The sequence below is a fragment of the Daucus carota genome, chromosome 7 (assembly GCF_001625215.2).
Source record: "Daucus carota subsp. sativus chromosome 7, DH1 v3.0, whole genome shotgun sequence".
In the NCBI taxonomy this organism is placed as follows: domain Eukaryota; kingdom Viridiplantae; phylum Streptophyta; class Magnoliopsida; order Apiales; family Apiaceae; genus Daucus; species Daucus carota.
The window spans coordinates 9,056,521-9,128,609 of NC_030387.2; the positions used below are offsets into that span (position 1 = coordinate 9,056,521).

The window sequence follows — 72,089 nt, forward strand, 5'->3', positions numbered from 1 at the left end:
CCCTCATTTCATTCCATGAAGTGAACACACCTACCTAACTGTTAGGTCGTCGAAGTAAAAAGACTTACAGAGGACCAATCAGCTATAAAAATCTTTTTGCTTGACCATACTTTTAGGAAACATTTCATTACCCTTTTTGTTAATTTACGTGGATGTTATTAATGATTTGGTTAACAGGATTAGAATTCTTAATATATATGTTGGTGTTTGGTCTTAAACTATTTTGGAGGGATTCGAATATCAGAAGATAACCCGAAATGAGAATGATGAGCGTGGGGAAAAAAAGAGAGTAAAGAAATGATTTATCATCTTATTACATATCACAAAATATCATAACATGATTAGTTCAAACATTAACATAGAACTTAGAGATTCCGATTTCTCTAAACTGGTGGGAAATTTTTATGGAGGGAACAGATGAGAAAATGATCGGATGTTGTATATGACTCTAGCCCACTTCAATTATGGGCTTAAGACCAAGCACTATAAAGGACTCATCTTGTCCACACTTATTTTAGGCCTTTGATAACTGCCAACTGGACCTTGTTGTGTTGCTTTGAGTCATGATTGATAATACTTGTTGATACAGGTCCATATTGACTATTTAAAGGCCCAATAAACTTTTTTCTTGTATATACCGTATTTCATAATTTAGTAATGGCTTAAATATACTTTTGCCATCGAAGTTTAACCTGATATACACACTGACCATTGAAGTATCAACACGTACGGTTTCGTCACTGATGTTTACAGTTATGTGCACTTCGACCATAATCAAGTTGCACGAGTGAAAACCGGGAGGAGTGTAAGTCACTTGCGGTTCATGCACATGTGTGTATTCTGTAGTTGTTGTACGTCCCTTGACTCCCTTCTACTTCCCCAGTCGCCAGTTAATTTGTTTATTTTGAAGAAAAATTTATTATTCTTTTAAATTAACATTTTGATTTAACAAATAATATACAAAAGAATTGGACCCCATTTTTTAATAATAAAAGTTATTTCAACTGGAAGTTAAATTTATGGTCCAAGTATATATTTCAAAATTATTTTTTTTTAAAATTTTTGAAAATTCCAAATGTGTAATATTTGCAAAAATAATAGTTTTAAATCATTTCTCTATTTTTAGAAATAATTGCTCAAAATTATTTTTAAATTACAATAATTAAAATAATCATATGTAACTTTTTATACACTTTAAAAATTTTCAGAAATATAAAAATACCAAAATTTCAATAATTCGGTAATTTAAATCTAAAAAAGTGGGGTGCAAAATTTCTTTGTAATTATAAGTAGTTTATAGAACCAAAATTTTTATTTGAAAAACAAAAAACACAGTTTATCTCCATAACAAACAAAACAGCTAGCGATGACAATTGGGGTACAAAAAGGAAATTAGAATTTGTGAGGACTTGTCAAAATATCATGCAAATCAATCGAGTTAATAATTGTTTATGATTGTTTTCATTTTGTGTATATAATTATATAGGCAAGGGTGTATGTGTTTATATATATGTTTTCTGAGCCTATTCGCTACCCTCCTTACATGTTATTCACTCTCTTTCATAACGATGATAACATACTCGCGGCCGAATTTTCTTATATTTTTTTATTATGGCCCACACATACAAAAGCGTTAACTTTAATGGTTGGACCGTCTTTTTTAGAACATGTGTGGTTGATGGGTACAAGGTGTCAAACTTCGATGGCAAAAAGATATTTAAGCCTTTAGTAATATCTGTAGTTATAAATAGTCATAGGGAAACTCGTTTTTATTTTGTATTTAAGAGTTGGTTTGTATTTGATCACTTGTTGATATATATATATAGGCTCATGGTCAAATAGAAACAACTCTTAAAATAAAAACTAGAAACCAGTTTCCCTACCACTATTTATGACTACGGGTATCACTAATTTACACAGCACTAATCACTGTTTTTATACAGTATGTAAACAACGATTTTTATTATCAAAATTAAGAAAATCTACTTATCTAAACTATTGATAATCGATTATAAATGATCAATTTCATCCGTAGGAAGGTTCTTGGCGGTAGGAAGCCGCAAGAAAAGTTGTATAATGATGGTAAGTAGTCGTTAGTTTTGTAAGTTATGATTGAAAGTGTATGTGACTATTGGTGATGATAGACAATGGTGGCAAGTCATAAAAACGTTTGGTAATGGTGGTAAGAAGTCCATTATTACGATTTGGTTGAAGATGATGGTCATATACGTTGCATATATGTGTGTATATATATTTATATTCCTGAGATATGCTATATATAAATTAGTGATATGTTATGTACAAATTAGTGATTTCTGTAATTAATAATAGTGATAAAAAACTGTCCAGAAACTAGTTTTTAGTTTTTAGGCTAATTTAGTTTCTATTGGAGTAGAACTCTATATATATAAACACTTGTTCAAATACAAATCACACTTAGCCTAAAAACCTAAAAACTAGTTTCAAAATGATCAAATATCTCCTCATACTTTTAAAAACTAACAATATCCCTCTAGTTTTGCATCAATTTTCCAAAACTTACACTTTCGACCCACCTATCACGTCTGCACTGGGGTCCATCCAGGCTGCTACGTCACCCTTCCATGTTAGTTGCCACGTCAGCAGTGGGGTCACCCACACTGCCACGTCAGCAGTGGGGGCCACCCAGGCTGCCACGTCAGTATTGGGTCCTCCCAGAAATAAGAAAAATAAAAAAATAAATGAAATGGAGTGCGGTTACCAATTATGGAGTGCTCATAGCAAAAATGAGAATGTACTTCGTGATTTTTAGATTTTTAGGCTAACTTGGTTTCTATTGAAATAAGACCCCGTATATATATTGTCATACATTTTGACATACCATCTGTGGCTTAGAGTTTTTCAGCCAGTTAGCTCCGCAGATACTACATTGAGAGGGGGAAAATGTGACATGATCTTTTACATCCCCCAACCCGACTCCTGTACAGGTACTGATAAGAGGCCCAAGGTTAATCTTGTAAAAGATCACCTTGCGCCACAGACTTCCCCTAGTACATAGTAAGCCGCAATGCCTTCGATTATACCAGTGCGCTTGCAAGTGGCGCCACTCAGTGGTTTCGCTGTATTAGCTTTATTTTCAACAGATGTTAAGTTGTTAGAATATTTATATTATATTCAGACGTCCTAAATGAACACGAGAGAGATCATATTTATATGAATGGATTCAGATTATAAATTATAACGTGTATAGTCTATACATAAATCAAGTCGCATGTCGTGCTTTAATTGATGTAAAGAGTCTGCCAACCCCTTCATCAAGGACGGAACCAGGAATTTGGATCGTGGTGGGCTTGACAATTCACTAACGAAATTTTACACGCCGATCACCTATATCATCAAATTCATCAATCGTCGACTCTATACTAATTTTCTTAGCAAATTGTCTCTATATATAGATGACCATAATATCTGCAAGAAATGTATCATCCATCTTGCTACGTAGGTCCATCTTGAGAATTTTCATAGTAGAAAATGCTCTCTCAGTAGAAGCCGTTGAAACAGGTAGTGTTAAAACAAGGCGAATCAGCTTGTTAACCATAATGAAAACTTTTGACTTTCTCATCTTAACCAATGTTTCACATAGCTCTGAAATAGTTGTTATATTCTGGAACTGAGTACCAGCAACAACATCAAGCTCGTAATGTTCCAACTCACTTCTTAACCCATCTACATCATTTATAGTAAAATCATGAGGATAGAATACCTCTGCAAGATGACAAATATTGTCGATAATAAATGATTTGAAATGATTGTGAGGATCCAATGCAGAAGTAAGAGTAAGGAGCTCCATTGCGCATCCTTGTAATGCAAGCCATCAAACACATCTAATTGTTGCCTCAACACGCAAACGGTTTCTTAAAACTTCTTCTTGAGATCTTACTCGCATGATATATATTATCAATTCTTTGAGAAGGCTTCATCGAATTTTCACAACAACTCACTGCAATATTATGTTGTGAGCAGGGAACTCCTACATGTTGTGAAAAAGAACATTCTTTTGCGGACGAAATTCTTTTCCAACTTTTAAATCCATTCACAGTATATGTTGGACATTTGGTGGATTCTTTTCAAACAAAAGACATGGTAAACAATAAACCCGGTCCTTTTTTGGAGAATATTCGAGCCAGTGAAATTTTTCACACCATGAAGGATTAAATCGTCGCTTTTGCTTATCTCCTTCGGCTTGAGTAAGCGGATAATCATTACATTTAAGACTCCATTGATATGGCCCAAGCTTAAGATACTCTCGACGAATTTCATTCCATTTTTCCTTTGGATATTCATATATTTGGCTACGTACACCCGGATCACGTACAAGAGTATCACCAGTCCCAAGTTCCACCTCCACTCTCAGTACCGTCTGAGGTTCTACAACTTGACTAATTTGAGGCACAACACTGTCATCTTCATTATTATTAACCTTCTGAGCTTTTTCGGATGAAAAAAGTTTGAAATTTTTTGTGAAGATGGATCATTTCTTTTTGCCATATTGACAACCTAATACCCAAATAAAAATTAATCAATTACAATACTGGAAATATAATTACTCAACCCCAAGCTTAAGTGCTTAACAGACCTGATAAGAACTCTAGTTTATTTCTAATTCAAAATGCATAATCCACAATCATAATCTCAACAAATATAAGCATAGCAGCAAAAATTGAAAATCATTTATTATCTGGAAGACAAGAAAGAAAGAGGTATTATACCTGAGAAAGAGAGTGAATCAACAAAACAGGCTAGTAATTAATCACTCCTCTGCTGCGGTGCAAAAATGAAGAAGCAACTCCCTCTCCCGCTCTTCAGTTTTTAAGCCTCTAACTCTTTATTCCGTAGTCATTATTCATTTATTCTTTGATCTATGCTCTCTGTATTTTTGATATTAGACTTATAGTTATGAGCTCGACCTATTTGTCAATGGGCTTGGGCTAACATAATACATGATATACATAACTACTAATTTTTTTTTGAAAAATAACCCTGGGCTTAAGGGAAGCCCCCTCATACTTCCGTCTCTGCCCTTCATACAAAAATGTACTCCCTCCGTCCCACCAGATTCTTTACAGTTTCCTTTTTGGGATGTCCCATCCAATTCTTTACATTTCAAAACTTACCAAAAATAGTAAATGGGTCCCACCACTTCCCAACTTTTTCTTCCTTTTCACACTACTTTTACTCCTTTTTCACACTACTTTTACTCCACTATCTCTTTTTTATACATTAAAAATTGATGGGTCCCGCCACTTCACCCACTTTTTTTTTCTCTTTTCCACTACTTTATACATATTTCTTAACCTCCGTGCCCAAACCAAACGTAAAGAATTGGCTGGGACGGAGGGAATAGTTAATAGTTATAACGATTTGTGGCCAAACCTGTTGAGTCAAAGTGTCACCCTCACTTATCACTCCATTTCGAAAATAATATATTTATAATCCTAATTAAGTTTCTCAGTAGATCAAAATAACACAGCAGTCGAAAGAGGAAGGGTACTTAAAATGGATTTCACACAAACGGAAGAATCCAAGATTATAATAAAACCAATCGAATATGATATGGTTAGCTGATTACTTTGTGACCATTGCAACCTGGTCATATCTATACTATACTATATTATTAAAGCCGAAACATTAAAAGTTTGGTCGGTCGGTACTTGGGTCAAAGTACGGGCCTATCTATATAACTAATTATTCTTTTTAATTAAGTACTTGGGCCAAAGCACGGGCCTATCTATATAACTAATTGTTTTTTTAATTTAAAATATATTACTTTTTTTGTATTCCCAACTTAAAAAACTCAATCTTCCAAAATAACATTGAGAAACATAATAATTACCTTTTTACTTAAAATATATTATGTTTTTATAAATTTTCTAACTAAAGAGTCGATCTTTTACCATTAATACGGACACAGGCGACATATCTATAAAAATATAATATTATTATATTGGTCGGGCAGTCGGTACCTGGGCCTAAGTACGAGTCTATCGATATAGCCAATTATTCTTTTTAACTAAAATATATTATCTTTAGCCGAAAAAATCAATCTTATTAAAAGTTTGGTCGGTCGGTACTTGGGCCAAAGTACGGGTCTATCTATATAACCAAGTATTGTTTTTTTAATTAAAATATATTACTTTTTTTGTATTCCCAACTTAAAAAACTCAATCTTCCAAAATAACATTGAGAAACATAATAATTACCTTTTTACTTAAAATATATTATGTTTTTATAAATTTTCTAACTAAAGAGTCGATCTTTTACAATTAATACGGACACAGGCGAGATATCTATAAAAATATAATATTATTATATTGGTCGGGCAGTCGGTACCTGGGCCTAAGTACGAGTCTATCGATATAGCCAATTATTCTTTTTAACTAAAATATATTATCTTTTTATATATTTTTGGGACCTTTTTAAAAATACCCATCTGTAAAATTATTTTTTTAAAAATACTACCATCTTTTTCATTGTTTTTAAAAATACCTTTTCATAAAATTTTTTTTTCAAAAATACGATTTGCAACTTTTGCAACCTCATTTGCAACCTTGGGCGGCGCAGCCGTAAAAGTTGCAAATGAGGTTGCAAAAGTTGCAAATGAGGTTGCAAAAGTTGCAAATAAAAATGGAAAGTTGCAACTGTTGCAACTAAAATATATTATCTTTTTATATATTTTTTTGCTGAAAAAATCAATCTTATTAAAAGTTTAGTCGGTCGGTACTTGGGCCAAAGTACGGGTCTATCTATATAACCAAGTATTGTTTTTGATTAAAATATATTAACTTTTTTATATTCCCAACTAAAAAAACTCAATATTCTAAAATAACATTAAGAAACATGTTAATTACCGTTTTGACTAAAATATATTATCTTTTTATAAATTTTCTAATTAAAAGTCGATCTTTTACAATCAATCGGACACGAGCGACATCTATACTATACTATTAAAGCTGAAAGATTAAAAGTTTGGTCGGTCGGTACGCGGGCTTTTATATGGACTTTTATAATTAGCAGGCTTTAAACAAAATTAGTGGCCTTTAAACAAAAAGTTTGATCGGTCGGTACACGGGCTTTTATATGAACTTTTATAATTAGCGGGTTTCAAACAAAATTAGTAGACTTCGAATAAAAAGTTTGATCGGTCGGTACACGGGTTTTTATATGAACTTTTATAATTAGCGGGTTTCAAACAAAATTATTGGGCTTCAAACAAAAAGTTTAATCGGTCGGTACACGGGCTTTTTTATTGACTTTAATAGTTAGCGGTCTATAAAAAAAAGTTAGCGGGCTTTAAACAAAATATAAACAAATCAAATATAAAACAAATATAAGATCAAAACATAAAACAAATATAAAACCAATTTGACTATACCAAAACTAAAGTCAAACCTTAAAAAATACTATACTATTAAAGCCGAAACATTAAAAATTTGATCGATCAGTATGCGGGCTTTTATACGGACTTTTATAATTAGCGGGCTTCAAACAAAATTAGTGGGTTTCAAACAAAATATAAACAAATCAAAATATAAAACAAATATAAGACCTATTTGACTATACCAAAAACTAAAAACTAAAGTTAAACCTTAAAAAATATATATACGCATCTATAAGTAGGTCAAATTATGGGCCTACTTATATAATCAATTATCTTTTTAACTAAATTTATTATCTTTTTTTATATATTCTAACTAACAAAACTCATTTTACCAAAAATAATATTGGACAACATAGCAACTACTCTTTTTAACTAAAATACATTATCTTTTCCAGAATCATAACAAAAAATCGATTTTCCAAAAATAACACATGCAACATTCATATAACAAAAATATTATATATTTATATTATTATTTTATTTTATACTATTAACGCCGAAACATTGAAAGTTTGGTCAGTCGATACTTGGACCAAAATATGGGTCTATTTATACACCAATTATTCTTTTTAATTAAAATATGTTATTTTTTTTAATATTTTCCAACTAAAAAAACTCCATCATTTAAAATAACATCGAGAAACATAGTATTTACCTTTTTAACTAAAAGACACTATCTTTTTTTATATTTTCTAACTAAAAAACGGATCATCTACAATTAATAGGAGCTACATATATAAAAGTGTAATATTATTATATATAATTTAATAAATAATCTGTGATATTTTTCAACCAAATTACATTAACATTATTTTTAAATACACTAATGGACTCACTTTAAAAGTAATATTATATACTATTAAATCCAAAACATGAAAAATTCACTTAGTCGGTAAGTCAGTCGAGTTCGGTGATCCGGTTGGTATTCGACCCACGAATCTCCTTAATTTATAACATGTTATAATATAGTCTTTATTATCAATTAAACCAAAACATTAAGTTAGTATGATAGGTCGATATTTGATTTTACACGTTTTCTTTAACTTAATATGTTACATACTATATTATTAGTTATCAATAGCGAAATATTAAAAGATTGATTGATTGATTTATATCTAATTTTATAGATCTCCTAAAATTATAACATGAAGAAAAACATATTTTAACATTCTCAGTAAAATATACATGTTCGACCTAATTTTTAATTAGCCGTTTGACGAAATTAACTATTAAAAATTTATCATCTGTTAAATAAAAAATTTATTTAACCAATTTTATAATAATTTTATTCACACACAATAATATTAATTTAAGTTATAATATATACGATAAAATAGCAAATATTATAACCGCCCGTGCATTGCACGGGTTATAAGCTAGTATCTATAAAAATATAATATTATTATATTGGTCGGGCGGTCGGTACTTGGGCCTAATTACGGGCCTAACTATATGTCCAATAATTTCGTTTTAACTAAAAAATATTATCTTTTATATATTTTTTATCTAAAAGAAACTCAATCTTCTAAAATAACATCGAGCACATAGTAATTTTAAACAAAACACATTATATTTTTTAGATATTCTAACTAACAAACTGAGTTTTAGAATTAACACGGGAATAACATCGAGCAGCATGGCAATTTTAAACAAAACGCATTATCTTTTTTAGATTTTTTTAACTAAAAAACCGAGTTTTTACAATTAACAGTTAACACAGGCAACATATATAGACAAATATAATATCATTATATATAATTATTAATAAATAACTTGTGATATTATTCAACCAAAATATATTGATAATATTATTTTTAAATACTTTAATGATCTCACGTTAAAAGAAATATTACAAATCTATCATATACTACTCCCTCTGTCCCATTTAATTCTATACTTTTCTTTTCAACTGCTCGACACGCATTTTAATTCTCCTATAAAATATAGTTCTGGAACTTATTCTTGAGATTTTTTTTTCTGAATAAAAGTTTAACATCCAAACTTTAATTCAGCAAACAAAATTTTTAAAAATAAATTGCACAGCTACACTTTACAAGAGTATTAAAATCCGTGCCACGTCCCCATCCCCCAATGTATACTGTCCAGGGGGACTGAGGGAGTATATATTACTAGACTATTAAAGCCAAAACATAATAAGTTCAGTTGGTGAGTCCGTTAGTTGAGTTTGGTGAATCTGTTGGTATTCGACCCGTAGAAGTCTTGAATTTATGACATATTATAGTATATTTTTTTATCATCTATTTAACCAAAATATTAAATTTAGGTTATAAGATGTTATAGTATATTTTTTTATCCGTTGGTTTCATACGCCTTTTTAACTTATAATATATGTTGCCTTCAAAAAAAAAAAAGAACTTATAATATATGTTTTATATCATATTATTAATTATTAATAACGAAATATTAAAAGGTTAGATTAGTTAGTTTATATCTGAATTTATAGGTTTCCATAAACTATAACATGTAAAAAAAAATATATTATAACATTCTTATTTAAATATATATGTTCGGCCTCATTTTTAAATAGCCATTTGACAGATTTAACTATGAAGAATTTATCCAACTGTTAAATAAAATATTTATTTAATCACATTATTCTATCATTATTTTATTTTTGTAATAAAGTTACTTAAACTAAAATATATATAATAAAATAACAGATAAAATAACCGCTCGTGCATTGCACGGGTTATAAGCTAGTATTCATATAAAAAACAAGCGTTATAAGTTGTCGACAGCCACTAGTGTTTACCATTCAGACAGACTCTTGATCACTCTTGAGTGCATGAAAGGGCACTTGAGTCATTTGCTTTTGAGCTTAAGGTCAAAATTAAGCTGCCAAGTTGAATGAGGTGAGGTCCTCATATCAGGGAATATATATATATTTGTTAAAGAAACACCACTCATAGTTGCCATCTCATTCCTTCTTTCTCCTCTGCTTTCTTATGCATGCTGCTTTTCTTTATTCTTTTTCCCAAATCATTGCACCTTGGATGATATTTGGGGCGTTGGCTTAGCTTTCAAGAAGTAACTTTTTGCTTAAACTAAAGAAGTGGAATAGAAGTGTGAAGTAAATAAGTTAATAAAATGTTTGGAAAAGAAGTATAAGCTGTGAGAGAAAAGTTAGCATTCACAACTTCTTAAAAGTACTTCTACTTATTTACACAAACGGGTCAAGATAAGCAGAAGTCGAGAAACAGCTTCTGTTTCTACGAAACAAACAGCCCCATAATTATCATACTTTTACGTAAAATATTTGTTTATTTTCCTAACATTCCCTTCTCATCGGATGATCTAATCATAATCTCTGCTCTACTTCAGACTCAATTGTATAAATTTAAGTGTGGGGGTTGACAAATATATATTTTACAAGGTAAAAAAAGGGGAATGATTAGACACAAGGGATAAGGACATTGGCATGGAAGCTAAAGCTAGGACAAGTTCATTACATGCTTAAAGAAGAAGCTTTCCTCAAATTATCAAAAGGGTTGTAGTTTTGTTTCTTTTTCAGGTTGATGAGTGATAGTAGTTTCTTCAGAGTGTTGAAGAATCTTTCTTCATAAGGTTAGTTGTAGCTATGTAAAGGTTTTGTAGTTGTATCTTTGTGATTTATGTTTATTTAGATAGCGGATTATGGTCTACGTACATGTTACCGTCTTGTCGAGTGTGAGGGAGATATAGTGTTTGGTATGGTTGGGTTTCTAGTTCCTGTTAAAATTTTGTTTTTTTAAAAAAAAATTATTGAATGTGCATATGGTGATCTTTTGGTGGGTTGGTATATTCCGGTGATTTTAATTTCTGCATGTCTATATTAAATAAGGCTCGGAACTAGACCAAATTAGCTTGTTCTTGGAATCTTTGTGTAAACTTTTGGTGTTTGTATGCATTTTTACCAGCTTATTGGTTGAAGTCTTGAAGCATTTTGGGGGCTGGATCTCTTTCCTGTCAGCTTTCTGAATTCGGAAACTCAAATACAGAAGAACTTGACAGAGTTCTGATCTGTGGTCAAGAAATCGGAGGATAGTCTTTTATGGTCACTATATGAAAGCTCACCGGAAGTTTGGGGCATGTTATTCAAGCATGGTGTGCTGACCAGATAACTTTTACAAAGGGAGTTAGAAATTTGTAGTAAAGAGGTTTTAGACATGAAGTTTATGAAAATTGGATCTCGGGCAGATACTTTTTATACTACTGAGGGTGTAAGGTAAAATTGATAACAGATAATTGGTTAAAATGCTTATATTAAGTTAGTAATTAGTTAAGTTAGGCTTCATTCTTGTGATTGCAGGTCAGTCTCCTCAGAGATCTTTAGCGATCTTATGGTGCAAGTCGAAGGAACTAGATATAGGCTTCACAAGGTTTGGCTCAATCAAGAACTTCTTGAAGGATTTAAGTCTTGAAACTGTATGTTTCCTGGTTTTGTTAAATATAATAAAAGTATAGTTCATTTCTTGCAGTTTCCTCTTCTGTCAAAGTGTTTGCATCTTCAGCGGTTATGCTCCGAGTCACCTGAATCTTCATCAAAACAAGTTCTCCTACTTCCAGACTTCCCCGGTGGAGCTGAGGCTTTTGAATTATGTGCAAAGTTTTGCTATGGTATCGCTATAACTATCAGTGCCTACAATATTGTATCAGCTCGATGTGCTGCTGAATATCTACACATGACTGAGGATGTTGAAAAGGGTAACTTGATTCATAAACTAGAAGTTTTCCTCAATTCTTGTGTACTTAATGGATGGAAGGACTCTATTGTGACCCTACAAAGCACCAAAGCGTTCGAAGCGTGGGCAGAAGACCTTGGTATCACTAGCAGATGCATCGAAGCTATTGTTTCAAAAGTTCTTTCCAATCCCTCGAAGGTGAATTTGTCACACAGTTATTCGAGAAGAGGTAAGGATGATACTTTGTCATGTAATGGAGCAGAAAATAGGTCTAAAAATATGAGCAAGAGCTGGTGGGCTGAAGATGTTGCAGAGTTGGGCATCGATTTTTATTGGAGAACAATGATAGCCATAAAATCTAGTGGGAAAATTCCCTCTAATATTGTTGGGGATGCATTGCGGATATATGCTTCTCGATGGCTGCCGCAGATATCAAAAGCCTTGAACAATGAGAAGCAAGATACAATTGCCCGCGAGTCTGATTCAGTTGCAGAAGTAGCCTTAAAAAATAGATTTTTCATAGAATCACTAATCAACTTGCTTCCAGTTGACAAAAATGCTGTTTCTTGCAGCTTCTTGCTTAAACTTTTGAAGGCAGCCAATATACTTAAAGTTTCTTCGTCGTCAATGGCAGAATTGGCTAAAAGAATTGGAATGCAATTAGAGGAAGCAACAGTCAGTGATCTTCTAATTCCCAATATGTCGAATACATGCAAAGAGCAATATGATGTTGGCATAGTTATTGACATCTTAGATCATTTCATACAAGGGCAGAGTCCCCAAACTAGTCCTTCAAGAGCTAGGGGGAATTTTCATAGGAGGAGGTCTCGTTCGGCTGAAAACCTTTCTGAGCTTCAGGAAAGTAGGAGGTCATCTTCAGCATCTCATGGCTCTAAACTGAGAGTTGCAAGGCTTATGGATGGGTATCTGCAGGTGGTTGCTTGTGACGTTAATTTGGAACTTTTAAAGTTTATCGCAATTGCTGAGGCTATTCCTGAGTTTGCAAGACTCAGTCATGATGATCTGTACAGAGCTATTGACATCTATCTCAAGGTATAACTTCAGATACTTAATCATACTCTTTTTTATCTTATAAGTTTTTTTACAGTTCAATTTTATCAAGTGTTCTTTAAAGCCATCAGACTAAGATAATGTAAAACTCTTTTTCATTTGTAAAACAAAATTTTTAGACAAAAGCAAGCAGTGTCAGCAAATTAGTCTATAGGAATCTCAACTCTATTTGCATGAGTCATGCTATTTAGGATTCGGTTTCAAGGATGTTTACTTGAGCACAGATATGTATACGGATATCTACCCTTGATTCAACACTTACAAAGAGAATTCTAATAGTTTGTTTCTAGTATTTGATTGGTCTTGGTACGACAACTACTATTATCTGTAAGATAATCAGCCTTAGCTTAGACAATTCCAGCATTTCTTCGTCTATGTAGTAATAAATTCATTTATGAATACTCCACTTTTGTCCTGAATTATTATTATGCATAAACATTCAGGGACATCCAGAGCTCAATAAGAGTGGACGGAAGCGTCTATGCCGAGTTCTGGATTGCAAAAAGTTATCAATAGAAGCCTGCACACATGCAGCACAGAACGAATTGCTCCCACTTCGTGTAGTAGTTCAAGTCCTCTTCTTTGAGCAAGCTCGAGCTGCTGTAGCTACTGGCCAAATGATTACTCTTCCTAGCAATATCAAGGCCCTTCTAGCTGCACATGATGATCCATCTAGGCTCCTCAATTCATTAATCAGTAACAAAACTTTGCCACCAGATGACCAGTGGAGCGTTTCAGGCCTTAAAACACCAAATTCTAGTATCTCTACTCTAAAAACGAAACCTGCAGAAAACGATGGCTCAAACAAAAACTACAGGGATGGAACCGGAAAATCATCTCGAGTAAAATCAAACACTTCACTTCCAAGTCGATCAAGAACAATGTTCAGTAGGCTGTGGCCCATCCACAGGCATGGAAGCGAAAAAACTTAACTTATATTTAATTTCTAGCTCTTAAACTGGTGGCCATCATTGTCCTGTTTTCCATTTTCATTGTTCTTGTAATGGTTAGAGAAAACGGATAATTTACTGTGCATTGTTGGTGTAATCTTTGTTAATAATGGAAGAGCAGTACCAGATAACAAGAGATAAATCTTTAAGGTGCATCTTTTTCTTTATGAAATTCGGAAGGGTGAAGCTTGGTATTGTTTGTCATTATATAATAATTGCACCTGTCATAATCTATTGGCTTTGGCTCATGAACATGTTTTAACTAGCTTTGTGAAAGTAAATTCTGGATTTCAGATTTTGCAAATCTACAGCAATCTGATACCATAATTCTGATCCTTTTTGTCGATATCAATATGACAATATCAATACGCACTCGTGTCTGGATAACGTTAGAACATTGCTAGTGGCTGCACTGTCACTCAATTTTATATACTGTGTTGGTCCTAGTGTGGTTTTCATAAAAGGATGGTGTGGACACTGATATATATACCAAATTACCAACCATCTTTCGACAAGATTTACACAATGACTATGGACATCCTAGAGGTAAGAGAGAAATGGCCCCAGATGTCACAGAACTCAAGTGTAATGCCCAAAATAATAAAGTTGGAAGAAATGACCCCAAATACAATTTATTAACGCCATTTTAATTTTTGGAACAAAACACTAGATCGTGTTGCGTATAGGTGAAAAATCCTATAAAACGCCACACGATCCAGTGTTTTAGGAGCAAAACCTTACATGAAAGAGCATTTATGGTTTCAAAACGCTAGATCTTGTATCGTTAAGAAGAAAAAGATGATAAACGCCAAACGATCTAGCGTTTTGGATTATAAAATGATAGCTCGGGCCATCTTCTCTAGTATTTGGGCCATTTTATTAAAACTTATGATACTCAGGTGGTCCAACACCCGGGTAAAGAATATGGTAGAGTTAGATTAATCTCAACTTGGAACCTCATTGCGTTCCTTTATACTCACAAAGAAGAGAATTGTAATAACAATACTTGTGATCACTCTACAGACAAGGATCATTGTCTTCAATTTTGTATTAGTACTTTTTTTTATGCATGAATTTTAATCTATCTTGCTTATTAATTAGTAAAACATTGTGCAGTATGAAGAGCTTCGAAATGATATCAAGGAGAGAAGAGGAACATTTAGGCAGCATTCGTAAATGTACACATAGAACATTTAACCGATCAAACTGCTTAATTATTATTGCCACACAACACATATTTCTAGTACTTATGGCTTGGGAAAATCAGACTTGTACTACTGAAGATGCTGCAGCCTGCAGGAGTGCTTCGTGATCATTGACCGATGCTCTTAGATCTTTCGAGGTTTGGAAGACGATGTAGCCTGCACCTGAAAGAACCTGCATGTGTGGTGGGAGAACAAAGACAAGTACTAGTGTTGCTGCTCTTGGTGCCACTCCCCTGCCTGGTCGATGTTGGCGACGTTACTGATACTTGTAAAGCATACTGATTCTCCCCTTTGTTGTTTCCTCCTCTGCTCTCTTCACTATTTTCCATCTTTTCTTCAATCAATTCCTGCATACAATGCAAACATGCATAATAAATTCTTTACTCATTTTCAAAGCTGAGCCTCCCCTGTTCGACCCCGATTCCCAACAGACTGGAATAAGGCCAGGACCATGGCGGAATCATCTGGCACAGTAAATCAACATGGAGAAAAAATCATTTGAGTTGGAAGAAATGTTACCTTGAACTTGAGACACTGGTGTTGGCTTCCTGGCAATGTTTGTTTTGTTCTAAACAGGACTTGGTAAAACAAGTCTTTATCTTTTCTTTAAATAAACATGGGAATGAATAATGATGGCCTGTACACAAAAGTAGAGTCATCCACTTATCAATAGATTGAAATATTTCTGTGGAAAAGCAGAGCTTATTATTATCCCAAGCATAATACAAATTTAGGCTTGGAAGAAAGATGGATAGAAAGATATGAAAGGTGGTGAAAGATACGGAAACGTGGTAAACAAACAATTCATATCTGAAAAGAATGATCAGATCTTTTATTTTATTTATTTTTACTTTGGTGTGTCATTCATATGATAATCAACTAATCATAATTGTATCAATCTACTTGCAGGGCTACGATACGATGGGATATCCGGTCCGATCCAGGAGCTAACGAAACGAATATAGATTTAGAATAAATCTCAGAAAAAATTTGATCCAATAGATTTAGTATGATCCGACATGTAAATAATCTGATCCAATTTTTATATATATCCTCCAAGTATCAGATTTTTTTTGATTAGCCCTCGTACCACAAAAAGGTATATAACGGATAAAAAACATGACATTTCACACTCGCGACTCGCGAAAGTTAATAGCACATTAAACATTGAGGGTTAAAAGGGTTAAAATACACAATTAATGGATTTTTTAGGGGTTAAAAGACATGAGCAAATTATCTTTAGGGGTTAAAAGGGACGAGTACTTTATCTTCGATAGTAATTGTCAAAGTTTGTCCTGCATTATATATCTTGTTTTGGCTTAATGCTGATATGAGAGCTAATCGAAACATTCGAATATTTTAAGGGTTAAATCAGCGAGTTAAACAGTATACGTCCACAAACATTGAGGATTAAAAGCACATTTAATTTTTAAATTTTAATTTTTCATAATTTATTAGGATTAATTATCAAATAGGTCATTTACTACGTCCAATGTATAGTGACTAACTGACTCAGATGAGTTACTCATTTGAAAACATTTATAAAAATATCATTTTATCATAAGTCAAAATTCTTAAAGTATCATATACTGACTTTCGCACATTTTTTATGAATGATATCCAAATGAAAGGTTCTGAGTTCTGGTATTTTTTTATAATATTTTTAGGTTTTTTAAAATTATCTAATATTTTTATAAATAAAAATACTAAACTAATATTATTTTTTTATATTAATTATGATATTATAATCAAAACTTGTGAAAAGTGTGTCAAAAATAATAATTCAAACAATTCAATTTTAGTGAATAATGTGGTGCATCAATTTTTTTTCTAATAAATACTTATAACCGAAATGTTTGGGATGAGCTGGGCATCATCAACTTTAATCATATCAAACGGTGAAGAGTAATATTTTTATATATGGACAATGGAACTATGGAACTATGGAAGTAAGCTGGAGATTACAAGTTTACAACCACTGAAGAACCATTTGAGGATCCAACTGACCGCTACAGTAACTTGAAGACACTGCAGAAATCTCCTGAAACCCTTTCCATTCTTCCGCTGGTTTCAGGGTGATTGGGTTCTCAAGTGCACCTGAATTCACACACAACATTTGCTTGTACTCATTTTCTCCCAATCCCGAAAACCCCTTGCTAGCCTTTGTCCAAGGATTCCACACTCCTGCATTCCGCAAATAATGTGAATTTATAACAAGAAATGAAGTCCGGCTGAGTCGGAAAAATCAATGAATTTTGTTTATTCGACGCCTACCGAATCTTGAATAATTAGTAAATTATTATTATTTCAGATTTTATACCACGACCTCATTTCAACTCCTGGTTCCGCCACTAAATATAACTGTATAGTTGTGCATGTTACTGAGAGTTAAGACTAAACTGACCAGCATCCGGGAGGCCATCTTTTCGTAGCACGAAGGTTCTTTTTTTCTCGTGGTCTATAATGGCTATGTTTGTTTGTGTCTCCAGGTAAATCCGATCAACCTGTCAGATTACAAAATGCTTAATTTCAGTCCTACTAGTTTGGGAGAATCGGGACAGGATGTCTTATATTAGTACGCATAAAACCACACAAATTGCAGACATAACTCATAACTGTCTAGCCAAGAGAGAAAGAAACCTCTCCATCAAAAGTTAAAGCATCTGCTTGCTCTGTAAACCTCTCTCTCTCAAGCAGATTGTCTAGGTAATCGAGTGTCTCCAAGCCTTCCACGCGTACTTCACTGCAATTCGGACACAACATACAAAAGCAAAGTAAATTTACAACTATTTAGTCAGGGAAGTTTGTTATTGTCTCTCAACAAACATTTCTGAAGCCGAAAAACTAGTAGAGTAGAACGGTGAATGACAAGTACCTTATGTCCGATACTGATAAGTAATTGCGAACAGCCAAGGTGAATGACAGAGACCTGTTATCAGTATTTTTCACCTGGGGTACAATGGTAAGCTTGCCTGGACTAAGAGAAACATGAATCCGTAGCTCAAAGCTGTAGAATACGGTACCAATGACTGTCAATCAACACTCAAATACTTGTGTTTCCTCGACTGCACAGTGAATATTTCATGACTGATCCAAACAAAAATCAGAACATACCTGCGCGGCCATGTATTTGTCTCATTGTCTGTCGACTTTAATATAAGATCCACAGATGATGGGCTTCCAGTGGGAACCAAATGCAACGGGCAATTTTCCAAAGACCATAACTTGCTCCTTGGGGATCCTTGCTTCTCTGATGCTCCTGAAGTTCCAAACTGCAACAAATAGTGGCAATAAAGATCAAGAAATGTATTATCCTAATTAAAATATATGAAATAAACAGGTATTAGGCAATCAAACCTGTGGGAAACAAATAGATATCCCTCCCTTGATTGATTTAGGAGATTTCCCAGTTGGCTGTGAGCAGGAGAAGCACGTATTACATCAAACACAAAGAACAATAAGCTCGTTAAGAACAATATGCATTGACCCTAAAAGCAACTTCATAAACTTTATGAAATATTTTCACCTTGCTGCTCTTAAAGAGTAGCTCGTCTCCTTGTTCATTCTTCCATGAAATCACTTGACCGCCATAAAGGAGTACCTGCACTTAGGTCTCGGTGACAACATGAATATCTTACACTCATAAAGGAGTACATGATGCAGATATTATTCATACAGTTTGCTATTAGCAGGAAAGAATAAAAGTTTACAATATGTTACAAAATAAACTCAGGCAGAAAGAAACCACCATTCAACATATGTTCTATAAATTAGCTCATGATTTTATTGTCTCTAGAAAGACTACGTGGTTTTGCTTCACATGGAATAAATACACCAGTTGAATATTAGGAGATCAGCGCCAAATTTAACAGGCTGGTAACAAATTTCTTTATGTTCCTTGTCGGGCATAATGTAAAATCAGATTGATTCATTAGCAAACCGAAAAGTAATCACGAAACAAATGTGAATGTACATGCAGCAAAACAAATAAAGCAACCTGAGCAGAAGAACCACCAGGCTCAGACAAAAAAACGCAGGGCAAGCCAGGGTGATCATTGATGAACCGAAAAGGCATTTGCTTCAAGAAGGATAAAAAAATCCTCCACCTTACTCTATCCAGAATCTGGTTCTTTTTAAAACCTTCTTTGCTTTCGTCCTCCAGCTATGAATTTATATAAACAATAATCTTATAATTAACAATTTAACACAATACATCATCACTATTGTATCTAGTGTCCATTTCTGTCACCAATAGGTGTCACAACAGTTCATCCAAACCTTCCAAATCCTCCTATCCACACAAACAAGTCTGAGATGACTTCATTTGTACTATATGCAATATTTCTAATAGTCACCAGACGGTTAAAATTACCTTTTAGTGATTAATCAAAACAATTATTTGGTAAATTTAACCAATCTAATGCTAATTTTACTAATAAATTTCTTTTTTGTGGGATACTTTTATAATGCTATTTTTCAAAAGTTTCCAGTTCTGCAGTTTTGCTAAATTTCCTCCTCTTTTTCGCAAATAGGCCTGATAATCTGACTGCTGCTGAATTCAGACGTACAACATATCATAGCGCCTAGGCGTCGCCTATGCTAGTTTTAGAACACTGCTAGACTGCTACAATGATATTCCCCTATCCAGGTTCCAGATTATGATAAGTTCAGCACTCTGGCCTAACTTTCAAAAAAATGACAAAGTTTCCTCCTTTCACACAATTGGTAGTAGGGTCGCGGTCCACAGCCATCGATGGCTGTGGACGAGTTATATAGCACAAGCACATGATTTTTGAGCCGTTGGATGAATATCGAGCGATCAGGATTATAACATACTCTTAACACGTACAGTGCTTTTTAACCGCTATATGGGGAAAATGACCTCATACAACGGTTTTTAAGCGTTGAACAAGTCCCCATACAGCAGTTAAAAAGCGTTGTACGTTTAAAAAAGAATGTTATAATCCTGCCAACGCCACAAAAACCATCTGCTATATAACTCGTCACTGCCATCCACGACCCTTGGTTTATATTTATATCTCATCCACTCAAAAATTAAACAAATTAAATTATTACATGAATGGCAAGCTGGCATAAACATATGGTAGAGGAAAAGTAAATACCTTTGTATCTGTTTTCTTTATGGTGATCAGAATGGTGTCTGAAAATTAGTGAGCCAATAGAAATATGAAATTTGTTAAAACGATTGTCATTAAGAAGAAAAGAGACAAAATTTATATAGTGTTTGCACTGTAAAAGAGTCAAAAGACTTGGGCGTGGCAAGGGGTAATAGCATTGAGGAAAGGGTGACCCATAATCCTCTGTTTTCTTGGATTCTTCTCTTCATTTGCGTCTCTTTCAGATAAACCTACGAGAATCTTTTTCGCTTTCGGTTCCGGTAATGAGTGGAGTTTTGAAAACTGGATTTCAGGGCCGGGACTCTGTTCTTTTATTCTTTGAACACGTGTGCATGAGTGTTTAAATTTTCGTTTCCTGAGACTTGTCGACATGACAAAAAAATTAAAAATTGTAAAAAGTCTGTTGAGTCTAGATTTTGTAAATTAAGTCTCTATGCAGCTAAACCAGTGAAGGTAAAAAATTTCGATGTGAAATTTCAACTTGTGTATCCAGAGATGAACCAAGCAAAAGCATCGTTATCGTTCCCCCATTCATAGTAAACGAATCATCTGCAAGACACAGATACGAAAAAAGATGCAATCTGCCAGTAAACTACTTGTCTAACGTACAATTACAACTCGCATGGCAAGGAGATACGTCTGCAAGCAGTATACTCCTAGCCCAATATGTTCTAACACGAAACTATATCAAGGGCAAGTCTATAACAATGCACAGCGGCAATAGCCAATAGTCGAATGTCAGAATTTTTAGAATTCTTACTCAACTGGGAATATCTAAGCCAAGATTTCAACGTAGAAGTGCTTGATGCCATTCAGAAGGCCCCCTTTCGTCATTTTTTGCTGCACAAACACGTTTAGCAGCCGCGGAGTTATTAACATACCTACTCTTCATGAAATTCATGACAGCTTCAATCCCTTTGGCACTAATATGAGCCGGAGGGGTTACAAGCGGGTTTTGATCTAAGTTTAGCTTGGTTATATTTACAAGCTGAGAAATGGTGCTAGGAAGAACTCGGATTTGATTGTTACTGATGTCAAGCTCCCTGAGATTTGATAATTCTCCAATCGTGTCAGGAATAGTGGTGAGATGATTAAAATTGCTACTTAAGTTCAAGACCTCGAGATTCTTCAGTTCCCCAATAGAATATGGCAGACCATGAAGCTCATTGAAATGAACATCCATATATGTCAAAGATACCATTTCACGAATAGATGCTGGAAGGCAGGCGATCTTATTCAGATTGATGGAGAGTCTCTTAAGATGGACTAGTCCATGGCCGAAGTTATTTGGTAAGAACTTGAGCTCATTGAAGCTTGCATCAAACTCTTCCAGGGACCTGCAACGGAGATATGGGTTTACCAGGATGATATCATATTTCATTAACATTAACTAATGAGTTTACCTGCAATGGGAAATGCTTTCGGGAAGACCACTAAGATTGTTCCTCGAGACATCCAAAACCTTAAGATTTGTAAGCACGCTGATGGAACCGGGCAAAGTAGACAATAGGTTAGACGACAGATCAAGCTTCGCCAACCTATGTTTCCATGCAACGATTTCATCAACATTCTGTTCCACAGACAAACACAAAAAATTCATACATATATACTTGCTGTATGAAACCTGTGGAATAACATAACAATGAGAATGCAAGACTAACTCACATGAAGAACCTTCAATTGCTGGCCTGCAAGTGAAAGAGAATCTACCAATTTCTCCGACTCCTCGGATTCCTCCTCTGTTACATTGCCCTCAGGGTCCTTTTCATCAAGCTCGATCTTGTCAAACTCGTCATACTTTAAACTCGTGCAACGACAAATGGTAGAGGAATAGTCAATCTTCTCCGATGTTTCCTTGTCTACCTCGTACATTTTCCACCGGCTTCACCGTATCGGACCTCCCCCTCTACCGTCCTAGGACGGCTAGGCGAAAAATCTGCGAGGATGACTTTAGTTTGACAAACAAGGATGAATAATATACCTGTTAATTCTATGCATGGATTCTGCTTCTCCGACACATATCAACGAATTTCATGCCTATGTATATGATATTCAAATGCATGTTACACAAAAAACAAATGCATGATTGTTATGCGAATACCACATAAATTGCATGAATTAATAAACTTGCTTAGTCTATTTACATCCTCGTTCTTATAAATATATAAATTTATTTTGGTATACGTTCATTTTTAGAAACAAATAATATGATCCTAAGTTTTGATCATATAAGTAATTTCCAATCTAAACAATCACAATTAAAAGAAAAACAAATAAAAAAATCATGTAGTCTATGATTAATAAGAATACTATTGATGAGTGAATTATAGATCACCTCAACATGTAAAATCTATAGTGCTAAAGAGAGTTTGCACTCACACATTAAGTATCTTCCTCAATAACTTAAATGTTACAGGGGAAAGCTGGAATTCTAACTTCAGAATATAATTAACAAAAATAATACAGCATCTTTGAACTACAACCAAACAAATCCCGCATCGGTTTTCAGCAGCTCCCAGTAAGATAATTCAGTCAATGGTTTGACCTTAGATTACAGTCTTCAATCTTTCATCAGTTCCATCCCGCTCAACCTGGATATGTTAATGATACCAAGTTAAACATGGTCAGTTGTGATTACAAGTAAGCTATCAAGAGCAAGAAACAAATTATTTTGCTTCAAGTCTTCAGTATCAGTGGACAGATAACAAAATTTAAGCTCCATCCTACACATAAATAATTGAACTACAACTCTGCTCACAACAGTATTTAACAACTCGTCTATTAAATTGCTAAAGACAACAAATCCGAAATGGGCAGGTAAAAAAACAAGATAAATGGAGAATGTATAAAGCGAGATAATGTAGAAGAAGTGTTTACCTCCACATGTACTCTTGGCTTCTTCTTTGGCTTGGCATCAGGTCCATCTTTGCCAAGCTTCCGCCCAACTGAAGAATCCTTTCTCTCTCTTTTCTGATTAATTGAGACTGTCAATTCATCATCTTCATCCGTCCCATCTGTAACATCAACTGCTGGTTTTAAACTTGAGACATAATAAAGCAATTGTAAATTATAATTCAAAAAACAAATGAGGATGAACCATACCATCTGCATCACTTTGTTCTAATGCAAGTCCGCCAAAATCTTCCATATCGTCCTCCTCTTCAAGGTCTTCATAGCCTTCAACATATTCTATCTCAGCCTCCTGCTTTTACAAATTATGCAAAGATAAGAAACAGCTCTTTTTTATTTGAGTTCCTAGTATAGGTCACATATCCCAGGGCTATGAGGAAACATCTAGTTTCTTGCCCAACAGACACCACTGAACAAAAAAGGAGAAATGAATAATAGAAAAAACTTTATACAAACTACCTCCTCTTCCTCTTCGACAGCATCCTTCTCCATATCATCAAGAAGCTTATTGTATTTTTCAACAGGATAGTTGTATATATCCCCGTATACACCTTTCTCCAAACGTTCAAGTAATTCCTTTTCAATACTCTGCAAAATAAAAAGATGCTTTCAGCAAGGTAACATTGGTGTTTGGTGAGATATTTTAGCGGCAAAGAGCAACCAGAAATCTAACCTTGTCCAAGATTGCTGCCTTTTCAGCTTTTTCCTCTCTCCTAGACTCTCTCTTTATCTCTTTCCTAGGAAGAGTCATTATCTTCTCCCTGTTTGGAAAAAAATAAACAGAATACATTTCAGATAATAGTGCTTTAAGATCTATATGATATTACAACTATCTAACACAACCGCAGGGCTATAAATACAGAGGAAGAGATGAAGGAAAGATTTACGGTGACAGTAGGATCATTCACACATACAAAATGTATCTTATAACAATCTTAGTTGAGGGTTAGGGTCTTTGCAACAGTTGACTACTTGACTTATTTTAAAGGGAAAAACAAAAAAATAATGGCAACTGCTAATTAGAATTCTGCCTATGAAGGAAACTATATTCATCTATATATCAAAGAAATCAATTTGAAGAGTGGAGAATCCTGTGTATCAACAACTAGCTATGTACCTATTACAGTTTTAGGCTTAAAAATGAAAAACTTTAACACTACACAGTCCAACTATATCAACTCCACATTCGGGAAAGATCATCTGCCTGCTGTGCTTTTCATTCAACATTCACATAGAAAAATACAATTTGAACTAATTATAAGCGAATTTATTGCAGTTCTGAAGTCTGATACTATCAAGTATGCCCCACTTCTAATTAGAATGTTCCTCCTAATAAATTCCTTTTAATAAATACTAATTATTACGAATGCAAACTTCCGGTTCTCATTTTTTCTCACTTCTAAGAAATCAAATCTAAAACACTTCATGTTATATAAAGGAGATTAATTTATTTTCATATATGTAATCTTATATCATTCGACAATCCAAATGTAAAAAATGCAATCATATTCCTGATATCATATGATGCTACTTGACATTAAACACTCACATGGAAATATACAAGTCTTCCCCTGTTTAGTTGAACATTCCTCCTTACAAATACTCAATAGTAATTACTTATTACTCCTAATCCGAACTTTTTTCCAGTTTTTATCCTCTTAAAAGAAATTAAATTTTAGTACTTAATGTTATGGAAAGAATTAACTGATGCAATCTTATTGAATTCCACAATCCCAACACAAAACATGTAATCTTATTACCAATTTTCTACGTAGCTACTTAAAATTTTTATCAGATAGACACCCACTTCAAAGCATCAGGGGTCTTAACTTAAAAGTCTACTCATTACCAGTTTTGTTTCTAATCACAAATCTCGAAAATAATGTATGTTATGCTACAAGTTTACTAATAATTTAGAATGATACAGAAATAGTTCATTGCCATTACAATGAACTAATTGTCCTGTTTCAGATCCAAATATACTGCATACCATGCAAATAATTGGAAAAATCAAATTAGCTTTAGATTGTGATACAGAATAATTTCATGTACACGTAGAGCAAGTACATGAGCAGTTAAGCACATACATAGTAATTGTACAATAGCATAATCTGAACACGAAACATAATTGGTTGATGAAGATATCACATACCTTGTTTTCAGCGCAAGCTTCCTCATGCGTATCCTCATCTGAGTCATTTTGGTTAAACGTTGCTTTGTTTTGTGTACCAGAAATTTGGGCCAATACATCTGCAAAACGATGGTTTACACAGAATATCAGGCACATTTATGGCAAAAAGAATAGGACAAATTAGTTACTCATATAATTAGGTAGAAACTACTATACCAGATTTTTGTCAATAATCTCGAGTGCTTTTTCATAATTTCTGGGCAATTTAATTCTCTCCCATAACTTGCTGGGCATATGAGCCCTTTCTGCTGTCTTCATGTACAAATAGAAGATTCCTGTACAACCAATATTGGAAAAAGATAATCATCATTTTTGTTGCTGGTTTGAGTTCCATACTGATGTTTAAATTTCTCCTGTTGTACACCTGTACTCCCTATATATCAACTGTTTCCACTGTAGTCAACCTCCAACAATTACATAAAGATAACTGTTGTATAATGTGCAAACAGACATACAGAGCTAGAGTCAATATATGTCACAACTTGCAATATCCCACAATTATATGTGCCCTTCTAAGCCAGAAATATAATTAAAGAAAACAATTTAAATATATACAAAAACTATGTAGAACAAATTAGTTGCTACTTGCTAGCAACAATATCGTAGTATATGAAATAGTCTAAAACATAATAGAATCAAATTACTTAACATTAATCAACAAAAGTAAGATAGATATGCTTCGAAATTGTTGAGCTCAATCCTCGAGCCCTCAAATTCTTAAAACACTCTCTCCTTATCTACAGAATTTTAAAAAGAACCAACAAAGTCTGAGGAGGAAGATGATTACATTTGTGTTTTCACATTTCCTAAATAAATTCAATTTAACATTAAGCATAAACTCGCTATCCCTACCATTAATCTACAGATACATATAAACATACTCAAGCTAGCAACCGCCAATATAACGACAGAAAATCCCGGTTTCAATCCCTACCGTCTAATCTACAGATACATATAAACATACTCAACCTAGCAACCGCCAATATGAAATAATCTAAAACATAATAGAATCAAATCACTTAACATCAATCAACAAAAGTAAGATAGATATGCTTCGAAATTGTTGAGCTCAATCCTCGAGCCCTCAAATTCTTAAAACACTCTCTCCTTATCTACAGAATTTTAAAAAGAACCAACAAAGTCTGAGGAGGAAGATGATTACATTTGCGTTTTCACATTTCCTAAATAAATTCAATTTAACATTAAGCATAAACTCGCTATCCCTACCATTTAATCTACAGATACATATAAACATACTCAAGCTAGCAACCGCCAATATAACGACATTTCTAACTAAACTAACAAAAACTAACAACAAATGCAAAGAAATGCAAACCAAACCTAATAAAATCACAAATAACTACCTTCATGATCTCGAATAGTAGCATATCGACTATTAGCAAGCGGACACGAGCTCCGATTACAAGTCCCGGTAACATTATACGGATTTCGACAGAAAATCCCAGTTTCAATCCTGTAAAAACAAACACAAACACAAACATAAACAATCAACACAAACGCCTCTAAAGCAAAACAAAGCAGACTCAATCAAAAATCGATCAAATTAATTCAAAAATCACAGAAATTAGGGTTCATACTTGCTCATGAAACTGCAGTGCTTGTGTCTGATGACTTGCCATACGATTTCATCGCTCTGCATCTCTAGTCACTGCAATTGCTTTTCAATTGAGATTTATAGATACAGGTGTGTGTATGTATAGGTTTGTGTCAGAGTTTGGCGGAGATGAAAAGGGGGGTAACGAGGGGTTTTAATTAGGGTTTATGCTGAGCCGTTGCTGCTCAGTATTTCCATTGATTTTATTAGAGATTGTATAATAGTTATTTTTTAATTTAATATTATACTAAAAAATATAATGAGATATATTTCGCCTCATGAGTACTTCATCTTTTTTCTTTTCTGCTTTTACCGATGCTTATGAAAAAAAATTGTTCTCGCAAAAAAAAAAAAAATTGTTAGTGTGTGATAACAGGGGTGAGAATTCTGGGCTTCTTCAAATTTGTAACCACCCTGAACATAATTTTTATAAAACTAACCACCTGTTTTTTCGTTTTATAAATCTAACCACCGTATATAATACACACGTCGGGCGGACAGAGCTAGCTAAAATAATTTTCCGAAAGCCCCAACCACGGGCGAACATAACATGAAAATGGTTATATGTTCGCCCCCCTCGGACGAACACACTGTCATGCAAGTGATGTGTTCTAGCCAACCAGGAGCGTACACGTGGACAAGATAAGAATAAAAACCACTAGTTTCTCTTCTCTTCTCTACTTCTCGGCAGTTCTTTCAAGTTTTAACCACAGCACACAAGCAGCACAGCAGCAAGTAGGGCTGCTCATGGGTTGTCCAACCCGTTCAAACCAACCCAACCCAACCTTGAACTAGGCCGACTAACCCGACCCATTCCAAACCGTGGGTTAATTGGGTTGATTTTTGGTTGAGCCGTTTATAATGGGTTGGGTCGAAATATGACTTTTAAAAACCCTAAACCAACCCAACCCGGTCAAAATATATCTTTAACACTCTGATACTCCCTCCGTTTCTTTATTCTTTTCTCGTTTGATATGCCGGGACTGTTCATAACATGAGACTAATTACTAATTTACGTCTAATCTATAAGACTAAATATAGTCGTGAGTGATCTTGTTGGATTCGTATTCACGAGTACTTTAATACAATGAAGTTTTTATATTTAATACTAATACAAAACTAATGATATTAAGGATCAAAAGTGTGTATTGGCAAACATGCTAGAGAGAAACATGAAAAGTAATAAGAGACGGAGGGAGTAGAATATTTTTGGTTGCTTACGGAACTATATTTACTTATTTGATGATAGAATGTGCAGTGAGTGTAGTGCAGTGTGCAGAAACAATTAGAAATAAAGCTTTATAGTTCAAATCAAACGACTCACATTGCTAGTTCCTATGATTATATATCATGGCGGAAACATGATTTTTAATAGTTATTAGTGTATTAAGATTCTGCTGTCCACCTTAGTATGAAGAGAATATATGCACTCTAAAAGCACCTGATATTTTGTATCGGTGCAGTGTCCTATGTTATTGCTAATTGTATACAACAAAATGGTGCAAAACATATTTTGGATTATGCTTATCTTGCAAATTTTTTAACCCGATCAACCCTACCCTAACCAACCCAACCCGTCATACAATTAGTAGGGTTGGGTTTCTAATTCTTTTTATGATTGATGGGTTAAATTTTTCTAACCCGTACTAAATGGGTTGGGTCGCTTGAATGGCCGAAACCGGCCCAACCCAGCCCATGTGCAGCCCTAGCAGCAAGCACCAATATAATCCACTGTTTCAATCCACTGTCCTCACGTATATAATCATTTTTTAAGGTAAAAATCAATCTCAATCTTGTTGAAAATTATGCATGTATGTGTATAAATGATATGAATTTTTATGATTATTTTGTGGTGATGATTTATATTGATTCTTGTTAGTTGGTAGTAGATCTAAAGCATATGAGTTGTTTGAATATTTTTTGGTGATGATTCATGATGATTGTTGTTGATTAGTAGTGGCAGTGGTAATTTTAGTTTAGATTTGTGTTTGAATGTAGAAAATAATTAATTTTAGAAATAGGTTAGCTACCTTTAAAATTCAAAATATTGCTTTAGAGAAATAGTTTTGTATTATTTACGTTAAGAATAAAATAAAAATAATCAACATAACTTTAGTGATTGTGAAATTAATTAAATTAAATTTTTTCGAATTTAAAAGTAAATTTAGAGAAATGGCAAAAATTTTCGAATTCATTTTGTATTACGTATTAAATTAATTTAGAGAAATTAATTAATTAATAATTACAGTTACTACTATAATTGCTCTTAAATATTACGAAGGAGAAAAGAACATTTGTTCTCAAATTGGTAAATTTAAGTTCTAGATCAGATGGTTAGGAACGTAATGTAAAAGAAATGAAAATTTTAAAATCTTTTACCTCCATTCCCTCAGTTTCTTCACACTACAAACACAACAATAGAATTATTTGATGCACTACAATTATTTTACTACAATTATTTTACCTCCATTCCCTCAGTTCCTAACAATAGATGGTTAAGACTAATATTTGATGCACTACAATTATTTCAGGCACCATTTGATTTGAGACCGAGGACAAACTATGGCGAATATTGGAAGAAAGTTCAGACCCACAGACCACATTAGAGGATCATGGATGCCATCAGGGACTTAGGTTTTGATTGCATATTTATGCTGGGACAGTTGAGGCATGACAGGGGGTTGCTTACACCCTTGATCGAGAGATGGCGTGGAGAGACGCACACTTTCCACCTACCGTTCGGAGAGGCCACTATCACTCTCGAGGATGTTCATCACATTCTCGGGTTACCCACTGAGGGTGATCCACTCATCCTCCATGGAGAAAGTACCACCGTGGAGGATAGGCGCAACCTGGTAGGCGAGTTTATTGGACTATTACCAGCATATGATGATGATGTTAACAGATCTGGTTTATAGATCAAATGGCTGGTGGATAACTTTGGGTCCTGTTAGTGGTTGGATCCAGCGGCTATAGGTTATGGTGCACGAGTTACCTTTCATGTTTGGGCGCACCTACTATGCGTTATTGGATCATTGTTCCCCGATAGCAGTGGGGGCCACGTGCAGCTTGACCTTCCCTGGTTACTAAGGGACATGGGCAAGCTGCGTTAGTATAGCTTGGGCAGTGCTGTTCTTGCCTTCCTATATAGGAAGCTATGTAGTTCTAGTCGGTCAGGCACATCTAATTTCTGCGGCTACGCCACATTGCTACAGGTAATACTAAACCAACCATAGCTTTCTTGTCTTTATTGTTGCATGATTTATGTTTGTCAGTTATTCATGATGTGCACTTGTACTAACCTTGGCCCTAGGTGTGGATTTACGAGCGCTTTCCGTCACTAGCGCCTAGACACGCGGCTGAACCCTTGTTCGAGTACCCACTTGCGCTGAGATATGTTATCACTCCTTCTGTTGATTAACACATTCATATTTTACACATGTATAACCTCTGACCACTTATGCCAACTTCCACTGTAGGTGGAAGGCACCACTTAGCCATGATCATGTGCCGCGATCGTAGAGCCGCATCACACGATACGAGTTGGATGGGATGATTGTCCAGCAGTTTCGATGGAGGTCATATGTTGATTTACCTGCGGAGCTTCACCCGGAGCCCAGTATGTACTTGCGCTGGACGGCTCCCGCCCCCATGATGTTCATGTCCTACGTTGAGTGGTGCTACACAGACAGGATCACGAGGTAGTTCGGGTTTATGCAGGGCGTACCATTTTCCTCTCCCTGCCAAAATCATCAGCGGCTACACGACCACTACAACGAGTCCGTTGATTGGATGTACGCGAGGCAGCCATTCGTTGATCTTTGGGATACGCGTATGGAGCGTGCCCTCGCATCTCCTCCACTAATGCATGGCGAAGGTTGCATTGCCTCATACCTACCATGGTTCCACAGGGTCACACATCGATACATTATTAACCCCGACTACTGGCCAAAGGAGGGTGCCCTCCAGGGAACACAGCTTTCCACACAGGAACTGGTAAACATCCGCTCCTTTTACTTGTTGTTCTCAGCGTATTTCGTACATTGTTATGATTTATGTATACATGTTTGTAAATAGACGGAGTAGTTATCAGCTATGGAGCGTGCCATTGACCCTTATGCTCCTGATTTGGGTCAGGCAAACCATATTTTACAGGATCCGATTTCTCGTGCACAGCGTCGACCTAGGGAATGGGCCCCTACCAAACGTAGGGGATGGCCACCAGTCACACCGGTAGTGCCCGAAGAGGGCACTTACTACACCCATGTAGGTAGTTCACACCTTGCAAGCATCTCACATTCTGTAGGTACTGAGGGAGCAGGTACTTCTGAGACTGGTGGATGGTCTCCATTCATTCAGTCTTCTACATATGAGGCAAATACTTCTGAGGGGGGTGCATGGCCCCAGTGGGTTAACCTCCCTACATATGCAGCAGCGGGTACTTCTGAGGCTGGTTATACGGTTAGATTAGGGGATGACGAGGCACGGGATGATGAGGGTCCGTCACAGGATCACTTGGCAAAGTCATATGTATATCGTCCTGACATGTCGTTCTTAGAGGACCAGCACCACACACCTCCTCCATTCACCCAGGTGCCATCCTTTGGGAGCCCTACTTACAGATTCGGGAGTCCAGCTGTCACGTTCACACCGATGATGTCCACCACCGGAGAGAATTTTCCACACCTTTACCCGCTTTTGCTTCATATGCAGGGTATAGTAGCCCCTGGGCGTACGCAACTGTGCGTCCACCGAGAGCAGCAGCACATCCGTCGGAGGTTGAGGAGGTGTCCGAGCCTGAGGAGCCATCTGAGCATGAGCAGAGACTGCAGCCACCTAGAGCAGCGAAGGGGAAGGGTCGAAGATGTCATACTGGAAGCCACTTCTTCGGGCATAAGAAGAAGTAGGCTTTTCCTCATATGTACTTTGTTTATGTTTATGTACTTTTATTATGCATTTTGTTTATCTTTATGTACTTTTATTCGGGTAGAACGGTTTATGTACTTTGATTATGTTTATGTATTATGTACTTTGTTCTCTCATAATGTTGTATAATGTTAGCACGACCCATTTACATGATAACATAACAAATGACATAACATAATAAATGACATGACATTGAACTTGATAAACAGTGGAACACAAACACACAACATGATGAATCAGTTTCTCACACAAACACACAAGCCTTCAAACACACACTAACTCACAAACACAGAAAAACACACAAACTCAGAAACACACAAAAACACAACAACACAACATGATTGAAATAACATCACATTTCCACCGCCTGTGACCATTTGAGCTCACTTATTTCATTTGAAAGCTTGCTGATGACCTCGGTAACATGACTCTCATGACGGTCCTCTAGCCAAAATAAGTAACCGCAGCCATTGGACCCGTCAGGACATTGCACCATTCGCCTCTCAGCGCCGGGACCATTGTCCCGACAAACACTACTGACTAGGACTTTGTCACAGTAGCACTTCTCTACAACAACTGGCTCCATAAGTGTGTAAATGTTTTTTAGTTGTGAATACAACCGAGGTCTTGAGGGACTTATTTATAGGTGAAAAAATGAGCACAATGACAACAACTTTCATGTAGCAACTTTAAAACAATATTTAAAAATTTCAGACATACACAACTTAATAAACTTAATAAGGAATACAACAATAATTGCACATCGGTCAATCTAGCATTTTTTGTTGAAGAACCCTCCCCTTTAAATTTTCCCTTAAGGCATTCACATTCTTTCTCCTGCTTCTCTCTAATCTTTTCCTTTGCAAAATAATGCTCCCATATAAGGTCACTCATCTCTCGAGTCATCTCAATCAGCACAGCCGTTGAACGTGGTTCTAGTGGATCATCAATCCAAAACATGTAACCGCACCCGTTCGGCCATAATGGACATCGTGACATCTTTCTTCCAGCGTTTGGCCCAGTCCCTCGATACGTACTATGAATGGAAAGCCTTTCACAGTAGCACGTGTCCCCCTGGCTAACCTCATTTACTCCCTCCATTTAATTAAGATATGTTTTGAAATGTGTAAACGAGCTTTCCACTATTTATAACCAATATTTCGTAACAAGGTCACATAATCTCTGCAGCATACTATCATTGCAAAGGCCAAAATAAATTCACATGGCTACAGTGGACGAATCTCTCTGCAGCATACTATCATTGCAAAGGCCAAAGACACTTCACATGGCAACAGTGGACGAATCTCTCTGCAGCATACTATCATTGCAAAGGCCAAAAACACTTCACATGGCTACAATGGACGAATCTCTCTGCACCATACTATCATTGCAAAGGCCAAAATAAATTCATATGGCTACAGTGGACGAATCTCTCTGCACTATACTATCATTGCAAAGGCCAAAATAAATTCACATTGCTACAGTGGACGAATCTCTCTGTACCATACTATCATTGCAAAGGCCAAAATAAATTCACATGGCTACATGGCTTTCTAGATTTTTTCTACTTGTCCATACAGATGTTTTTAGTATAAGCAGATGAGAAATCCGAGTATATGTATGTGCTTAGTTCTAATACTCAGAACGAATCTAACTATATATAAACATAGTTTCCGTCATAATTAACCTATATTAAAATATTCAAATTATATGCTGATTAACCTAAAAAAATACTCAATCATCACTTTAAATCAGGCAGTATTTTTAATCAATAAAATACTCTCAATTCAATATTTACGAAACAACACATTTTAATTTATAGTGTTTCTGATTTTTTTTATAAATAAAATAATCACAATATTTAGTTTATTTGATTTTTTAATAAATCAAATAAACGCAGTGAAGAGCAGTTACTGTGTCAAAAAACCATTTTTTTAAAAAAACTCCAATTATATGTTCGCCCGAGGAGGGGGCGAACATATAATCTATTCCCTGTTATGTCCGCCTCAGGGCATGGCTTTGAAGAAATTTAAACCTGCTATTGTGTCCGCCCGAGGTGTCAAATATTTAAGGTGGTTAGTTTTCTAAAACGAAAATTTGGGTGGTTAGTTTTGTAAAGATTGTGTTGAAGGTGGTTATATTTTTAAAGGAGCCGAGAATTCTGGATAACGAGTAGGTCCGTGACTAGCCGTCATGCTTATTAAGTCGACAAGTCGAGTCTCGGCGCCCTGACACCTTGGAATCGACTAGTCTAAATAAGTCGACAAGTCGTGATATTCATAAATATATATATATATATATATATATATTAAAGATTATATAATATAGATAAAAACACATCATTCAATATTTCAAATAGGAAAGAGACAATAAGTTCAAATACCAAAAGTTAAGCATACCTAAGCAAATAAAAACATAATAGATGAGTGAAATAAACTAATCAAGCATGAAATCTTCATCTCCCTCTTGAGTATTCTTCAAGGATGGATCGGGAGGAACACCAAAGTCATCTTCCACATCCTCATCATCAATAGGAGTATGGTCTTCATCTTCTCCCCCATCATCATCATCATCATCATCATCATCATCATCATCATCATCATCCTCATCCTCATCATGTAGTGTCGAACTAGTGCCACGTCGAGTGTAGGTACGCACATCACTAGTTGAACCACCATTAACTTTTCTTGGTAAAGTGCGTCCCTCAAGTCCTTGTGAGGCACCCGAAGCTATATCCACCGCACTCTAAAACCATGGTCTCCCCTTTAAACATTTTGGGAGGCCTCTCGGACGGATGGCACACATTGGTTAGCGGTGGCCCTCGGGCTTCGCGTACATATCTCTTTATAGCACTGCGTCCCTGGCCTCCCACGAAGGGTCCCCCGATGATCATTCGTACACTGCTAGCCCGGGTGTTACGGTTGGCTTCCTGGTCACTTGCCCTTTCGACCTTCTTTTCCTTATACTTCTTAGCCTCATGAACCACAAATTCTGTCAGGTATCCAGTTCTAATGAGGTCCTCTATGTGGTCTTTGAGATGCACATAATGGGGTTCTGCCCTAGCAAAGAAGTCGGCTAGGGTTTCAGGCTCCGGCCCTTGCAACTCCTACCAGAAATCTGTTCCGGGTCTTACCTCTGCTATCAAGAAATTCTTCAGGGTTTCCTTTGATGTTCTCCTGACACGGAGCACCTCTTAGTTGAAGCGTTTGAAATATTCCCTTAGTGTCTCATGCTCCTTTTGCTTGATGTCAGCTAGAGTGTTGGCAGGTGGGGCATAAGTAACGGAAGCCCTGAATTGTCCCACAGACAGCTCACTCATTTTCCTCCAAGAATTGATAGAATTAGCAGGAAGCCTCTTGAACCAGTGGTGGGCGTCATCCCTGAGGGTTGCAGCCAATAAGCGACATTTTGTGAGGTCTGGAATTTGGTAGACCTCCATCTCAGTGTCAAACCAGCTAAGGTACTCCACGGGATCCGTGGTTCCGTTAAATCGCAGGTCGCCAACCCCCCTGTAGATACGTAGTAGGGGTGACTTGACGGTAAGCTCGGCTTTCGATTTCTTATCGGCCTTCACTTTCTTTAAGGCTTCCAGTAGCTCTTCCATCTTGCACTTATCGTCCCCATCATTAAGCGCAACCTCATAGTCATCATCCAGGGGTTGATCTTTCTTCTTGCTTACTTCCTCATCATTATGCGATCCTGAGCTTTCCTCATCATCATCGATGGAGATGACTTTTGACAGCCTTTGGTTTTTGTCCTTTGACCGAGCTTCAGACGCGGGCTTCTCCTGTCTTTGGCTGGGAGGAGCCCTGCGTTTCGAGCCTTCAGGTTCATCCCCGTTAGGGGCCTTGTTGCCAAGCCTGTGCCGCAAGTCTTGCTCGGTCAGTTTCCTTCCAAGGCGGTCGAATACACTAGCAGCCTGTGAGTGTTCTCCATCACCCATCTCGGGGTTAGCTTCTTTCTCGGGGTTGCCACCTTCCTTCCTTCCGCCTTCTCCATCAAAACTAGCTTGGTGGGAGTCACCTTACTAGCCTTTTTCGACCTTGCTGACTTTCTTTTCAAGGAGGCAATCCTCCGACTCATTCTCTTCATTTTTGTTTTCATCTCCTCGCGTGTTAATTCTCCGCTCGGAACGTCGCTTTCATCTTGCGTAGCGCCTTCCGGCATATTGGGATTTTCTGGGTTTCCGGGAATTTCCGACATCTCTCCTCTCTAAGATCAGTAATCCCCTCCTTCTAGCGCCAAAAAGTGTTGTGAGAGGAATTGATACAACACCCCCAGAACCGTATAGCACATTTATAAGGATATTTGTTACAACTACGTAAAATACGGCTAGCTTTTAGGGGCTACCGTCGACATAAACTAAAGAAAAACAAATGTGTTTAGGGGTTGAGCTCGCAAAGGACCAAACAATGAGGCCGGAATTATGGAATTCCGTCCTGCAATTGCCCGGAAATGTACGTCACAAAGGTTACACGTGCCCTACATACCCTATTTATAGGGATCAAGCCCATGTAGTGCTCGATTTAGGACTCTGAAGAGATAAGCTCTTATCCCCTCTAGTTTAGAATAAAACAACTTCCTCTTGTCGTTATCTAGCGGCATCCCACTCCAAGTAGGTCACTTGAAGCCTTCATCTTGCATGTATATCCGAGTTATTCATGAATTATCTCCTCCGATTGTAATTATCTTCATAATAGATGTATTTATCCCTTAATTCGTAGATAAATGATAGCTGATATACTCCCATTATACTTCTAACTCGCCCTCCAAGAAATAAGGAAGAAGAGTCCTTCTTGGAGTCTGCCTGCCGTTCTGCCCAAGCGGCGGATGCCCTGCCAGCGGCATCCCCTAACTGCAGCCCCGTAGCTGCAAGCCAGGATGCACTTAGTGGTAACCCCTAAGCAGAGGTAACCCCTAAAGCGCCTTCAGGTGCAACCCCATTCTGATGGCAGCCATCATTATGCTTCTCATGCAAGTCCGTACACCTCCTTGTATGCCTTCAATGGTTCACCCAGCCATGGTGAAGCCCAATATTGTTTATCAAATAACTCCAGTAAGCCCAAATAAAGCCCATACAATATGATGGGCTATAAAATAAGCTCAGGGAGATTTTATGGCACAACACATCACATAAATATTTAAGGAAAATCAACTATTGAAATCCATATATAAATCCGCTAGAATCCCATGATAACGATTAGTTCATAATCGAACTTCTCATCTTCACGGGAGTAAGAGTAAACATGGTATTGAATAGTGTAAACAATATCAAAGTAATAAAATAAGGGTTGCGAAACAAATCCGAAACGAACATCCAAAGTTACGCCTACTTCGAAGAATTATAAAAGTGAAAACAATGAAACTTGATCTTCTCCGTAGCCTTCACGTGCTCCTTAGAATGTTTCTAGGTTTTTCTTACTTCTCCCTTAAGCTTTTCTTTAAGTCCCTCAGCATCAGGCCTTCAAAACGTTCCAAACAGCCAAAACGGGCAATTTTCCTCCATCAGAATGGGGTGGAGACCCCACCAGTGGGGTGGAGACCCCACCAGTGGGGTGGAGACCCCATCAGTGTTACTGTAGTGGTGCGGGCATGCCACTAGTAGGGTGGGCGCACCACTTGGGCAGCCCCACGCTGCTTCGGTGTGTCCGTGCCTATATCTTCTCCGTCGTTCATCTGATTCCTACGCCGTTTTCTCCACCGTTTAGCCTTGAATCCACCCTCTATCCTCCTTCTAGGAAACCTACACAACACAACACAAAAAACATATCAAAAACATCATAAGCTTGAGGCCAAATCATCAATTTAAGTCAAAATGAAGGCTTCCAAGTGGATATAAAATCCACTTATCATTTATACAAGTACAAGTACCTTGTCTTGTTCACCAACTCCACTTTGATTTCTTCCATCTATTTGATTATAAAACCCCTGAAATTTGCTCACACAAAGTTGAATCGATGACCAACGATTACATAGAGAGCTTGAGGTTCGTTCACTTGTGAATGTTTTGTGCTCGTTGAAGTAGTTTGTTATTCTACTCCAATATGTTTGTTGTGTTTGATTGTTGCCTTGTATCGGGTCCAAAATCACATTTTTCCACGCGGATATGTGTAACATATCTTCTTGAATCGTGAAATTTTTTGACCGGCCCTTTGCCTTTTTCATTTTGTTTGTTACATCTTGTGCTTGTGATAATGGAGGTAATTCTGAACTCACCTCTTCATTATATACCCCGTAACTAAGCAATTGAATGAAAAATGAATCCATTTTCTACAATAAACACAATTTATCAAGTCACTACAATTTCTAATTGTTCTAAAACATCAAGACACATGAAAGATCAACTAGATCAAGACAAACACATGACAACACTCAAAAAACCAGGGCAACATTGAAAGCTCTTTACAACGATAGATCAGACACATAGTAGACATTCAATATCATATACAGCAAACAAGAAAACACCACACAAACATTCAAAATCTAATATGTTTAGAGAAAACCAAACCCATCTCAATATATTTTCATCATATCTAAATTAAAATCAACATATATAAATGATAGTTGAGTTTTAACATACCTTTGATTTTGAGCTAAACAAAATGTGGAGGAGGTGTGTAGAACACTGAAATCATATTATAGAATAAAAGGGGCATGAGAGAGATTGAGCAAGAGGCGGGAGAGGCGGGAGTCTAGCTGGACTCTCTTTACAGAATGGGCTTTTTCTAGTGAATATACAAAACCCATATCCAGAACTCTAAAAATATAGATAACGAGAAGGCTGCGTTGGAGCTGGTGGATGGGCTTTCATTCTCCAAAATTACACTTCCACGTCAATTATACATAACGAGAGTGAAGGGTTGGAGTTGCTCTAAGAGACTCTGTTTTACAAAAGCTGGCACATCATATTTGTCACACGTACAACATCATTTTTGTTTTTTAAGTATGCTTAAACATATAATAATTATATTTTAGTATGGTCTTAATTTTAGATTTGATATACTAAATTAATTATAAAAAAATTACTAAATTAAATTTTTTGAGTTTATAGGGGGCATTATTTTTAGAAGAATCAAAAATATTTTACAGGGGCCAACTGTTATATTTATATAAACATTAAGAGTAAAATAATTTTTTTTAAATTTATAATATAAATATACTAGCATAATGACAACCCTGGGGGGCCATGGCCCCCACTGACCCCTATGTAGCTTTGTCCCTGCATGGCATAGAGTATTTATAATTGGCCACCCTATTATATATATTCATTGATGGATCATTGGACTATTGACTAACAAGTGCATTGGATTTATCCGTTGATAAAGTATCTAACTTGAATAAGCTACATATTAAATAACAATTGACATGTAATCTATCAACGGATAAAGGTAATCCGTTGACTGTCACGGTACTTGGACAAAATGCTTGAAATACTTAGTATTATGTTATCATCAAAATCAAGTAAATCGTAACAATTAGTCTACGCCAAGCATCATAAATGTACTCTGTATGAGCATATATAGTGATCGTTTGGCTAACCATATTTTTTTGAAATAAGGGTTTATTTCTGAAGAAAAGTACATGAAACTGTACTTTTTTCTAAAATAAACCCTTATTTTTTTTGGCACATAATGAAAATGAAACACCTCTTTAATATTCATATCCAAAAAAATATAAAAATATTTATTTCTTTTTTAAAAAATAAGCTCTTAATTTATTTCCCCAAACATGCACATAATCATCACTTCACATACTTTTCTCTTCATTCATAGGAACATCCGCACCGTAATACACACACTTGCATACAAAAACATGGTTTTCAAAAGTTGTTATCTTTAGTCGATTAGTCCACTTTGGTTACAACCCATTTCAAAATATAAAACCATCCCCTTCTTCCAAATTATATATATACTAGCCTTTAACCCGTGCGAAGCACGGGCAGGTATATATTTCGTAATTTATTATTTATAATTTAAATTTTAACATCATTTTATTAGTATTTTAGTATTAATGGATTGAATTTTAATTAAATTATATGTGAGTGTGTGTGTCATTGTATATTTATAATTTTATTTATAACATCATTATAATTTTTTTAATGAAATATTATATGATAATAAATTGTTATGGGTGTTTTTAGTATTTGAAACTGTTTAACAATATAATACTAATAGACTCCACATTTGTAGACTTGTAGTACGAAAAGGAGAGTATCAAGCCAAAAAATAATAGACTCCCCATCTGTAGACTTGTAGTACCAAACCAAAAAATATAACTAAAACTCTGGACTACAAATTATACCCATGTTGGCTTATTATAGTATAGTGTGTGTATATATATATATATATATATATATATATATATATTATACTTGCACTTTGTCGAAATAGTTCTCCTCCGTTTTTTCATGTTAATACCCACATTTTTGTCATCCGCACGGCCAGACCTAGAACAGACAAAATACTTTGTTATTGTGTTACCAAATCTATCGCTCTTCTCCGTTGAACGACGAACATCAAATCCGGATTGTCTACCATATTCCTTGTAAAACATAAACCCCTGGCCAAGATCACTAAAGCGTTGATCCAAGAAGGGTTTTGAGCTGTCCGAACATTCGAAAATCCAATCTTTGCCAAAGGTTTGTACATCAACATCAAAACCATCTAATAAGGTAGGATTCTCGTTTACAGTGTTGCTGCAAGCATCTGCGAATGGGCAGAAATTTATATCGACATGATAGTTCTTACATGTTAGAACTTAAAAAAAAAAAATTGTAGAATGAACACACATACCAGAATATGACTCATCTTGATTATTCGTTCCATTGATCTCCATTTTTTGACAAAAGTCTGAATGTGAAGCTATCGAACAGGCAAGAATATATGGAAAGCTGAAGCGCAAACGATACTGAAAATTTAACCAGACAGGAAAATCAATTACGGGGGCTAGATTATACTCGAAATCAACTTAATATTGGAAACAATGTGTGATTGCTACAATGATAACGTACGTATACGTGTATTCCTATATAAAATGTTCCTATACTGCCCTTATACGATTTAATGAGAGTTTATATTGTTTTAATGTATATTAATTCTGACCACAAGATTAAAACTGATCTAACGAATGATATGTGGTCTCTCGAGTCTCTCGGTATGCCTCGGTCTGTTTTGAACCTCTGCCTATATATATATATATATATATATATATATATATATTGTCCATTTTGGTTGAGAATTTGTCAAGGGTGATTTTCAAGAATTCAAATAGTTTTGGTCCTATGTCGCACCTTTTAAATTGTCGAAAAACTGTGCGATCGAGCTAATTAATCTTAGAATTTCGAAAGGAATAACATATATAAATTTCACTCGATTTCAAAAAATTTCAAATTAGAATTTTACCGGATCAGGTTTTATCTTTAAATTCCATAATTTGCATGATTTTGTCTCAAATTTCTACGCAACGAAATTTTTAATAAATTTTGTTTAAAAAAAAATTACTAAAAATTTCGTGCTCCCTATTAAATATACTGATTCAATGATGGTCAAGATCACTACTAATCGGTATCTGATGATCAGTATTAGCCGATGGTCAGTAACTGACTTGGTCAGGAACTAATGCGTATCAGGATTGAAGAATAAGTTTATTCTACAAACGAAAGCCAACTAATGGATTGATTTATTTTGCTGATTTATAGGATCGTAAGTATCAATTAGGATACGTATGAAAACAGATAGAAATTAGCTAGAATATATCTTGTAATTAATAGGGAAGCTGTGTACTATATAAACACGGTATTAGGTTTACGTAATTGTATTGGTTATGCTCGAGTATTGTTATAACCTAGCAGCTCTCAAGAACGTTTGGTTTTCTTGAAAGAGTTTTGTAACACTTTTATTTGTGATTAATTGAAGTTGTTATTGAAAAGTTATTTATTGGTGTTCATTATTTGTTTGTAAGTCGAAAAGATATAGTCAACTGTATTCGTCGCCTTCTACAGTTGATTCTTCGTCGGGCAACATTCCCAAAGACACATGTACACGATTGTGAAAAATAACAACACAATCAGATTTCCTTTTTTAAAGGTGGGTATGTTTTATGATCGACTTTTCAAAAGCTCGCTTTGCAACAAACAAGCGAGTGGTACTAATCATTAATCAATAGCATGTTATAAGACATGTTTTTATGTGCCTCTATATCAAATCGGGTGGGGGGGAGGAGGTTTCAAATGTCGGATTCAAGGACGCACAACTTACATCACTGAAGAAACCTTTAATACTTTTCTTCAACCCCAAACCGACAACTTTGAGGATGTCCCTGAGGATATAGAACTATACAATTTCTCTCAAGAAATTCATTGTATGAGATTGGTAAGATATCAAGGAAGATATATATGAAGCACTTACCTAAAGAATGGAACTTCTTATTCTGTTTCTTACGTCTTTTCTCCAAAGACGGGAGGCTTTCATTGATTAACTCAATTTAATCAAAGGATCAGGGTTTCACTTGTAAACAACACTCGTATCAACTACTTGCACCTAATCACGCAAGAATTTCAAAGGTGCATTGTTGCTAAGAAGAGTATTTGTTTTTACCTAAGATTTTTCTGGATTATATTGAACCGGCTATTAACTGATGCTGAAAAAGCAACTTATGCTCGAAGACCTACCACCGAGTCAACAACTCTTTACCATAAGCAAATTTAGATGCTAACGCATAATCACATGTATGAAAACAATCATGTGGTGGTACTTATTAATGCTGTGGAAGAATATTTGCAATCCATACAAAATAAGCAACGACCACAACCAAGAGCCTGAAATTCCTGAAGAAAAAGTAATTGTTGTTGATCTTGTCAATGAACCAATTCCCGAAGAACCTGTACAAGTAAAACATGTTCTGGCACCTCCGGTAAAAGAAGCTGTTCCCGAACCTGGAATTAATGCTAAGAGTTCTTCAATATAGAAAATCACTTCGATTGTGAAGAACACCCTACCTGAAATTTTGAAAGAACCCGCCATATTTCGAGTTTCATTTTTAGCACTTGTTATTACTTTACTCTTTGTTGAATACATTCTATAATATGAAAGAAAATTCTAAAAATGTATTCCACCTCCTTCCGCAATCTTTTCATTTAGTTGACTTATTATTTATTTGATAAATTTAAAAGTAGTTATTAAATAGTTATTTTTAACTCAAAAGTTATTTTAGATAACTCTTTTCTTCTCATGCTTCAGGAAAAAATTTAATTTTTACTAAAAATTGTCATGACTTTCATCATCAAATCTTACAAAAGAAATTCTTTTTCATCATATTTATATATCAAAAAATGTAAATATCTAAAATATTATTAAATAGTTAGCACTACAAGAAAAGCGGGCATTTCCGACCGCCAAAATCGGTCGGAAATAAGTAAAATCGGTCGGTTTTGAGGTCATTTCCGACCACCGACCGACCGACCATGTCGGTCCCTTTAAACCGAGTCGAAAATGACGTATCGGTCCGAAATGAGTTATAAAACCGACCGATTCCGTCGGTCGGAAATGTGTTTCCATGTCCATATACACGTGGATTGTATCAGATAAATCTGGCCTACCGTTGACGTGTCATACACGTGGATTGTCTCAAAACCGACCAATGACGGTCGGAAATGTGTTGGTCGGTAAAGAAGTTCAGGGCTCGGTTGTGGGGCCCAGTTGTAAAAACGACCACATTGTGGTCGGAAATGAGTCGGTCGGAAATGGCTTTGAGGACCCATTGGATGAGCTTCTGGTCTAAAACCGAACACACAGTGGTCGGAAATGCGTTGGTCGGAAATAATTCCAGTGTTCATTTCTGGGACCTTCTGGGCTAAAACCGACCACCCAAATTCATTTACGACCGCACGGTCATTACCGACCGCTTTGTTTTGGTCGGTTTTCTGAGCAAATTGCTTACCACAACTGGTCGGTTTTATCTTTAATGGTCGGTTTTCTGGGTTTTAGAATATGAATTTGGTCGGAAATGTATACATCTGGTCGGTTTTCTCGGTTCTTTTTTACCATTCTTGGTTGGAAATGAGCAAATTTGGTCGGTTTTCTGGGGATAAAATTTCAAAATAATGCAGTATTTGCATTATAAACTATACCATATCCCTGTTATTTTACCAAACCAACAATGCACATACAATATCCAATTTCAAACCCAAAATCAAGAATCATATCCATTAAAATTCAATACGACATAATTTAAAAGCCAACAAGCATTCATATATTTATAAAAGAACAGTTATAAAATTCAGTACGACATAAATGTTACAGCTGAACGATCAGCCAAAAAGCCAACAAAAGCCAACAATCATATACGTTACAGCTGAACAATCAAAAGCCAAAAGCAATGTTTTAAAAAAATCAGCATCCCTACCAATAATGCATCTAGCTAGGTAGCTTCATTTCAATCTTCCTCATCGCCATCACCATCATCATCCCCATCAACCTCATTCTCCGAACTCTCACCATTGGTGACATCCTTAGATGCCACCGCAATTGCCTGCAATAATTAAAAAGTGCCGCTAAGAAAGAATTTACGGAACACATTGACAGTGGTGCCAACTAAATATTGAAGTTTAAGAGATGAGAAATGCATCATATCTTACCTGTATGAAGCCATCCATCTACAAGGGTCTCGTTAGTAAGATCCTGCTGCTTGTGGTACCCAGAAAACAATGTGGTTCCTCGCAGACAGATTTCTCCACGTGGCACAGCGGCTAAAGCATCATAAGACATCTCAGGCACTGACTCAAGCCTCGCTTCAATGGTTGTCATGGGCACACCAACAGTTCCTAGCATAGAGATCACATTGGCTATCGAGGCGAAGCATCCACCACAGCTTTCAGTAAGGCCTGTAGATAAATGAAATATTCCGTTAGTTGTGGATAAATGAAATATTCCGTTACTGTTTATCGTACATTTAACTACATCAAGAAGATGCATCTAATCATTCCATTACTAGGTATTGACTCTCCTGACACTGTACAAGAGGTAACAGCGAACTTATAATTAGTAATATACCTTCTGAACGAAAGTGGTACCTATAGAATGGATATATAGCTGGTCAATGTCACTAAAGTGGAGTCGGTCTGAATATTAGCATAGTAGTGCAGTTCCAAACATACTTACTAGCCAAGGAGGCTAATTTCACATCAATTGCAATACGACGAGTAGGTATAGGTTCAGCTTTCTATTCCTAGTAGCTTGGTCTTAAAATTACCAAAACAATTTCAAGTTTTTTCTACTTTTACAACTCCATAATAAGACACACACAATATGCATAATCAGTCAATACTACTTCTACTAAACAAACAGAATGTCCACTTATCCCTCAAAACAGGAATTGCTTTCAGTTAAGACTACAATCTTACCTCGAATGCAGACATTGCAGAAAAAAGATTAAAATTCTCTCCGTGAATGAGCTCCCCATCCCAAAGATTTGTATGAACGGAAATTAGATGGAATATAAAGAATGTTAATATAAATCTTTTAAAACACAGTGTTATACTTGCTTATATTTTATTCCTAATTAAGGGCAAAATTAGTGTTCTCAACACTATACAACACCAGTAATTTCTACAAAGGTTTTCAAAAGAGAAATTCAGAACAGATACGTTATGTACTCAAAAAACACAGTGCGTTGTAAACTTAACATTTTTTGGGGTTAAAATCGCTTTCGATTTGATATAAAAATAGAAATCAACTTCCTGAAAGCAAGTAATCACTCGTTGCATAATAGATACAACAATTTCGTATCATCTAAGAAACTGTCAACAACATAATCGTCAATCAGCTACGCACTTACTAGAGTTTTATCATAAAATAGAAAAATAAAAATATATAACAACTCAATTAGAACATCGCAGATGAACATTTATCCACAACTAACGGAATATATCATAAATTCTTACAGGTTTATCATTTTCCACAAATAGTTGGTGCATTGACAAAACTTCTCCAATGAAGGACCCATTACTTAGAATGACTCCCATTGGCTCTCCTATTGTTCCACTAGTATACATTATTGTACAAGTATCAGTTCTCTGTCTAGTAGGTAGTTCATGATCCAGATGTCCCTGGTAAATTGAACAAGACTGAATTATAATGTGATCAAGTAAAACTAATATATATTTTTATATAGTTTTTTTTATTAGAATTCAATATGGCGTACCAGAAGCGAAAACTCCTCCCAAGAGAAGCAATCTATGCCAAGTTCCTCAGCTTCCTTCTTTTGTGTGCTGGAAATTGTCCCAAAGCTAACAATGGCTTCACAAAGGAATAAATGAAAACTCAAGTTATGTTCGAGTACAAACTATAGGAATCCAGATTTTGTCTCTGGTTATTGGACATTACTATGCTCAACATCCTTGTATATCGTATAACTTCCAGTTTTAGATGTAGATGATACAAATGCAGGTAGATGATACAAATGCAGGTCAGACAAGTCACATAATAACACACAAACATACAAAACAACTAAAACACAAACACAAACAGAGCAAGCACCTGACAGATTAGGCCAGATACAAAAACATAGCAAAAAAAATCATATAAACAGATAATAAAACTAAAACAACTAAACTTCATCCAGATTAAAGCAAATATAAACATATAGGAACCAGATTAAAGCAAATTATAACAAATCAGAGCCAAAAAAAATCAAAACCCTAAAATAAGCATAGTGTACAGAGAGAGATACGACCATAAACTATACATATAGAGCATAAACTATAACACATGTGTAAGTATAAACCCTATGATAAACCATAAAATAAGCATATAGTGTACAAGGAGAGAGAGATGCACATAGAGAGATAGGCGGAGAGAGAGCTTACAGAGAGAGAGGGTTACAGAGAGATAGAGAGTCGAGAGAGAACGTAGAGAGATGCGAGAGAGAGAGTTGAGAGAGACAAGACCAGAGAGAGGAGAGAGCTGGGGGAGATAATAGATCGAGACGGCCGTATACACGCAAAACACGGTTGTTTAAGCTGGGCAGGGGTTTTAACTTTTCGTGAAAAAAGAACCCGGGAAAGCTAAAAATAAAACCTCACGCGGATTTCAACCCGGGACCACTAAGTACCAAGTACAGTGCTCAACAATCAGACCAGCCACAACATTAAGTTAAAATTGAAGGGACTTATATATATACCTATCTTTATTTTACAAAATAAAATAAATAAAAAATCAATTTTCAGTATAATATTCCTTCAACTAATGTTCAAAATGATTGATTTTAAGGACCAATATAAGTTAAGTAATTATATTCATATCTGTATGGTTGAATCATTTAAATTAATTAATTATTTTCTTAAAAAAATAACCCTACGTTCATATTTAAGTATAACCTAATATTTTCGCTATAATATCTCAACAAATAAAATCCTATTGACTTGATTTTTGGTATATAACTACGATGAGTACTTAATTTACGATCCGTACGGTTGGATCGCCTAAAAAACAAATTTATCTTTTGGTAAAAAAATAACCCTACGTCTATATTTAAGAATAACATAATATTTTTGTTATAATATCTAAACAAATAAAATCCTATTGAATTGATTTTTGGTATATAACTACGATGAGTACGTAATTTACGATCTGTACGGTTGGATCGCCTAAAAAACAAATTTATTTTTTTATATCAAAATAACTCTACGTCTATATTTAAGAATAACATAATATTTTCGTTATAATGTCTCAACAAATGAAATCATATTGACTTGATTTTTGGTATATAACTACGATGAGTACTTAATTTACGATCCGTACGGTTGGATCGCCAAAAAAACAAATTGATATTTCGGAAGTGTACAACCTAGGATAACTTCTGATAAAATCCAAACCCTGAACTCCGACATTCAAGGCAATGCATGATTCGTAACTAGAAAAGCGTCTTTATAATTTTTTTATATTTTTCTTATTTTGCTATTATGATTAGTACCCTAAATTAGACCATGTCACAAAGATTCTACATTTTTCTGTTGTTTGAATAATTAATTTGAAATTAGTTAGTTAGTATTTATAATTTGTTATAAAAATAAAAATATTTTAAAAATCAAATATTAAGTGATGAATAATTTTTTATTAAATTATTAACTGATTAAAAGTTAGTTTCAATATTTTTCAATTTTTTTAATAGTTTTCTTAGCCGAATAAAATTTTATTATTTTTCTCACAAGTCATAACCGACTGCCAAGGTTTTACATTGGTCGGAAATGACGGTTTTATTGGTCGGTTTTCTGCACTTGAGTGACTGGTCGGAAATGGTTTAAATTTGGTCGGTTTTCTGTGTTAAAATTATGAGTTTTGTCGGAAATGTGTTGCATGTGGTCGGTATTCTGTGTTAAAATTATAAGTTTGGTCGGAAATATATTGAATGTGGTCGGTTTTCTGGATATGCAATGTTTTTAGTTTTTTTTAATAGTTTACTTAGTCGAATAGAATTTATTGTTTTTCTAAGAAGTCAAAACCGACCGCCAGGGTTTTAATTCGGTCGGAAACGAAGCAAGTCATTTCCGACCGCCGTCGGTCGGAAATAAAGCTGGGCTCCACCACGTCCCCACTCAGCCAATCACAAGGCGACAACAAGTAAGAAGTTGACCAATTATTTTAAACTAGTCTAGGCGGTCGGAAATGACCACAGGCGGTCGGAAATGTGTCGGTCGGTTTTAACGACGTGGCGTCCATGTCAGCTGAAGGATGTTGCTGAGCGGGACCCACGACCCTTATAACCGACCGATTTTGTGCGGTCGGTAATGGCGGTCGTAAATGACCCGAATTTTTACGACCGATCTCGTTTGGTCGGTACGTCGGTCGGAAATGCTCGCCTTTTTTCCGACCACTTTGGTCGGTCGGAAATTTTGGTCGGAAATGCCCGCTTTTCTAGTAGTGTAGATAATTTTGTGAAAACACATTTTATTATCTAAGTCTTGCACAATGATCGCAAACGCAGCCTACAATCCCAAGTACATGAAAATAGTGTCAATCCCAAGTACATAAAAATAGTGTCAATTTAAGTTGAATAATATTTATTTATTTAATAAATAAGATTCAGATTTAAGATTAAAAATAAATCTGAAATCAGCAGAACTTAATTTTTTGATCAACCGTGTTTTAATAGTTTTTTATTAAAAATCAATATTGACAAATAAATAAATAAGATATCAAATGTATTTTATTATAATATTTTTAATAATTCTCAAGTAATACATAATTGTCCAAACACACGATTCAAGAGCATTTCCAAGGTCAAAATAATATATTCAATTTTAATTATGTAAAATAAGTTATTTATAGCGTTGTTTTCTGATCATATTGGCTATAAAAGTTTGGTGTATTTATTAAATAATAAGTTGTTATTATTTCAAATTGGTACGAATATAACAATATTATTTTCACTATAGTGATAGGAAATGTGAGATCTTGATAAAAGTCTCTAGATATTAAAAAATATAACCAATATAAAATAGTTTGGTGAAATTTTCAAATAGAAAAATTTGAGATTGGAAAGAATAATTTTATACATATACCCTATGATTTTTATCTATAATGCTATTTATCTAATTTTAATTATAAAATTTAAAAAATTAGAGATGCGATTGAAAATTATCTAAATTAAATATATATCACAGAAATAATCATAGAAAATAATCATACATCGTAAATATAATTTTAGATCAATCCAAAGAGACTCTAAACATTTTCTAACAAATTTCCTCATGGAATAATCAATTCATTCTACCCCTGCCTGTCTGCTCTTAAAAAAGACATTAGATCAACAGCTTGTGTTAAATACTACTGTAGTTCTTAAAACGAATACTTTTCTTTTTTCATATTTCTTTTACTTTATTCGTATTTAGTATTTTTTTTGTTGTCATGTCATAATTTCTAACTCATCCCTTTCCTCCACTTATCATATCGTTTCATATTGCTTTTACTGAGAAGCTTTTTGCAAAAAAGCATGTTTAAAATTAGCTTTTTTGAATAGCAATTTTTAACTAAAAATTTTGAGCTTTTGCAGGAAATTTTCATAAATTTCACTTTCAAACCTCGCCAAAAACATGTCTTTTTAAATATTATAATTCAAAATAAGCAAATTTCACAAAAAAAATTACCAAACAATCATCTCATATTTACAATAACACTTATTTTACCAACACTTTTTCTCAAAGCACAGCAATTTTTAACAGGATTCTCAAACAGACTCTTATTTTATTAAGGAGAATAACGTGTCAATTTGTTATCAGTTACATATTAATAAATATATTGGATATTTTTTTATACATCAATTCTGCTAATTAAAATATGACATATTTTTTTTTTTAAATTTCTTGTGATATCTATACCGTTTCCATTTTTTAAGCCCCAAAATTGTTATCTTTGGTTCAGTTTAATTTTTCATTTATTGAAGATATAAATACGTTCCCGAAAATGTAGATCATTTATTAATTTCGGCATCAAGAGGTTCGTTTTCATTCCATATCATATCAGCTGTCAGGGGAGACCACAGTTCCCTAGCTATACCTCCATCTTCAGCCCATCTTCAAATCTTCAATATCTGAAGTAACATCAACAGAAAAAATATCATCCTATTTTATTGAACATATATCTGTGGTCGCCAATATTCAATTTTATTTCATTATCAGTTCCAGACTCAAACGACAACTACAAAATCATGAAGACTTAGTATATATATATAGTTTATAAACCTTGTAAAATTTATAGAATTTTTTTTATAAAGCTCGGAATATAAAGTAGGTAATGAAACAACAAAATTCAAATACGCGTTATTTGCGAGCTTACTATAATGGCGAGAAAGTTACAAACGACTCCTCCACTAGCCATCCTTTTGAATTCATTGACCTGCAATCAGCACAACCACCAATTATTAAAATCAAATAAAATAATAGTAAAAAACATGAAATAAAATAAAAGCATAAAAAAAAGGTTAATTTGAAGCGTGCGAATCAAGGATAAGATACGTGCGAGAAGATAAAAGCGCGTAACGAGGAAAAGAGGATAACGTGGCACACATTACACCAACCTGACATGATCAAATCACGACAAAACCTAACAACTGACTAACGCCAGTTCACGGAACCCTAAAGAAGAAGTAGATGAAGATGACAGAAGACTAACAACCGAGCAGAATTTGAAAAACACGACCGTCGAGCTGTACTATTAAAGTCGAAATATTTGAATGATATTCGAGCGGAACTTACCATTCAAAAAATTGGAAGACGGATAAGGCAAATTAGACTGGAATTCACTGGATTCAAAAATCAATCCAATCCATTCAACTCAAGGATTTTACATCACGAACCACATATATAAAGATATATGCATTTTTTGTTTCTTATGCTAGTGTTTTCTTGTGGTATAATATTTTGATGTTCGATTTAAATGTTTCGAGATTTAAATCATAAGGCCGGTCCTGTTGTTATTGCCAATGATTGCCATTATGAATCAAATAAATCCGAGCAGATGGATTTCCATTTGCGTAATACGACGCCGTCGCCGGGACTTTTCCGGCAGCTTTGTCGAAGCAAACTGGATATCCGACAGGCTTAGGGATGTGACGAAAGCATGTCGTCGCCGGAAACCTAGCTTTGTGATCGACATTTCCGGCAACAGCTTGAGTCGATTTTGGTGAGGAAGAGCTTGAGGAGGAAGGTGAAGTTGGTTTCTTTGGGAGCGAAAGGAAGGCTCTGATCTTGAGAGACGAAACGACGTCGTACTCTTCGATCAGGTTTTTCAGATCTTCCGTACAAGTGATGGTTACTAATGCATCTAAATCTTCTGTAGGTAATTGACACCGTAGCGTCACGGGTGTTCCGCATAATTCCCCTAGCTTTACCATCAGCTCTGTAACAGAAAACCGAAGATTTTAAAAGAACTGATCACTTAAAATATTACGTTAATTATAAATACGTACTTATTTTAAAAAAATAGAATTAGGAGAACGGGTAACTTAACACGTATACTAACCCGAGAATGAGATGGAGCGAGGGACGGCGAGGACGCGAGTGTGACCGCCCTGATAACGGAGCTTGCCGTCGGGATGACGTGGGAGGATCTTGCCGCCGTAACTACAGAGGAACTTGAGAGAGTCTGGGCCCGCCATCGCGTGTATTTGTGTTTGTGAATTGTGTGGAAAGAGGTTGAAGAAGAAGAAGGAAAGCGCTGAAGAGCTGGAGGCTTCTTCAAGCCTATTCAAGGTACCTTGGCCTTTCTATTTATAGATCCTCTTTTCTCTTTTACCTCCTAAATCCTAAATTACCAAGTGTATTTGGAAAATAAAAATGAGAGAGAGGGGCCTACTATAATTGAAGACCCCAGTTTAACGTAGATTCCCATTACGCCAACATCGTAGGGACTGGAAAGATTCTCCTAATCCTAAGACGTAGGGGCCGTTTGGGCAAGTTTAAAAAAAGTGACTTCTTGCTTAAACTAGAGAAGTGGAGCAGAAGTGAGAAGTAAATAAGTTAATAAAGTGTTTGGAAAAGAAGTAGAAGTTGTGAGAGAGAAGTTAGGATTCTCAGCTTCTTAAAAATGCTTCTAATTCTTTACACAAACGGGTCAAGAAAAGGAGAAGCCAGAAGTAAGAGCTGCTTTTCACGCACAAACAGGCCCGTAATCTGCCATTCGTTTTTCTTTTTCCCACTAACTCTTAACCGATGTAGTGGTAAAAATTTAAACACATGCAAATTCGGCCGAATTTTCTAGTTTTCACGAGGAATCAATTCAGTTCCGCTCTGTTCTAGGATCAATCTGTACGTTAATATATAGAGCCAAGACAATTTCGTAAAATGTCCAGGTTTGCTTTTTAATACTCTGAGACATAGAATATGAAAATGCACATTGAATTTAGTGTCGGATTTCGAATTTTTATTTTATATACACGAAAGTACATGAATATACACGATATACATATATTTTTTTTTTAAATAAGTATATGTTCATGTAAAAATATATTTATATATATATATATATATATATATGTACAAATTTGTATACAATTGTAAACAAATATATAGATTTAATATATATTTCATTATATAATACAAAAAAAAATATTTTTTTTAAATATATTATAATTAAATTTTATTATTAAATGTATACGAACACTACACTAGAAGTATACGACACGTTTGGATTTGAGATTAGGTACACGAGGAAACAGGTCAGATATGGCTTTCACCTTCAAATACAAGAAACGAGAATACACTGACACCGACACGACCTATTCATATAAATAATAAATGAGGATACACAGATAATTTTACCGAACTCTCCAATTTATTAGGACAATCGAATATTAAAAAATTATGATATACTAGTACTATATTAGTGTGCTAATTTAATTAGGAAAATATTAGATATTTTAAAATTTGTTCTCAATTTTTTTCCAAATCCTAATTATCGATGTTTGATTTGGATATTATTTGTATCAATGATTTGACTAGTCATGAATTGAATGATTCGTTAGTTTAAGTAATGTTGATAAATAATGAAGAGATAACAAATTCTTTTTCTGAAAATGTTGACGTAGGATGTAGTAAGGGTTAAATCAACCGAGTATTCAACTTTTTGAAAGTTTTTACGTCAAGCAATACGTGGAGTAACTCCCGATATAGCAGTAAAAGCAAGACGTGTAGGTGGATCGACTCATCAAGTAATAGGATCCACACAAGGAAAAGCACTTGCCATTCGTTGGTTATTAGTGGCATCCCGAAAACGTCCGGGTCGAAATATGGTTTTCTTTGTGATTGCTTATTTGAAGGCAGACTTCGACTCCTTTCCTTGGACCAGGCACCACAGTAAAGTCAGCAAGAAGATAGCTCACGTATCTACTTGACGCTCCCAAAAGTACGAGACGGCAGCGGCTGGGCGAGCGAAAAAGTAGGCTGAAGTCACACTTTTGGCTTGATACAAGCTGGGCTCAGGGACTGCAGCCAGCCGCTTCCCTGTAGTCGCCCTGAGATCTACTCTTCTAGTAGTACGTGCTTGCCCTATTCGCTCATCTGATCGAGAATCTCAAATCTGGAGTTTTTTCTCTATAGGCCGTCCTACGTGCACATACGCATATATAAGGTGCCCTTGCTCATTCTAGTTGGGTTGCCCTACGGATATTGACAACATTTCTGATCCCTATTTGCATTTCATTGGGATTGTGGCACTCCACTCGCCGCCAATGCGGAAGGATGCCACCGAAAAGAATGGAACGTTGGTTCGCTCTGCTGGATGCGTCAGATCCCGTATAACAAGCGAGCTCTTTACCCTTAAATTTAAACATGTGGGCCAAAAATGCTATCCTGATCTATTGTTATGTAGCAATAGAAGCCCGCTTATGCTGCTTCGGTGGCGCTTTTTCACCCTCTACTTCGCTCTGGACAGGGAATTTGTTCGGTGTAGCGGAGTTGTAATCTTCCTATTAATGATTGTGACATCTTTTATAGGATACGTACCACCTTGGGTTTAGATGAGCTTTTGGGGAGCTACAGTAATTATGAGCTAGCATGATGATGTGCTAGAAATAATCGCAAGTGCACGATCACCGTTTTAATATTTATGATTCGGTCCACAGAGATTAAAATTATTTTTCGAAAACCTTAATTTCTAATCTAGGCGAATTAGAACAATTAATTTCGAGATTGTTTTTATTAATGTAAATTAATACTTAAAATTAGAAATCTAAATTACTAAAAATAAAACAAGATATAATTATCTAATTAAAAAAAAAAGCATTAGTTAACGATTAACAAGCTAAATAAGCTCAACCTATAACCAACGCAACACTATACTTTAATTAATTGATTACGAAACTTTAATAAAGTTAATAAAGAAAGTATAAAATAAGACAACAAAAAGGATGTGGCCATTCGAGACCAAACAAAACTCGATTAAAAGAAAAGAACACAGAGGTCAAGTTGGACAAATGACACAATATACTGATCAGACTTCAGAGCACCAAATAACAATAAATATCGCAAGCAAAACCATCCACACAACTTAGTACCAATTGAAGAGAAAACAGAGCAAGGTGTATAAACCAATAACTACACCCAGAACGATCAAACCCAGCAGTAAAACAAGAAGCAGAACACAGACTCGGCAACTCAGGCATAAACCCAGGAACTTGCCGATAAACAACAAAAACGCAGACTCAACATTAACCAAAGAGAAACTGTAGCCATCGACTCAGGTCTCGGAATGACTCGCAGACAACACAAGTGAAAACTAAGCAAACCAAACGCGGTGCAGACTCGATCAAGGACTCCAACAAATCCAGAAACAAACAACTTAAACAACAGCTTAATGTGACTCAGAAAACAAAACCCAGGACTCAGAAACCAGCGGCGTACAAACTCGACTAATGATCCAAAATAAAACCGAAGGCAACTTGCAGTGAATCAGTAAACAAAACATACACACTAACTCGAACCATGACTCTGAAATTGAAAAGAAAACGCAGCAAGCGAAATCAAATTCAGAGAACAACAACTAGGTGACTCAGTAGCTACGAAATCAAACTCAGCAAACCAAGACTCACTCGGAAACTAATACTTGCGACTAAAAACAGAACAGGGTCGACTCGGTATGCACTAAACTCGGTACTAGACTCGACGGGGAACTAAAATCGACACCGCAGCGAGTCAACTCGGCAAAACAGGACTACCCAGCTGGCTGCAACTCGGTGAGAACAAGGAGGTGGGGTTTCAAATGGAAAGAAAACAGGGGTTTTAAAATGAAAACAGGGGAGGTGTGTTTTGGGATTTTGAAAACAGAGCAACTCGATTAGTGTAATTATCATAAAAACTATATATATTATCTTAAGTCGAATGCAACATTAACATTAAATAATGTATAAAATCTGAATGTTTAAACCCCCACACAAATTATTTTTGTGTTAGGATTTAAAAGAGCTTTAACGATTAATTAAAACAATTATAAGATCTACACTAATTATAATCATAAGATCTTCTTTTCCCAAAAGCCCTTAAGCATATAGGGTGGTACTAAGAATCATTTCTCTTGTAGAAAGAGAGTAGAGACAATGCAAGATTAGGCTAAAAGAAGATTTGCATTAAAAATAAAAGTGTTTACAAATGTAGTATGAAAATGAGAGAACAAAAGAAGATCTAGCACTATACTACCTACTAACTAGGAAAAGACTAGGTTAAAAAGAAGATGATTACAAGTAAAGGGGTGGGGGTATTTATAGCTAAAAATGTAGGGTTTAGGGGTAGGGTGGCTAAATCTAATCCATCCATGTGGGATGTGTGTTGGGTAGATCATAGCCTTCCATGTGTCCCCTTACTTGCCAACTTTCTTTGATTTTCTTCTTTTCTTTTCTTTTTCTCCCTTTTTCTTGCATTTTCTCTTCTTTCTTTATCTATCTACAATTTCCTGAAATAAAATAAATAAGCAATTAATACTACGAAAATAAACAAAAAATAGGCACTTAAATATGCAAAAATATGGACTAATCACATGAGAATGATTTCTGCATATACGCCCAAATCGGACAATAATATCAGAATCTGATAAATCATTCCAAACCGCCTTACTAACAGGTTACCCAAATCCGTTACATAATCTCGCCTTAGCCAATTATCCAATCAGAGGAACAATTGGAACAAAAGTATCGAACTTTTTAATAGGATTATCAATTATAAATGCATTTTCTAACATTTGACTGCGGCCCATTGAAGGGTTTAGTCCCGCACTTGATATATATCCCAGAAGAGATAAGGAATTATTATATAATTGGTTTATACCGTGACGAATTCATCCAATCTAAATAAGGCCTAAGAACATCGTTCATCAGTTGCATAAAGATTGCAGGCGCTATCCTAAGCCCTAAAATTCCTTCGCTTACCGCCAAATCTTAATCTATTGCCCTGCCTCCAAGAAAATCAATGGCACCAACCGATTCAGTGGGGCCCTTAGCTCTCATCAAAGCCGCCCTCGCCCCTCTCTCCTCTCTCGGCTTGGTTCTTATTGCTAACGTTGATTTATCTTTCGGATTTCTCTTCTTTCCTTTTTTGTTTCTCTTCCTTCCAACGCAGGGGTATGCGCTAGCATCCTTGACAAGCACTCCAGAACCCGCCAACGTCCGTGAAAACTCGGGTCGGCCGACCTAGATCTAGGACAAGACTCTTATACAAGGTACTTAAATGTAAATGAAATACTGTGATTGAAATAAAGTTTAGAATTTTTTTTAGTATATTGATATTGATTGCAAGGAATTTTTTATAATTGGATTTCAAGCTAATAACTTCTATTTTTACTTCCTTTCTTCTTCTTCCTTTCGGGAAAAAGATCGATTATATATCAGCCTTCAATTCGAATTAGCAAAAGCAATGTCTCCTTACATAATATGCGATATCCTTATACATATAAATCACATAATTAAAATCATCATGTCACGTAATATTCTGAGAAAAAAACATGGGATAAAGTTTGGGATAGTGTTAAATTTTTCAATATTTGTATAGAAAGGATCCCAATTTTAAATATATACTCCCTTCGTCCCAATAATTTCTATCCAATTTTTTATGTTACTTGAAACTCGTTTTAAGATTTTAATAAACAATAGATGTGTAACATAATTCTAAAAAAATTTGTTCTAAATAGAAATTTTAAACATTTAAAATTCTTATTTAAGATAAGAAACTTTGAATAGTTATTAAATTATATATTACAATAATCTTAAATCTATATCGAGTATTCCGTCCCAAGAATATATAAAATGCTAGGACAGAGGGAGAGAGTACAGCTCATGATCACTCAAAATATTGCTACGGCTTTATAAGGGCATCTCTAACCGTGATCCAAAAATCTAAATTTAAGGCAGTTCTACCCCAAACCACTCCAACCGTAGACCAAAACATGATCCAAATTTGGATCAGTGAATAGTACTCGTCCAAATTTGGATCACTACTATTCACTGATCCAAATTGTGAATAGTACTCGTCCAAATTTGGATCACTACTATTCACTGATCCAAATCTTTTTAACATTAAAATATTAGAGGAAAGTTCTATGGAGACCGCTGTTTCATCGGAGACCTCGGAGACCACGCATGTTCTGCAATCAAAACGCTATAAAATACATTATTTTGTAAAATATGTTCTACAAATATCATGTATTCATTAATATTGTTAAAGATCATCAATGTTTAATAAGTAGATAATGTATTTCTGCAAGTTGAACAAATGTTTTGCAAATTAAACATATTTCATAGAACAAAACATTTTGTAATGTTCCACATGTAAAACTTATATGATATTCAAGATTTTAAATGAAATAATGATTTCGTAGACCATGATTTGTAAAACTATACGTTTTGCAATGTTTTTATGAAATATTTTACTTGCAGAACATATGTGGTCTCCAGGTCTCCAGAAAAAATGTGGTCTCCATTGAACTTAACTCTATTAGAACTTTTATTATTTGATGATTTTGTTAATGTTGTTAAGGATAGATTAATTAAGATTAGAATATAATTAAAACAACGATTAATTTTAAAATTAAAATTTCAATATACATAAAATTTCAAAATACATAAAATTTCACCAATTTATCAATCACTACAGAAAAATCAAAGATAAATATTACCCGTGTTGAACTTCGAAATGCACTAATTGAGCATTTGTGAGAAAAATATACTGATTCTGATAATTAGTATTTTAATGTAATATTTTTATGCTTTTAGTTTATTTTTATGCACTGTTTTAACTTTTTCGAATTATTTTGTAATATTTTATCTTTGTCTAGTCGTTAATTGTATTATTATAATTAATGATGAAATTAGTATTATTTAAAATCAAAGTATATGAATATTATAAGGATGAATGAAATTTGATCTATATTTGGATCACATGGTTGGAATAGGATTTGGATCCCGCACTAAATTAGAATCATTTGATGATCCAAATTTAGATATATGGTTGGAGTTGGCCTAAGTTCGCCTCCTACAAAATTACTCATTTCCATTATGCGTTAATTAAATTTATATAAATCATACTCCTTCTGTCCCATTTTATGTGAGCCACTTTTTTTTTGGATGTCCCAAAAAAAAGACCTTTTTATTTATGACATCTATTTAAGATTATTACAACTACATATTCATGAACTACCTTCATTTAATCCCCACTGCCTCTTTTTACGTGGCTAAGATTAAGTCAAGCATTCATTTCTTAAAAACCGTGCTAGCCAAACTGGCTCCCTCTGTGTCTTTTTTCTTTTCCAATTTGCAATGTCAGGACTGTTCATGACATGGGACAAATTACTAATTTACGTTAAATCTGTAAGACTAAATATAATCGCGAGTGATCTTGTTGGATTCGTATTCATGAGTACTTTAATAGGGTGAAATTTTTATATTTAATATTAATACGAAACTAAAGATATTAACAATTAAAAATGTGTATTGGCAAACGTGTCAAAGACAAACAGAAAAAGTATTAAGAGACGGAGGGAATATTATAATAAGATGTGTGGTAAGAGATGGTTGAAATTGTCATTCTTATTCCAAACTGAAGTTGCATGTCAAAGGAAACAGCCAAATACATTTAAAGAGGAGAGGAACAATGCTAGTCCTAACACGTAATTTATGGTATAAAATTCTAGGATACATGTTGATGCATTATTGGTCGTTTTGAAAATTGTGAATCCAGTTAGTTTGGAAGGGGATTGAGCTATGTGCTCCATGTTTTGGACCCCTCAGATGGGCAAGGGATGCTTGGTACGTCTGGTATCACAGGTTTGCAGTACGTGTAAATAACAAATTAATAAAAAAAATCCCAATATCTTGGATATCTTGATTTTAAAAAAAAATATTGGTCAAATTTAATTAAATATAGGAAGAAATCCTAATATATTGCACCTAGAGCACCAATATATATAACAATTCAAAGAAGGGCAATTAATAACACTGTGACTATATCATTATCATTATTATGAAAGTTGAAGTTTCGAACTCTATATGAGAATAAAATATTAGTGATAATTTTGTAAATGATCACGAGAATAAAGTATTAGCGACCATTTAAACGATTTAGTTTTATTGATGAGAGAGATATGAACCGGAGGGTGGAAGGGGATAGATTTCGTTAGAGATTTCATCCACTCATGAAGGATGAAATCGATGGACATGAAAAAGTTGAGAGATATTATGTTTAATAATTTAATAAATCAATGTATGAGTTAAAGATACAAATAATTATAATTGCACTTATTCATAATTCCCGTTTTACCTATGTCATTTAAGGTTAAATGTTACTCCTACCGTCTTTTTGATTTGTATACACATTTTTTTTCATGATGTCCCATTCAATTCTATATATTTCAAAAAATTTCCTAAATTAGTAAACTTTTATCATATAAAAATCACACACACCCACCAACTTCATCCACTTTTCCCAATCTATCACTTAAATATTAATGGGTCCCACTACTTTTCTTTCTCTTTCTCATTACTTTACATTACTCTATACACTTTTTTAATCTCCGTGCCCAATACAAATGTATATATCTCAAGGGACGAAGAGAGTAATATTTAACGGGAATTTGTTGAAAGGTTGAAAAATGATTAAACTTTTTTATGTGGGGGGATGCATTCTGCCGACATATAAAAACATGAGACCGAATGGATAAAAGGACAAAAGTTGATGGGTGCAAAGTGCTAATTGTAAAATTAACACTTTCTTTTTGACGGAAATTAATCATACGGACGCATGTGATTGAAATTCATAAGTTATGAGATGTACTTTGTTATAATTCAAAGTTCGAGATTAAATTACAAAGACAACCAAAATTAAGGGGTGCAAAATACTAATTACGTTTTTAATAAATGGGGATAATTATAAATATAACATATGTGATGGTAAGAGATCCAGAGTTCATGTTTTCGTTATATTTGAACCTTATTATTTTCATGTATACGTGTGGTAGGTTTTGATTTTAAATTTTACTAATAAGACTGAAGAGAAATTCTTCTAAATGGATGAGAAGCTATGGAATGTTCAAAATATTTTTAATTTTATAAAGAATTATAATTTAATAGTGGAAATTTATACGATCTATAAATATAATCAAAAGTTGAATAAATGTACAGCCATATCGTTGTTGAATTTTTTTTTCTTATATGGGAACTAAGCGAATTTTCCAAGAGATATGTATGTATTCTCTCTATTTTTTATTAATTAATAATTTGATTTTTGACACATATTTTTAAGTGCTTTGACTGGATAGTTGAAAATATTATTTTTAAATTTTTTTTTCCGAACAAAAATATATAATCAAAATTTTAATTCACAAGAAAAATCAATCAAAAATAATATTTTAACTATCTGGTCAAAGCACTTAAAAGTGCGTGCCAAAAGTCAAAGCGTCAAATAATAAAAAACAGGCGAGCAATACTCTAATTATTACTTTGAACAATCGATTATAAATGGATCATCATATAAATCGTTATCACCGAATCAATATCATCAAAATCCGAGAGATCTGTATCATCAAAATCCCATAGATTTGTAATCTCGGACATGTTGAACAAAAAAAATCCAAACCGAAGAACCAAACTTGAGTGAGTAGAGATTAAACAAAATTCAATTAAATTGGGAATTTATTTAATAAAAATAAAATATGATCAAGGGTAAAAAATGAAGAAAAAGTTGGTGCTTTCCATCTATTAAAGCCCCTCAGATAACAGGACGGCTGTTTCAATGACCGGAAAATTTATAGAATTTTTCAACTGTTCAAATATTTAAGAGCATCTCCAGCAGCATCTTAACCCATTTCTTAAATATAATATAAAATATTGGATCCTAGTGACTTAAGATAATAATAGTTATTCTCAACTCCAACAATATTCCTTATATTCATTCCTTATATACTATTTTATTATTAAAAGTTACCATTATTGCAATAGGTGAAGAGAGATAACATGTTTGTATTCAAAATCAATATACTTATATAAAGGAGAGGCGAGGGGCGTGTATGTGGCGCCTCTCGCATCGCTCCGTTCAATTATTCTAATTTTCTGGAATTTTTAGATGAAAAATATCAAAAATTAGAACTACCTTTTTTAGTTTTGGGTATATTAGAAGGAAGTGTCAGAATCTGATTTTGTTACAAATTATTTATGGAACATAATAACTTGAAAATTTTAATCTGATTTTGTTTCAGATTATTTAATTATGGGAAAGAGTAGCACACAAGTCTCTCTACACCTATAAATACCCCTACATATTGTATGATTTTGAATCATCTAAACACAACTTTCTCTCTCAATACCACAACCCTACCTCTCTCTGGTAATAATTCTCTTGCTCGATTTCTAACTCGGTGGTGTCGTTCTTCTGCAACGATAAGTGAATGTTGTTTATATAGTATTAAAAAAAATAAAAGTTGTTGCAAGCAAAGGTAGTTATAGACCACTATGTGGGAGTCGACAAATCCAAACATGGGAAAAGAGCTATAAATACCCCTACATATTGTATGATTTTGGATCATCTAAACACAACCTTCTCTCAATACCACAACCCTACCTCTCTCTGGTGATAATTCTCTTGCTCGATTTCTAACTCGGTGGTGCCGTTCTTCTACAACGATAAGTGAATGTTGTTTATACAGTATTAGAAAAATAAAGGTTGTTGCAAGCAAAGGTAGTTATAGACCGCTATGTGGGAGTCGACAAATCCAAAATATGGGAAAAGAATATAGTCTTGACATGATATTGATGGATGATATCAATAAATTAACTATTAGCGATGTATGTTTGTTGGTTATTCTTTTATAATATTTGTTTTGTTCATCGGACATGTTTGTTGTTAATTTTTATATGATTTACTTTGTATACGAGAAAAAATTATTCATGCATTATCCGCCTGCTCCGTTCAAGCAACTTTTAAATGAATGTTTATACAGTATTAAAAAATAAAGGTTGTTACAAGCAAGGGTAGTTATACACCACTATCTCACGGATTTAAGTTAGATGTTTTTGTGCACAATCAATCCAAAAAAATTGGAGGAAGGTGACGATGTAAGACATGATTACTTTTCAAAAAATAAACGCAGATAAAATTAAGATTCGTCGTACTTTAATTGTTAATTGCATGTATAAATTTATTTTCATTTTTTCACCATGAATTATAGTCCAGTTTTGCAATTTTATATATTATCATTGGTATTACATCAAGATTTTAATAATATAAAATTTATTTTATTCGACAAATATTAATTTTGAATCATTAATATACTTTTATAGCAACCACAAAATTATTTTATTCTACAAATATTAATATTAAATAATTAATAGAATTTTTATAGGCCGCCGCAACGCGCGGCTTCTCAACTAGTTTATTATAAAATAAGATTTAGGAGAGGAGAGAGGTTACCTAAAGATAAGGCATGACTAGTGGATCTTAGTGATTTAGGGAATCACTAAGATGCTGTTGGAGTGAATTATTTTTTCATATTTCTCATATTTTGGTTTAAGACTCCAAATAGAGAAACTGCTCGAGTTGCTCTGACATCAATACTAATAGTCTATTGACTTCCGCAAAATTTCTAATCCACGTCATAGTCTATTGAAAATTTCTAATCCACGTCATGCAGAATTTTCAATAAAATTTATGCGACTTTGTCAGTATAACTGGTCTGATATACTATGTAAATATGACTTGTAAATTAAAGGTTTAAATTCAAGATATGTACTATGAGAGTTGCGATATCAATATTAGTAGATTTGAAAAATTATCTGATTGTTGAAAATAATTATCTCAAAAATCAGATGTATTCTTCGAAATCTTCTCAGATTTTCAACATGAATACATAATTGATTATCGAATCGTGCAATATCGATGAGAAATCTCCTCAAATTTTCAACACGAATATAAAACTGATTATCCAATCATGCAACATCGATGAGAAATCGAATCTACGAATTCAGCTGACAATAAAATCCCAAGATATGCATAGGTAGGACTCCTAAGAATTCGGATAAGAACATGATTTAAGATATTCCAACCTCTCCCTGTTGATGATTGCTCATTTGAACAAGATGTGACGCTATTATTTAGAGTAGCAAAAACAAAGCAACAAAATTTAGTACACAAAGATGCATCAACACAGACGTAGGTCACCCGCAACTTGCGCATACCGCCGACTCGCTCGATAGTGTCGATGTTATCCTCAAATCTCATGCATTCGGCACCTTTTGGGCCCAATGTATTAATAATATCTCTCTCTAATTCAGATTAAAACTTCTTTTTTTTTTATCTATTTTAACATTACCAACTTAAGTTCGAAAATAAATAAATTTATGACAACTGGTATATGTTGTACAATATAATACAGGAAACTCCTCCGTTCTCATTAGTTTATCTTTTTATCTCAAAGATTCATTCATATTATATTAATATTATGAATTACATGTTAAATTTGTTATTTCTTCTAGAAATAAAATAAATTTTCAATACCACATATATAGCTTATTAGTTTTAACTAAATAAAAGAATGCGTGTTGATAAGCCCATGATAAAAACATGTAAGGGGAAATTTAATTAAACTTTATTTAATAAATCGATAATTTGGTGCGATGTTTGGACAAAACAAAATCTAGGAGTGACAAATTCGTGTTATGGAACAAATTTCAGAATGTATTCGCTCATGTTTCCGAATCAACTCGTATCCTAAATATACTAGATTTTTTGACTAAACCCGAATAGCTATGTATCTTATCAATCCAAAAACGACAGGCCCAAGATTTATTAAAAACTATATACCATAATCATAAAATTATATTTATATATGATATAATAAAAATTATAAACTAGTAACTCAATAAGATTATAATTTTTATAAAATTGTATGATGGTAATATATCAATATATAAAATTTATTTTCTCAAATGAAGTCATGTCCAAATTCCAGCTCAACTCGGTCAGAATTTACTCCTATAAAGTGGAGCAGAAAATATAATAAAAAAACAAAAATAATTTAAACAAGGGTTATGAGAGAAACAAATAGATAAACAAGCAAAAGGTAAAGAAGAGAAGACATGCGGTGTTTGACAGGGTTTTGAGCATGGCTTCTAATTTTATAAGTTAGAAATTAATGCTATATGTATTGTTTATGTAAAAAGTCATATTTATAATAAATTAAATTGAGAATATTAGTTTTTTGTTTTATGACTTCTACTTTTTTTTCCTGATATTTGAATAATTTATAAGTTTTAATTTGATTCTAATTTTTGCTTCATTTCTATACCTTAAACAAGAGCACTTATTTTATATTTATTCAAATTGGATCATGAGCAACTATTTATTTGCCATTTTCTCAATATTGAAGCAATAGTTTATATTTTATTGGTTTTATACAAAATGCGTCTCCATCAAAAGTTTATCATCTTATCCCATCATCTCGAATGCCACTTAAATATTATCCATGGGCAAGTAGGACCCAAAATAAATAGCTGATAATTTTCAACTTTTGTTAAAAGAGCAATGTTTACTATTTTAAGTCCCTGTATATTGTTTTGGTGGTAAATAAAATAATACTACTAAATTATTAGTTGGCGAATATGGTATGACGATAATGACATTACTACCCCACGCAGAAGGTGGTGACTCAACTGTCCAAAGGACGCACAAGTGGATATATGCATTCCTTGAGATTAGCCGTTCTCGACGATAATTTTAGTTTTAATTTTTTAAAATCATATTGCATTGTTTATGGTCTTGAATCAGGTACGAGAGTTTTTTTTTTTTTTTTTTTCCACAGAATCAGGTACGAGAGTTATATACAAATAACACGCAAACGGGGATTCTATTATATGGGTGTGAGTAGTCTCATCAACTATTTAATTTCGTTTATTATTTATATATTATATAAATATTTGATATTTAAATTTAAAACTGAATTGAGCTCATCGAACTTCTATGGCTTGTAAAATTTATTTGAGCTGTTGAGTTCGAACCTATCATATACTCCCTCCGTCCCTCTCATTTGTTTACATTGGGGGCGGCGGCTCGGCACGCATTCTAATGCTATCGTAACACGTAGCTCGATAAATTATTTTGAATTTTTTTTTCTTCTGAATAAATATTTGATGTTTAAATTTTTATAAAAAAAAGAAAATTTTTAAAAATAACATGTAGAACTATGTTTTACATGCGACTTAAAATGCATGTCGAGCAGGGTGAAAAAACTGTAAACAAATGAGAGGGACAGAAGAAGTATTTATCACCCCAAATTTTAAACCAAAATTTTATGATTTAGATGGAATTTAAACTTGGAGCTTGAGTCTGTCTTATTTAATTGAATTCCTGCTCAAATCTAACAATATTAATGGGGCCGTTTGGGTGAGCTTAAAATAAGTGTTTATTACTTAAAATAAATAAGTGGAGTAGAAGTTAGAAGCAAGATGAGACTTATAAGTGATTAAAGTGTTTGGGAAATAAGTAGAAGCCCAGAAACAAAAGCTAACATTCCTAACTTTTTTTAAGTGTTTTTTGACTTCTTACACAAACGGTACGAAATAAGTGCTTCTAACTTATAAGTCGAGAAGTCGAGCTTATAAGGGGGGCCAAACATCCACAATGGTGGTTTAGATTCATGAGATGACTACGAAAATGGTATTTTACGGAAATGCGGATTGCGGACCACGATTTGTCACCCACTTAATCCTCACGATTATAGCGTAAAACACTCAGATTCCACCAAATGTTGATACGACTAACCACGGCTCTTAAATCATTTTTCAAAAAATAATATAACATATATTCTTAATATATTGAATATCATGATAATTCTGCTGGTGTAACAGTGGTTAACTTTTTAATGATTTGAGCAAACTCCACAGGTTGGTAACTCTTCTGCTTCCTCTATGCGGGCTCTGCTTATTAGGAATGATCAGGTAAATGACTAATGTTTTCATTAGCTGCATAAGAGCTGAGCATCTTCAATGGCGTTGGCTATAATCGTTGGTTAAATTAAATTTGTAAGACATTATGTAAAATTTGCCGAACCTGTAAGACATTGTGCTTCAATGGTATTGACTATATTGGTTGGTTATAATTTAAAAATAATATGTTATTAATATTCAGATTGTTGTAAATAGAATAAATCAGTTTAATATGGTAATTTATAATATGTATCAGTGGGAAGGAGGAAAATAAATTGTGGAAGATGACGTGGAATTCGCTCGCTACAGATCTGTAGCGGATCGACAAATATAGTCATCCATAGGGGGATGGTTATAATTATACATAAGGGATTGCTGTGGTTGAAGTTCTATTTTTTGTGAACATTGGCTATAAAATTTAATTTTGGAAAATCACATGGACTTTTAGCTAAGGACTTGTGAGGGTTGGAGATGCTTTAACTGTCAAAATTTTAATTTTACGGGTATTTAGCTTGGCTCCTTTTATTTTTCATAAAGCTTCTTCACATATCCTATCATATCCTATCCTATATTATAATACCTGAGTTTACCACAGTCTCCAGTTAACCAATCAGAAAAGAGAAATTATTTTAGGACCAATCCATTCCTAAATTTTAGACCAACGATATTCCTCCTCCAACTTTCCTCTGATTAAATTTTAACCAGGGACTCAGTTAACCAATAAACAAAGGAATTATTTTAGCACCAATCAGAAATCACTCCTAAATTTTAGAGCAATAATATTTCTCCTCCAACTTCACTCCTAAATTTTAGACCAATAATATTCCTCCTCCAACTTTCCTTTAATTAAATTTTAAGCAGGGTCTCCGGTTAACCAATCAGAAAAAAGCCACTCCTAAATTTTAGAACAATTATACTCCTTCTCCAACTATCTTTTTAAATCTTAACCAAAGTCTTCAGTTAATCAATCAATAAAAAATATTTTAGGACCAATCAAAAACAGCTTTTAAATTTTAGACCAATAATATTATTTCTTTAACTTTTTTTTATTAAATTTTAATCAAAATATTAACCATATATAAATTAATTATAAATTAATCAATACAATTTTTGAAGCATCAATTGGCAATTTTTCTTTTCTTTAGGCTTTCCAAACCATGCTCAACCAAAGTTCTATCTTCATCAAAAGTCCTAAGAGGGGTGTATTGGATTGGGATTTTAAAGCATTTTTTTGCATTCATGAAATCCGAGGGTATTCGATTGGGATTGTTTGAAATCCATTAAAATCTTGAGGTATTCAATTGGGATTTCAAATTATGCTACAAAATCTGGTGGTATTCAATTGGGATTTTAAATTATGCTTTAAAATCCGATGGTATTCAATTGTGATTGTTTAAAATCCATTAAAATCTGATGGTATTCAAATGCTGATGGATTTTTTTGCATTTCATAAAATGATGGATTTTGTGGCATTCTTCAGTGTATTTTAAGTTTTTTGAAATCCCATCAAAATCAATGGGATTTTGAAGCATTGTGCTTAAATCCTATCAACTCTGCGACATTTTATCAAGAATCCCCACAAAATCAAAATCAGACACAATCCATTAAAATCCATAGACTAAAAACAATCCATTAAAATCCCAATCGAATACACCCCTCTAAATATAATAATCTAAAATCAAGATTCACCAAAACACCAATCAATAAAAACTAACACTATAAATCAATCATGCAATAAAATCACACAAAAATTTAGATAGTATAACGAAATTTTATACCAATCATATTCATTCTTTGAATTTCTGTTTTAGCACCAGAATTCTAAACCAACCATGCAAATTTTTTGACATCTAAATTTTACACGAGTTATATTAGTTTTTTCGAAACTATTTTTTAAAAAATCATATTTAGATGTAACAACTGAATTTTAGACCAATCATATTTATTCTGTCAAAATTTAGGACCAGAAGTCATTCCTAAAACTAAACCAATCATATTCATTCTCCAACCACCTTATGTAGTTAACCAATCAGAAAACAAAAATTATTTTAGCATTAATAATATTCATTATCCCACTTTTATTCTATTAAATTTTATCCAAAATATTAACCACATTGGGGTTAATCAATACAATTTTTTATTATACAATATAATTAATCAACTCATTTTCATTATCTGATTATAACTCAACCAATTAGATTCCTTTTCATTATCTAATTAAAATAATCTAATTAGATAATAATAGAATTGGAGATTTACTTTAAGTAATTTAATTTAATTCAATTCAATTTAAGAAAAAATAAATTATTTTAGGATGTTAACCAATAAAAAAAGAGGAATTAATTTAGTACCAATCAAATATCATTCCTTATTTTAGGCCAATTATATTCATTCGTTAACTTTAGATAATGTTAGAACAAATCAGAGTCCATCCCGAGATTTTTTATATGACTAATCAATATTTATATTTTTAGATCAATTTGATAAAAAAATTAAAATTATACGAGTCTCCACACACTACATATTAGAACGAGCTTTTTATTTACTTGATGGCAAAAAAAGACCATTTCCTTCAGTTGTGGTCGATAAAATGTTAACATATATAACATGACGTGCATGATCTTTCGAGTATTATATGATATAAAATTAAATATTTATAATTTTATAAAATTAAATTCATACTCGGCTAATATAAACATCATTTTCATAACTATAAATATATAATTATAATGTGAGAAATAATATAAAATAAATACAAGTTAGCATCCAGAATGACCAGTTTTCATAAATCTCACAGTGATTTTATAATTTACTAAGACAAAATTTTCATTAAATCCATAAAATTTTATTGACATAAGTGAATTTTACAGATTTACACTTTTACAGCATGCTCGATTGAATTTAATAATCTATATTATTTTATAATAAGTTAAGCGCGTACAAATTTTCAGAAATATGACTACAAAGACAATTATGCAGATTACATGAACATGCATACCAATTAATTAAAATATATAATAAAATAATACTGACTAATATTAGGGCATGCATCCACCCTATGCGATCGATCTTAATCCAACATTCAGTAGGTGAAATTGAAAAACATTATGACCTTGAAATTATTCGCTCGCTCGCGTCCCCATTCTCTAACTCGCTCCCCAATTCTCATATATATAATATAAAAAAATTATACATATATATTACATAATTATTAAAATTAATATAATTTTATACGAGTCCACCCATAAATTTTTATATGACTAAACAATATTTCTAATTTGTTGCGGTGGTTAAAATATTAACATGTATTACGTGAAATACATGGTCTTTTGAGTATTATATGATATAAAATTAAATATTTTTTATTTTATAAAATTAAATTTATACTTATCTAATATAAACATCGTTTGTATAAATGTAAATTTATAATTATAATGAGAGAAATAATATAAAATAAACACAAGTTAGCATCAAGAATGACCAATATAGAAATCTCATAGTGGTTTTATAATTTACTATGACAAAATTTTCATTATGTCACTTATTAAAATAGATATAAAAATAAAATATTTTTATCTTTTTAAATTCATAAAATCTTATTTACACAAGTGAATTTGTTACAAAGTTATACTTTTACGACATGCTCCATTGAATTTAATAATTTCTATTACTTCATAAATAAGTTAAGTGTATACAAATTTTCTAAAATATGATTACAAATTCTAATCATGCGGATATACATGAATTTTTGCATACTAATTAATTAAATTATATATTATAGTAACAATGACTGATATCAGGGGATGCATCCACCCGACCTGATCGACTTTAATTTGACATCACTTTATTTAATACGGGAAATTGAAAAAAATTATGGCCCTGAAAATACTCGCCCCGCTCCCGTCCCTATTCTCTAACTGCCTCCCTAATCCTCATATATACAATAGAAAAAATTCATACATTAATATTACATAATTGTTGACAATAATATAATTTTATATGTACATTTTTTATTCTCTTATTAGTTTTCAATATTTAATATTGTAAAAACAAATTAATATAGATCAACATCGGTACAAATACAGGAATTAGTATGAAACTGTGATAATTCAGATTTTGGGTCTGAAACCGGGAGTAGGGGTTGCATTTCATGATTTTTAAACGATAGTCGATCCTTATATAATATTTGATTGAAAAAAAATATGGTTATTTCATTTCATATAATACGAGGGTGTTGATCAGAGTATTTAAGAAATAATAATTTTTTTAAAAAAAAATTATACTTATATTATGTAAAAATTATATAAATGATAAAACATTTATAAGTATACATATTTATTTACTTTTTATAAAAATAATCATTCGGTGCGTAGCACGCGTTTACAAGTGGGTTAGAAATCTTAGTTTTCTTTTTCACCAAAATATTTTATAAAGAGACTGTGCACTATCTAGATTCTAGACTGGAATCTTGGAGATAGATAATAAAACCAATGCTTAATTGTTAAGAATACAATCATCAATATACTTATATAAAGGAGAAGCGAGGGGCGTGTAGGTGGCGCCTCTCATATCGCGCTGTTTTATTTTTCTAATTTTCTGAAATTTTTGGATGAAAAATATCAAAAATTAGAACTACTTTTTTTAGTTTCGGATATATTAGAAGCAAGTTTCAGAATCTGATTTTGTTTCAGATTATTTATGGAATATAGCAGATTGGAATTTTTAATCTGATTTTGTTTCGGATTATTTAATTATGGGAAAGAGTAGTTAACAAGTCTCTCTGCACCTATAAATACATTGTAGGGTTTTGGATCATCTAAACACAACCTACTCTCCCTCAATACCACAACTCTACCTCTCTATGGTGATAGTTTTTTTACTCGATTTTTTAACTCGGTGATGCCGTTCTTCTGCAACGATAAGTGAAGGCTGTTTATACGGTATTAAAAAAATAAAGGTTGTTGCAAGCAAAGGTAGTTATAAACAGTTACGTGGGAGTCGACAAATCCAAACACAGGGGAAGAATATAGTCTTGACATG

The 72,089-nt window shown here is 34.0% G+C and overlaps 6 protein-coding genes and 1 long non-coding RNA gene across 10 annotated transcripts; 2 read left to right on the plus strand and 5 right to left on the minus strand.

Annotated features, from left to right (window-relative positions):
* Positions 1-10,722: 10,722 nt before the first annotated feature.
* LOC108193236 (BTB/POZ domain-containing protein At1g67900) lies at positions 10,723-14,273 on the plus strand. The gene is made up of 5 exons (XM_017359816.2): positions 10,723-11,002; positions 11,335-11,642; positions 11,727-11,796; positions 11,896-13,152; positions 13,614-14,273. The coding sequence occupies exons 2-5, from the start codon at positions 11,584-11,586 to the stop codon at positions 14,100-14,102; spliced, it is 1,875 nt and encodes a 624-aa protein (XP_017215305.1). The 5' UTR covers positions 10,723-11,002; positions 11,335-11,583; the 3' UTR covers positions 14,103-14,273.
* A 2,919-nt stretch (positions 14,274-17,192) lies between these two features.
* Positions 17,193-20,466, minus strand: LOC108196280 (putative glucose-6-phosphate 1-epimerase). Its single transcript, XM_017363495.2, has 9 exons — positions 20,449-20,466; positions 19,323-19,487; positions 18,852-18,926; positions 18,683-18,739; positions 18,440-18,597; positions 18,201-18,332; positions 17,966-18,068; positions 17,730-17,829; positions 17,193-17,509 (listed from the first exon to the last, which is right to left on the minus strand). The coding sequence occupies exons 2-9, from the start codon at positions 19,398-19,400 to the stop codon at positions 17,295-17,297; spliced, it is 918 nt and encodes a 305-aa protein (XP_017218984.1). The 5' UTR covers positions 19,401-19,487; positions 20,449-20,466; the 3' UTR covers positions 17,193-17,294.
* A 132-nt stretch (positions 20,467-20,598) lies between these two features.
* On the minus strand, positions 20,599-22,606 carry LOC108196279 (plant intracellular Ras-group-related LRR protein 3). The gene is made up of 3 exons (XM_017363494.2): positions 22,129-22,606; positions 21,867-22,033; positions 20,599-21,800 (listed from the first exon to the last, which is right to left on the minus strand). Exons 1-3 carry the CDS (start codon positions 22,333-22,335, stop codon positions 21,251-21,253), a joined length of 924 nt encoding a protein of 307 aa, XP_017218983.1. The 5' UTR covers positions 22,336-22,606; the 3' UTR covers positions 20,599-21,250.
* A 131-nt stretch (positions 22,607-22,737) lies between these two features.
* Positions 22,738-27,391, minus strand: LOC108196281 (uncharacterized). Of its 4 annotated transcripts, none has more exons than XM_064081460.1 (9): positions 27,163-27,391; positions 26,929-27,038; positions 25,721-25,839; positions 25,526-25,623; positions 24,047-24,134; positions 23,833-23,961; positions 23,566-23,665; positions 23,341-23,477; positions 22,738-23,054 (listed from the first exon to the last, which is right to left on the minus strand). In XM_064081460.1, the coding sequence occupies exons 1-9, from the start codon at positions 27,222-27,224 to the stop codon at positions 23,010-23,012; spliced, it is 888 nt and encodes a 295-aa protein (XP_063937530.1). In that variant the 5' UTR covers positions 27,225-27,391; the 3' UTR covers positions 22,738-23,009. The 4 variants fall into 4 exon arrangements, with proteins under 4 accessions (XP_063937530.1, XP_017218986.1, XP_063937528.1 ...); XM_017363497.2 differs by having other exon boundaries at positions 23,341-23,489; positions 23,566-23,668; XM_064081458.1 differs by having other exon boundaries at positions 23,341-23,489; positions 27,163-27,389.
* A 3,106-nt stretch (positions 27,392-30,497) lies between these two features.
* Positions 30,498-32,234, plus strand: LOC135147879 (uncharacterized). The gene is made up of 2 exons (XM_064081915.1): positions 30,498-31,175; positions 31,317-32,234. Exons 1-2 carry the CDS (start codon positions 30,894-30,896, stop codon positions 32,232-32,234), a joined length of 1,200 nt encoding a protein of 399 aa, XP_063937985.1. The 5' UTR covers positions 30,498-30,893.
* A 12,120-nt stretch (positions 32,235-44,354) lies between these two features.
* On the minus strand, positions 44,355-56,253 carry LOC108195351 (uncharacterized). The gene is made up of 6 exons (XR_001801488.2): positions 55,686-56,253; positions 50,936-50,995; positions 46,305-50,690; positions 46,045-46,209; positions 44,740-44,985; positions 44,355-44,633 (listed from the first exon to the last, which is right to left on the minus strand). It is a non-coding gene; the product is annotated as an uncharacterized LOC108195351 (long non-coding RNA).
* On the minus strand, positions 51,403-52,393 carry LOC108196325 (protein PAL OF QUIRKY). The gene is made up of 2 exons (XM_017363560.2): positions 52,121-52,393; positions 51,403-51,997 (listed from the first exon to the last, which is right to left on the minus strand). Exons 1-2 carry the CDS (start codon positions 52,254-52,256, stop codon positions 51,573-51,575), a joined length of 561 nt encoding a protein of 186 aa, XP_017219049.1. The 5' UTR covers positions 52,257-52,393; the 3' UTR covers positions 51,403-51,572.
* Positions 56,254-72,089: the final 15,836 nt, after the last annotated feature.

What these genes read in the sequence shown, in the direction of transcription:
- LOC108193236 (XM_017359816.2), top strand. Translation starts at nt 11,584, where the DNA reads ATGAAGTTTATGAAAATTGGATCTCGGGCAGATACTTTTTATACTACT. An exon ending in CTAGATATAGGCTTCACAAG is followed by an intron (nt 11,797 to 11,895) that starts GTTTGGCTCAAT and finishes CATTTCTTGCAG; the next exon opens with TTTCCTCTTCTGTCAAAGTG. An exon ending in CTATTGACATCTATCTCAAG is followed by an intron (nt 13,153 to 13,613) that starts GTATAACTTCAG and finishes ATAAACATTCAG; the next exon opens with GGACATCCAGAGCTCAATAA.
- LOC108196280 (XM_017363495.2), bottom strand. Translation starts at nt 19,400, where the DNA reads ATGCCTTTTCGGTTCATCAATGATCACCCTGGCTTGCCCTGCGTTTTT. An exon ending in CTGGTGGTTCTTCTGCTCAG is followed by an intron (nt 18,927 to 19,322) that starts GTTGCTTTATTT and finishes ACCTAAGTGCAG; the next exon opens with GTACTCCTTTATGGCGGTCA. An exon ending in TATCTATTTGTTTCCCACAG is followed by an intron (nt 18,598 to 18,682) that starts GTTTGATTGCCT and finishes TATTTGTTGCAG; the next exon opens with TTTGGAACTTCAGGAGCATC.
- LOC108196279 (XM_017363494.2), bottom strand. Translation starts at nt 22,335, where the DNA reads ATGTACGAGGTAGACAAGGAAACATCGGAGAAGATTGACTATTCCTCT. An exon ending in AGCAATTGAAGGTTCTTCAT is followed by an intron (nt 22,034 to 22,128) that starts GTGAGTTAGTCT and finishes TCTGTGGAACAG; the next exon opens with AATGTTGATGAAATCGTTGC. An exon ending in GAAAGCATTTCCCATTGCAG is followed by an intron (nt 21,801 to 21,866) that starts GTAAACTCATTA and finishes TCTCCGTTGCAG; the next exon opens with GTCCCTGGAAGAGTTTGATG.
- LOC108196281 (XM_017363497.2), bottom strand. Translation starts at nt 27,224, where the DNA reads ATGCAGAGCGATGAAATCGTATGGCAAGTCATCAGACACAAGCACTGC. An exon ending in CTGTCGAAGAGGAAGAGGAG is followed by an intron (nt 23,669 to 23,832) that starts GTAGTTTGTATA and finishes AATTTGTAAAAG; the next exon opens with CAGGAGGCTGAGATAGAATA. An exon ending in AGAACAAAGTGATGCAGATG is followed by an intron (nt 23,490 to 23,565) that starts GTATGGTTCATC and finishes TAAAACCAGCAG; the next exon opens with TTGATGTTACAGATGGGACG.
- LOC135147879 (XM_064081915.1), top strand. Translation starts at nt 30,894, where the DNA reads ATGCAGGGCGTACCATTTTCCTCTCCCTGCCAAAATCATCAGCGGCTA. An exon ending in AGCTTTCCACACAGGAACTG is followed by an intron (nt 31,176 to 31,316) that starts GTAAACATCCGC and finishes GATTTGGGTCAG; the next exon opens with GCAAACCATATTTTACAGGA.
- LOC108196325 (XM_017363560.2), bottom strand. Translation starts at nt 52,256, where the DNA reads ATGGCGGGCCCAGACTCTCTCAAGTTCCTCTGTAGTTACGGCGGCAAG. An exon ending in TCGCTCCATCTCATTCTCGG is followed by an intron (nt 51,998 to 52,120) that starts GTTAGTATACGT and finishes TTTCTGTTACAG; the next exon opens with AGCTGATGGTAAAGCTAGGG.